Here is a 70,561-nt window from a genome sequence, read left to right as displayed (position 1 = left end):
CCACTGTGCCGGGCCTACTACTCCTTTTTTAATGTGTCATTCTTATTTGACTGCTATCTGTATCAGGTGTTTCAGGATGGATTTATTTCAGTCCAACTTGGAGGTGGGTTTTTTTTTTCAATGTGTAGATTCTCAAATTTTCCCAAGTTGAAGAGAATTCTTCAGCTGCTACTTCCATGAACACTTCCCTTTCTTCTAAATGTGCCAGTTCCATGAGGATCTGCTCAATTTTTCTCAGACTGTCCTGTTTTTCAGACTAGCTAAGTTCTATTGATCTGTTCTCAAATGGATTGATTTAATCTGCTGTTTACTGTATCAAAGCCATATACCAAGTTTTAAAATTTAGTTATTGTATTGTTCAGGTTTTAGCTCAATAATTGTCATTTAGCTCTAGTGATAATTTCTACTCCTTGATGAATTTTTCTTTTGAGAAAAATTCTAAATGATTAGGAAAGCATTTGTGAGATAGCTACTTTAATACTATTTTCAGATAATTCCAAGATTTGATTGATCTTTTTTTTCTGAAATCTGTTGTTTTTCTCATGCATGTTGTTATTTTCCTGGTTCTTACATGAATGACTTTTCTTTATCATAATCTTGGGCATTTTGGATTGCACATTGATTCTGGATCCATTTTCAAATAGTGTCCCTGTTGCTGTTTAGCACATGGGTGGCAGGCTACATACATTTATCTTCTCTGGATCTGACATCTCCTTGGTAAAACTGGAGTGCTGTCTTACATAGCCTTGCTATAAACAGCAGGTAGAAGTTCTTCTCTCTTTTTTTTTTTTTAAAGATTTATTTTATTTTTATTGGAAAGGCGGATATACAGAGAGGAGAGACAGAGAGGAAGATCTCCCGTCCGATGATTCACTCCCCAGGCGGCTGCAACAGCTGAAGCTGCACCAATCTGAAGCCAGGAGCCTCTTCCGGGTCTCCCACGTGGGTGCAGGGTCCCAAAGCTTTGGGCTGTCCTCGACTGCTTTCCCAGGCCACAGGCAGGGAGCTGGATGGGAAGCAGGGCCACCGGGATTAGAACCAGCGCCCGTATGGGATCCCGGGGCGTTCAAGGTGAAGACTTTAGCTGCTAGGCCACGCCGCCAGGCCCAGAAGTTCTTCTCTTGGGGCCTGGGTCACCTGGTCCAGGTCCCTAGGCCCACCTGCGTGGTGGGTTCCTGGTCAGGGATGTGGGGTCCACTGGAACTCAGGTTACCTGGTCTGGATTCTTGGGTCCACCTATGAGAACTGGTCCTCCTCAGTGTAAAGGATGGAGCACTAGATGGCAGGCCATGGTACACACAGAGGATATGGTAACACATTGGGGCCTGCAGAAGACATCTAGTACTATAGCAAAGAATGGAGAACACAACACAGGGAAAGCTATCGCAGCCAAATGATGACAGCAAATATCTGGGCAAATGAAGACTCTAAGTTTGACTATGTCAGTCAATGGACATTGGAAGGGTTTACTCATCCATGCACCAATTAGACTGATGCATTTCACAACTATCACATCCACCTGGGCAGAACCCTTGGAGCATGTACCACATTGAGACCCTGGATTGATACCAGGTAGTTACTCCCCATCCTTGGGTACTGGGGTGGTTGGGAGGCTGGGTATGGCCTCTCACCTTATCTCTCTCCTTCCCCCAGAAATGGGAAGAATAGAAATTTTGGAAACAATGCTCATACCCACATTTCCCTAACCCTGGATCCTTCCCACCCTGATCAATTATGCAAACATCACCTATATGTGTTCCTCTCTCTACTTGAGCCACTGTCAACTATTAGAGTGGGGTACCAACTGTGATCAATTTTCTGCCTTTGATTGGGGGGTAACCCCACCTTCCTGTGCAGTCTACTGATATTCCCTGATGGGAGAAATGCAGCATGGCCTTCTTCTGCCAGGTGGGGAATAAAAGGTTGGTTCCCCAATCAGGCCTGCTGACACCCTTCACAGTAGGTTTGGGAGCCTGCTGCCCACGGACAGGTTAGGGGTGAGTTAGATCTACTGAAATGCCAGAGGATGGAGTGCAGCTTTTGCACCAGCATCCAGCTGGGCCAGGGAGGTATTGACGACTGGGCTTTCTGATGTCAGGACATTCTTGTTTGCACTCTTTAGCTACAGAATCTAGGTTTTTTTAGTATACTGTTTTGTTTGTGCCTCTTTGTGGAGCTGTGTTAGAGATTTCTCCACTGCTCTGTCTGAAATTTGGGAGGAAATAAGGAAACCAAGGGAATTTACCAACATATCATGAGACTCCTTAGCAACCCACCTTCTCAAGCCATTCTATGCTTTCTGTGTTCAGATTTGTGATGCAAGACCTGGGAGGAATGGAACTACTCCCTCTTGATGGAATCAGAGGTTTTCTTATAAAGACTACCTTCAAAACTTGCTTAATTTATTGTTGTGGCTTCCCAGGTTATCAGAAGCCATAGATCATGTACTTTAACAGTAACCTTGACTGTATTCTACACAAATGTATACTAAGATACAGAAACAGACTACATCAAATCTATACATGATACAAGGAAACTTCAGGTTTCTAGTTCATCATGCAGGAAGTTGTCACTCTGTCCTAACAACAAGTAAAACAATCAAAACCCTAAACAAACCGAAGTCATTGAGGAAAATAGTGAGCCATCACTGAAGAACTGCTCAGAGCCAGTGCAATAGTCTAGTGGCTAAAGTCATGCCTTGCACACACCAGGATCCCTTATAGGCACTGGTTCATATTCCAGCTGCTCCACCTTCTATCCAGCTTCCTGCTTGTGGTCTGGGAGGGTGGTACAGATCAGCTGAAAGCCTTGGGACCTTGCTCCCCTGCTGAAAATCAGGTATAAATAAAGGAAGGACAAGAGACCCGGAAGAAGTTCCTGCCTTTGGATTGGCTCAGTTCCAGCCATTGTGGTCGCTTGGGAAGTAGGCCAGCAGATGGAAGATATTTCTATTACAATAAAGATGGAAGATATTTTTATTACAATAAAAATAAAGCTTAAAAAAATAAAAACTGCTCAAACTTAGTGTGGACAACTGGGCCAAAAACTCCAAGGGTCCATTCACACAGGACCCTCATGCTTCTGAGAGTTTCACCTTTAGGACCTCTGCCAGGTTCTCACAGTGACTATCCGAGGAAAATCCCTACAGACTCCTGGAAGGTGGAGGAGAAAAGTAATTATTCTGAAATACATCAGAGCTTTCACAAAGTAAATGAAAGAAAACAAAACAGAAAAAACAAATCTTGAAAGAAACTAGAGAAAAGGCAAGAATCTGATCTCTTCAAAATCATGCAAAAAGGGAGTAAAGTGAAAGTTTTTGGGAAAAACATCACTAATTTGGGAATTTATGCTCTGTGAAATTATCCTTCAAAAGTGAGGAGGCTAGATATTTGATCTAACAGTTAAGATGTTGGGTAGATGACTGCCTTCCATTTCAGAGTGTCTAGTTTTGGTTCTTAACTACAGCTCCTGCTTCTAGCTTTCTACTCAATGCAGACCCAGGGAGGCAACAATCGCTCAGGTTGTTGGGTCCATGCCACTCATGCAGACGACTTGGATTGATTTCCTGGCTCCTGGCTCGGAGCTGGCCTGATTATGGTGGGCATGTGGGGGAGTGAATCAATGTATTGGAGCCCTCTACCTAACTGCTTCTGAAATAAACTTTTTTTTTTTTTAAAGCAAAGATGAAATGCCATCTCGGACAAATAGAAACCAAGTGATTTGCTGCCAGTAAGACCCACTTCTCATGAAATGTTAAAAAAAAGTTGGGTTTTGGGCCCGGCGCGGTGGCGCAAGTGGTTAAGTCCTCGCCTTGCACGCCCGGGATCCCATATGGGCGCCAGTTCTAATCCCGGCAGCCCCGCTTCCCTTCCAGCTCCCTGCCTGTGGCCTGGGAAAGCAGTTGAGGACGGCCCAAGGCTTTGGGAACCTGCACCCGCGTGGGAGACCCGGAAGAGGCTCCTGGCTTTGGATCGGCATAGTATCGGCCCGTTGCGGATCACTTGGGGAGTGAATCATCGGACGGAAGATCTTCCTCTCTGTCTCTCCTCTCTGTATATCTGCCTTTCCAATAAAAAATAATAAAAATAAATCTTTAAAAAAAAAAAAGTTGGGTTTTTTGTTTGTTTGTTTTTGTTTTTTAAGTTGGGCCTAGCATGATAGCTCAGATGCGAATCCTCACTTTCTAAGTGCCAAGATCCCATATGTGTGTGGTTCCTGCTGCTCCACTTCCCTTCCAGCTCCCTGCTTGTGGCCTGGGAAAGCAGTGGAGATGGTCTGAAGCCTTGGAACCCTGCATCTGTGTGGGAAACCCAGAAGAAACTTTTGGCTCCTGGCTTCCGATCAGCTCAGCTCTGGCCATTGCAACCATCTGGAGAGTGAAATCAGTGGATGGAAGATCTTTGAAAGTCTGATCTGTCTTTCCAGCAAAAATCAATAAATCTTGAAGAAAAAAGTTTTTTTTTTTTAGGAGAAGGAAAATGGCTTAGGTTGAAATTTAGATATAAATAAAGGGCAAGTAAGAATAAATGAGAGTGGAGTTCGGTCCTTGGGCTCTGGGGCAACTGACGCTCCTTGCAGTGTGGCTACTGTGGGGGGTGCCCCTGCCGGGTCGGACCCAATGCGGGGGACTCACGCCAAAGACACTGCCACAAGGCAGTGAACGAGTCCTCGGCCTCCCCCAGGACCCAAGAGAGCTCTTCCCTCAGGGTAAGTCCGCCATGAGGGAACTTGGGAACTGGGTGGAAATTCCTAGCTCCGCCCAGCTGCTAAGACCATGCGGCTGGGGGAGTTTGGGAGGAGTTCGGTCCTTGGGCTCTGGGGCAACTGACGCTCCTTGCAGTGTGGCTACTGTGGGGGGTGCCCCTGCCGGGTCGGACCCAATGCAGGGGACTCACGCCAAAGACACTGCCACAAGGCAGTGAACGAGTCCTCGGCCTCCCCCAGGACCCAAGAGAGCTCTTCCCTCAGGGTAAGTCCGCCATGAGGGAACTTGGGAACTGGGTGGAAATTCCTAGCTCCGCCCAGCTGCTAAGACCATGCGGCTGGGGGAGTTTGGGAGGAGTTCGGTCCTTGGGCTCTGGGGCAACTGACGCTCCTTGCAGTGTGGCTACTGTGGGGGGTGCCCCTGCCGGGTCGGACCCAATGCGGGGGACTCACGCCAAAGACACTGCCACAAGGCAGTGAACGAGTCCTCGGCCTCCCCCAGGACCCAAGAGAGCTCTTCCCTCAGGGTAAGTCCGCCATGAGGGAACTTGGGAACTGGGTGGAAATTCCTAGCTCCGCCCAGCTGCTAAGACCATGCGGCTGGGGGAGTTTGGGAGGAGTTCGGTCCTTGGGCTCTGGGGCAACTGACGCTCCTTGCAGTGTGGCTACTGTGGGGGGTGCCCCTGCCGGGTCGGACCCAATGCGGGGGACTCACGCCAAAGACACTGCCACAAGGCAGTGAACGAGTCCTCGGCCTCCCCCAGGACCCAAGAGAGCTCTTCCCTCAGGGTAAGTCCGCCATGAGGGAACTTGGGAACTGGGTGGAAATTCCTAGCTCCGCCCAGCTGCTAAGACCATGCGGCTGGGGGAGTTTGGGAGGAGTTCGGTCCTTGGGCTCTGGGGCAACTGACGCTCCTTGCAGTGTGGCTACTGTGGGGGGTGCCCCTGCCGGGTCGGACCCAATGCGGGGGACTCACGCCAAAGACACTGCCACAAGGCAGTGAACGAGTCCTCGGCCTCCCCCAGGACCCAAGAGAGCTCTTCCCTCAGGGTAAGTCCGCCATGAGGGAACTTGGGAACTGGGTGGAAATTCCTAGCTCCGCCCAGCTGCTAAGACCATGCGGCTGGGGGAGTTTGGGAGGAGTTCGGTCCTTGGGCTCTGGGGCAACTGACGCTCCTTGCAGTGTGGCTACTGTGGGGGGTGCCCCTGCCGGGTCGGACCCAATGCGGGGGACTCACGCCAAAGACACTGCCACAAGGCAGTGAACGAGTCCTCGGCCTCCCCCAGGACCCAAGAGAGCTCTTCCCTCAGGGTAAGTCCGCCATGAGGGAACTTGGGAACTGGGTGGAAATTCCTAGCTCCGCCCAGCTGCTAAGACCATGCGGCTGGGGGAGTTTGGGAGGAGTTCGGTCCTTGGGCTCTGGGGCAACTGACGCTCCTTGCAGTGTGGCTACTGTGGGGGGTGCCCCTGCCGGGTCGGACCCAATGCGGGGGACTCACGCCAAAGACACTGCCACAAGGCAGTGAACGAGTCCTCGGCCTCCCCCAGGGCGGCCAGTGCACCACATGGTGCCAGGCATTGCCTGCTGGCCGCCCGGAAGGGCAAACTCTGGGGTTTTCAAGATATGTAGTTGCTGCCTGGGGTCACTCATGACTAAGACTAGGTTGAGTGTAGGTGCAAAGTGAATTTTCGGGTATTCTCAGTGACAGGGTCATGAAAGATTTAAGCAGGCAAGGGGACCAAGACCTAATGGTTTGGGGGAAGTGTCCAGAAGATAATTTTAGTAAGACAGATGCAACAGCTCAATTATGAATACAGAGATGGGATATTAGTATAGAACATCACTGATCACCACATACTAGCCCACACCGAAGCTATGGATGGGGGCCTCTTTGGCAGTGTTGGGTACCATTGCCCGACTGAGTGTTGGAGGTGTGGAGTGGTCACATTTGGCAGGATCAAGACACTCTCCAGCACACAAGAGAACTTGGGCTGGGGGTAGGCTCTGTGGGGTTGTGTGGGCCCAACCCTTTGGAATACAAGTCCCCCGGGTTAGTTCCCAAGCTGGGGTTGCAATGGTCTAAGCTAGGTGTGACCACGCCATCTGCCATCACTCATGGGTAAAGGAATCCACAACAGTCAGGGTAGGTCAAGGCAGCAGCACCCAAATGTGCATCTTTAAACAAGATGTGGGGTGGGCCGGGCTGCCACTGGAAGGGGGCAGAATGGGCAGGGCTGAACAAACCTTAACTCACAAGTAACAACAGAAATCAGGTTGGAGCACAGCTCATGCCAGGTAGGTCCTTGCACATACTGATCTGTGTGAGGCAGAGGCACTAAGCCACAGCATCCAAGGGGCCACGACAAGTGAGGGGCTCTGCCAAGCGGAGACAGAACAACCACCGGCCTACACCTGCTCTATGGCAGGGCAGAGGCCCGGTTGGGGAAATAACGGGACACCCTAGCTGGGTTGAGTTTCCCACCAAGGAGCGCATGGGCTGGAACTGAGGCTACATTCTGATCAGGATACGATCGTAATCTCACTTGGCACAATTGTGGACTGGGATGGGAAGCACCAAGCCAGGCCAAATTCCAACACCATCTGGTGCTCTGGAGGACCAGGGAGGGTTGTGTGACAGACTAGGTTAGGTCTCAGCCCTTACTGAACCATGTGTGAGCTGGGTAGGGGTATGGAAGAGCCATGGATGGGTTGAAATATCCAACAACAAGAACCAGCTTGGGTCGGAGGCCAGGCAGGAAAAGCCACTGTTCCTCCTAGGATAGCAGGCGAACTGAGTAGTGCCGGCTCATGGACCCACTGGTATGCGCGAAAACTGGCATTGGGAGAGGTTCTGGTGGAGGAGCCTGGGCAACTTCTCTGGCAGGACACAGTCCCATGCAGGTAAGCGCAAGAAGCACAATAGGGAACAACCCAGAACAGGCAATGAAAATTATCCCACTGGCATACACATGGCATGGGTTGGGGGCAGACCAGCCTGAATCTGTTCACATTACCTTCTGGTGAATCCGAGCACCAGAACAGAGTGTGGGCCGAGCCAGGTTCGGTTGCAACACATACCAGTACACAACAAGTAATGCCAAGGTGAGATGAGCCGTACCAGATGTGGCTGCAGCACACAAACAGCACATGTGACAATCAGGGAGGAGGCAAAGCCAACAGGGGAACGTGGGCACCCCTGCTGGATAACTACTTCCATTGGAAAGTGTGAATGCGGATGGGGGCAGTTCAGACTAGGCAGGGCTATAGCACCTGTGGGCCTCACGGTGAGCTGACTGTTCTGACTGGTGCAAGTTAAAATTAGAGTGGGTTGAGGGGTGTTTGGGCTTAGCCACAGCGTTAACTGGCAGAGGCTGGTACTAGGAGCCAATTCTGACAAGTCAAATGCCAAAACTACCTGGAGACTGCATACTCTGGGAGTGGGTGTGGCCTAGTAGGGAAATAGTGGGCACCTCCCTCAGGGTTACCACCCTCACTGGACAGCATGAAACCCAGGCTAGGAGCAGGGGTGGCTTGACAGAAAGGCACCTGCCAGTGGGTGTATGGGCTGGATAATAGGTTGGTTGGGTTGAACCAGGCTTCAATGTCCATTGACGTGTGCGAGAGCTAATTGGGATGTGGGACAGACTGGACAAGCCTGCAGTGCATACTGGCAAGCATGGGAACCAGGGTAGGGGGCAGAACTGGTAGGGGTTTTGGGGAGTCGCCCCAACTAGGCTGTAGCTCCAACTGGTTTGCATGAAGACCGAGTATGAAGTGGGTAGAATCGAGCTGGACTACAACACCCATTGGTTCACAAGGAAGACAGGGCTGGAAGCCAAACGGACCCAGCAATCGCAACGACCAGCATATGCATAAGCTGATTGGTGTGACAACAGTGTTGGAGTCTGTACTAGCAAACTCACTCAAGAATCAGATCTGGGATCAACTCAGATGAAGTTTCTTTGGATATTTCTCGAACTGAACTGCTGATCTTGGAACCCCAACCATCAAGAGACTGTCAGCCAGTAGACTCTGAATAGGTTTCATTACGTTTGGGACGGAGAGATTGGCAGCAATCCAGAACTGATGAACTATCAAAACTGTATGAGCAGGACCCTTGGAGCGCGCCTCATGTTGGGGATCGGGGATGGGTGGGAGGTAGGGTGGGGCTTTCCCCTTTGTTACTCCCCTAACCCTAGATACATGGCAAAATGATTATATTAGTGTGGAAACAATGATATTACCCACTTTCACCCTGTAGCCCGTGACCCTTTGTACCCTAATAAACTAAGATTATTAAAAAAAAAAAAAAACATAGAATAAATGAGAGTAAAACAAAAACCTATAGGAGTGGATACCGCAGTACAGAGCAGCATGCAGCCACCTGGGATGCTTGCATCCATACCAGAGTGCTTGGGTGAAGTCCTAGCTATTCCGTATTTGCAAATCAGCTTTCTGAGAATGTGCTGGGAAGTCCCTGGGTTCCTGTCACTCGTGTGGAACACATGGATGGTGTTCCTGGCTCCTGGCTTCAGCCTGGCCCATTCCTGGCTGTTGCAGGCATTTGGGGACCAAACCAACAAATGCAAAATCTTTTCCTAGCTCTCCCTCTCTGCCACTACATGTTTCAAATAAATTATACTCTTAACTGATCTGAAATATGCAAATTTTTTTCAAAATAATAATAGTAGCAAAGTATTCAATGACCATAGCTTACATATAAATGAATTAAATGACAGCAATGGTAGAAGGGACATGAGGGAAGAATTAGGAATACCTTACTTTCAAGTAGGTGTGGAGAACATCTGGAATCATTAGTTCTGACCCTGTGAAGGCAACTGCACGTGGGACTCAGAATCCAGTGAATCCATAACAGCCTAATTTTGTATGCTGATTATATCATGTGTCCCACAAATGATATTATAAATATGCAAATGATCCTTGGCAGAAAAAAAAAAAAAAAGAAAAAAGGTTTCCCATCTGTGTATTTATACTATCCATGAGGTGGTACAGTGCTATTTTAAAATGGACACGAATTAGTTATTAATGTATACTGCAAACTCTAGAGCAATAAGTTTAGAAGGAGAGTGACATAACCGGAAATAATTGTACCTTTCACATCTATAGGCTTGTTTAGAGAGTAGTTTAAAAATTATGCTTTCTTAAAAATTTTACAAGTGAAGTGGTACAGAGAGCAAGTTTTTAAAATAAAGGCTTAATTTGGTTAATATTTTTGCCTAAGTTTGAAGTGCTGTGGTAGTGTTAAATTTTGTGAATTTCAGTCCATGCTTCTATTAACAACCTACACTACCCATAATAAATTATCATTTATTCTAGCAAGAATCACAAGTTAACATGTAGTCATAAAGCATAAATTCGTCTTTTTGAGATCCAGTGACTTGCAGGTCCTGGGGTTGAAAAAATCTGCATTAAAATGCTAGCTCAATGGCTAAATCCTCACCTTGCTGGCCTGGGTCCCTGTATAGGTGCCAGTTTGTGTGCCAGCTGCTCCACTTCCCATCCAGCTCCCTGTTTGTGGCCTGGAAAAGCAGTGGCTCCAAGCTTTAGGATTCTACACCCAGGCTGAAGAGATAAGCTCCTGGCTCTTGGCTTTGAATTGGCTCAGCTTTAGCCATTGTCACCATTTGGGGAGTGAACCAATACATGGAAGATCTTTTTGTCTTTCCTTCTCTTCATATATCTGATCTACTTTTCCAAAAATAAATAAATGAACAAAGAAAATTAAAAAAAAAAAAGCTAGCTCTACCATTCAACAGTTACGTAACATTGGATAAATTACTTATTCCCATTGTGCCTTGATTTTTTTTTTAAAAGGACGATCCTTTTTTTTTCTTATTTATTTATTTATTTATTTATTTATTGGAAAGGCGGATATACAGAGAGGAGAGACAGAGAGGAAGATCTTCCGTCCGATGATTCACTCCCCAAGTGAGCACAACGGGCCGATACTATGCCAATCTGAAGCCAGGAGCCTCTTCTGGGTCTCCCACGCGGGTGCAGGTTCCCAAAGCTTTGGGCTGTCCTCGACTGCTTTCCCATGCCACAGGCAGGGAGCTGGAAGGGAAGCGGGGCTGCCAGGATTAGAACTGGCGCCCATATGGGATCCCGGGCGTGCAAGGCAAGGACCTTTAACCACTTGCGCCACCACGCCGGGCCCTGCCTTGATTTTTTGATCTGTAAAGTGGGGTTGTAATGAAAATGCTATTTCCTTGAAAAGGCTATTTTGATGATTGTCATAATCACACAATTAAAGCAGAATGCCTAAGAGCTGGCGTGGTGGCATAGCAAACTAATGTTTGGCCTGTGGCAACGGCAACCCACGTGGGCACCAGTTCCTCTTCTAGTTGCTACACTTCCAATCTAGCTCCCTAGGAGAGGATGGCCCGACATCTTAGGACCCTGCACCCCCTGGAGAGTCAGGCAGCCGATGAAAAATCTGCCTCTAATTCTTTCAAGTAAAAAGAATTTAAAAAAATAAAGCAGAGTGCTAGCACAGTTTAGATGCTCAATAAATAGAATTAAAGATAAACAAAGCCTTAAGAACAACAAAAATCTCTCCGCCTTTCCATGATGAGGAAGTAATGATTCAGTCCAATTGTCTCGGATGAGGGAAGCCGTGCTGTCTGGCCCTGACTGGTAGATGTTATTTAACAAGCACTGGCAGCCCTGTAATTTTAGACCAGGGAAGAACTTCAGGGTCATGTGTCCTATACATCCCATTTTCTAGGTAGGGAAACTGAGGCTGGGGAAGGGTTGAAGGAGTTACTTCACTCCAAGATCTCAGTGCTCAGCACCCTTCCTGGAGAAGCATGCCAAGGAGCAGGCAAAAAGACAACCTGACCTCAGAAAGAAAAAGATGCAGAGAGTTAAACCTGAGCAAGAGCCCCGAAAGGTCTGCAACTCTGCAGGCTGAGCGCAGGGTGCAGGGCAACACGTGGGTACCGTCTTCTTAGAGATCTGCCACGAGATCTATGGTGGGAACCAGATCATTAGGGCCTGCTTTCCAGAAGTGGGGACAGGTACAATGTGGAGAGCTTCACTGCCCAGGAAAAGCTGCCATCTGCAGACATCAGCAGAGCTGGGAGAAGGGGTTGACGCATACAATAGAAACACATCGCTAGGAATGCCGCCTGTCTCATTCCCAAGATGAGGTTATCACAGTGAGCAAGTGTCCTTCACCCAGTCAGTAAAGAGGCACTGAAATGAGAACATGCTCCACACCACACAGGAGATACAACAGCAGAAAATATACAGATCGATCAGGAATTTTTACCTGCTGCTGCAACTTCAAACTCATCACAGACATGACTCCAGAAAATATTTCCGATGGATATTTTTTTTAACTGAAAATAATGAAAACAGTTTTACATACCTTTGTCTTCAATTCAGTAATTCTCCACATCACATCTTGTTAGTTTATCCCTATATTTGTATTAGCCACAAGTTACAATGAAATCAGAGCAGGGTGTGGGTGTGGGGTCTGGTACTGTGGCAGATCCAGGGGAAGCCTCTGCTTTCAACAGCTGGATCCCCTATCAGAGATCAGGGTCAAGTCCTGGATGTCACGCTTGCTGCCAGCGTGCTGGGAGAGACGGCCACCACTCATGTGACAGACCCAGTTGGAGTTCCTGGTGCCTGGCTTCAGCCTGGCCCAGCCCCAGCTAAGGTGAGCATTTGGGGAGAAAACCAGTAAATGGAAGAGCTCTTTCTCCCTTTCAAACCAATCCATTAATCCTTCTTATGATTATTATTTGAAAGGTAGAGTTACAGAGGGGAGGAGAGACAGAGAGAGATCTTTCTCTGGCTGGTTCACGCCCTAAACTGGCACAACAGCTGGAGCTTCTTCCCCGTCTGCCACGCAGGTGCAGGGGCCCAGGGACTTGAGACATCCTCCATTGCTTTCCCAAGCCAAAAGCAGGCAGCTGGGATACGAACCACAGCTCAAATGGGCTCCTGATGCCACAGAGGGAGGCTTATCCTACTATGCCATGGCACTGGATCCCCACAGTGCCTCTATGTATTGGAACAGGACACAGGAAAAATTTCTGGAAATTCACTCCAAGCGTTGAAACAAAGTTTGTTTTTGTTAAACTCGGGTTTTGAGATTTCATGGAATTTTTTTGTTTCAGTTTATTTGTACTCTCTAATTTTCCCTACCATGAATATGACCTTTGGATAAGATACAAGGTGGGTCTTTCTCCCCTTTTTGGCTAAACAATCTGCAGTTGCTCTGAAAATGAAACTCCCCCTTGCTTCACTAGCAGCTCTGAGAACCACAGGTTTCTGCTTAGAGCACACACAGGACTGGGAAAGCCAGCAGTCAAGAGGAACACCAACTCATTTTTCCTGCCTTATGGCTAAAGCTGAAGCCTCTTCTCCAGCTTGTTTATTCTCCTTTCCTTCAGCAAATAATCAGAGCGCTCTTTAACCTGGGATGAGTAAGCCACTGCGCCAAGGCAAAGTAGTCCACCCAGATCTGGGAGCTAACGATCAACTTGAGCAAACAAAGTGCAAACTGGAAAAGCGGGCTGGGTTATAGAAAAAGTCTCAATAAAGCCTTGGAGAACATACTCGAATGTTCTCAGTAAGACCAAGACACAGCATGGCCTGTAGATGGGAGAATGCCATGAGATGCCACACCCAAGAACCCAGGCGACCGGCTAGGTCTTCAAACTCTAGGTGATGAGTCAGTTGATCACTTCTGACCAGTGGATAATAAATAGCAGCTGCTACCTGTGCCAGGCATTGCAGCTGGCAACTACCCCTAACCACTCTATTAAGGGGGGAAAAAGGTGATTGGGCTTATCAAAGATCCAAGGAGCCAAAGGAAGACCCAGTGTGAAGATCTATCTGGATAACTGGGAGGTGCACAGCTCAGAAGGGAAAAACCTGGGGGTGGGGGTCGCAAGTGCAGGCGGTGGGTGAAGCCAGCAGCTTCTAGGGTTGTCTTGGGTGGGAAAGCAGGGATTTCAGTTTCTCTGTGTGTTTGAGGGTCATAACACCCATGGAAGACAGCAATATTTTGGGGTAATTTCTGGAGCTGGACGTTTTACAGTTTAGTGCTGCAAGAATCAGGGCCATCTTCCCAGGAAGAAGCGGAGAAGGCAAAACGGGGGTGGGTGGGGAGGAGAGCTGCTTAATAGCAGGAGCCGGATTACCCTGAGGCCGATCATCAGACCAGCATCAGACCGGCCACACCAGCGTGGCTGCCACTGGCCACAGCACTTATGTACCTCATCCAGCCTAACCACCAGGTGCGGGGCTACTCATATCCAAATATAAGGACACTGAGACTCAAAAAGGCTTATCACCTTAATTTAAAGGGGAAAAAAAAAAAGCTTACCCCGTTGCCCAGCTCTGTTCTAGTCAGAAACAGGGCCTGCCTTCACGGTGGTACTGAAGTGGTGGGGAAGCATAAAAAAGTAAAAATCGTTTGTGCCACGGCTAAGTGGCGCGGCAGTCATCAAGCACGACGCTCTGATATGGTGGGGCCACGAGGCAGGCAGCGCGGGGAGCTGACCGGCGTGGTCACGGGAGGAAGCCGAGGCCGTGGCGAGGCCGGCGGGCGGGATGCTCCCGAGGCGGCCATGCTCAGGCTGAGTGGACAGGCCCTGGTCCAGGGTTCCCTGGAGGCCGGGCCCGGCCGCCCCGCGCCGCTTTCGACCACTCCCCGACCGTCAGGAGAGCTTCGACGACAAGGGCACAAGCGCCACAAGTGGCGGCCGCGTCAGGCAGCGTGTGGCCTCCCGGGCGTGGCCCGCAGCTCCCCGTCACGGGTCGCCACCGGGGCGGAGTCCAGCCACCAGAACCTGGGACTGAGCGACCCGTTTCCCTCCCAGGCGACATCCTGAGTGCGGACTAGGGCCAAGTCTGACTGAGGAGAACGGCCTCCCTTTCCGCCCCCGCTTCCCTCTCAAGGATTCCCGGAAACCACTTGCTTCTCCAGACACGCTCACCAAGGCTCCCCCTCCAACAGCGAGTGCGTTGGTTTGGACCTTCGTCCTGGATTGGCTGAAGACTTTTACGCCTCGCTCCGCGATTGGAGGACGCGGGCTTTTTCCATGGTCTACGAAGCCATTGGCCTGCTCTCCTGGCTTCGGGGCGGGGTGGCGAGGGACGGTTTCCACCCCCTTGTTTACGGGGCGCGTAGTTGTAGCGCTCTCCGCCCGCCGGGGCCGTCACCCAAGTTCCCTATTTTAGCTCCCGGGACCAATTGGGCTTTTGCCTCGCCCTCGTCCTCTCCCCGGCCGAGTCTGAGTGGTACAGTCCACGCCTTGGGAGCCGGCAGTCGTCGCGTTCCTCCGCCCACGCCCGCCGGGCTGGTGCCCCCTTCTCCGGGGCGTGCGTTTGGTACGGCCCGCGCCGCCTCTGTCGCCGGCCGGGGGTAGCTGCGCCCCTCTCAGTCGGCGGCGCTTGGTGTCGCCCGGGAGAACCAGGTCATCGGTCCGTTCCCGTGAAAACAAAAACAATCGGCGGCGCCGCGGCGGGCGGCGGGACGCAGCGAGCCGGGGACGCGGAGCCGGGTTGGGGCCGGGCGAGCGGGAGCGGCGGCGCGGAGCACCCCGGGGGCCATGGGGCAGGCGGGCACACGCTGCGCGGGGCTGCCCCGGCGCCGCGGCTAACGCGCCCGCGCCGCTCGCCTTGGGGGACGAGGAGCAGCAGGACGCGGCCTCGGCTGGGCCCGGGCCGGACGGCAGCGAACACCCGGGCGCCGGCGAGCCGAGCGCCGCCTCCGGCATGGATCAGTGCGTGACGGTGGAGCGCGAGCTGGAGAAGGTGCTGCACAAGTTCTCCGGCTACGGGCAGCTGTGCGAGCGCGGCCTGGAGGAGCTCATCGACTACACCGGGGGCCTCAAGCACGAGATCCTGCAGAGCCACGGTAGGGCGGCCCGGCCGGGTGGGCGCGCGAGGGGGCACCCACCCCAGCCCCCCTGGGACTCTGCTGCTCACCTTTCCCGGTTGACCCGGACTCGGTCGCCGCGATCCCGCAGTTGGTGGGGCTTCCGAGCGCGGGCTCGGGCCCACCTGGAGACGTGGGTGGGTGGGCGGCCTTGCCGCACCTGCAGACTGCCGCCCGGGATGTGGGGTGCTCCCGCGGGACCCCAGGAGGCCGAGGGACGACGGGAGGACCCTTTGCCTCTCCAACCCAGTCTCGGTCCTTTCTGGCCTTTTTTTTTTTTTTTTAAAGAGGTGTGTGGATGGGAGTGCGGCGGGGGAGGAGGGAGGCTGGAGTTTATTCTTAGCAGTGGGTTAATGGGACAGTCGCTCCGGCCACTTCCTCCTCCTGGTCCTCAGCCCGGCGTGGCCGTCCCTGCTCCCGGACCATCTGCTCCCGAGGCCCAGGAAGTCGAGCGTGCACACTGGAGTGTGTGTTGTAGGGGTCCTTCTGTGCCTGCTCAGCTTTGTGGAGTTTGTCTCAGCTCTTTTGCTTAAAATGGTTTCATGGTTTACTCCAGGTAGGCCCTTGGGGACACTTTGGTTCGCCAGAGTTAACTTGAGGAAGCCTTTTGGCAAGGGGTTGTGTTTTTGGTTTAAAGACGATGGTTAACATGAAAGTAGCCACAGGGATGTTCGCTTTCTGATCCTGGAGTGAAGGAAGGGCCTGTGTGGAATGGGCTTGTGCTAGAGGCTGGGGAGGGGCCTCCTGTACTAGAAATCCAGGCTGGTGGCTCCGATGCCAGGCAGCTGAGGTGAGGGCTTGGCAGACACCACCATTCTTCTACCCCTTCCATTCTTACACTCTCCATTCCTCTACACCTTCCTCGCCCTGGGTGTCAGTTGAGGGTGAGTCCACCACCAGGCTCCTTATTCTAGACACAGCAGTCACTTCTGAACTCCAGGAAAGAGGCAGACCTGTGCCTGGAGGCTGTAAGATCCTGACATGGAGAGGACATGATGGCAGGAGCTGAGCTCCACTGTGGAAAGCCACAGGCGCCTGGGTGACAGTGATGGAGCTGGTGGGGACACAGAGGTGAGGTGTGGAGTGCGGTGGAAATCGGGCGTTCTGAACATGTCAGGGAGTGGCAGGCCTTCACAAAGGCAGGCCCAGGGTGTGGGAGATGTGCCGGTCCAAGCGTCTTCGGAAACCCGGGCTGACTGAGGAACAGGAGGGAATCAGTTGGGTAGCCAGGAGGAAGGCTGGCCTGGAGTCACCCCCACCTTGAACTTGGGTCAGGGCAGAGCCTACAGAAGCAGTTGTTCTGTTGGGGGGTTTGAATGTCCGTGACCCTCTTGGAATCCCTCAGCAAGGCCAGACCCCTGGAAGTTAAGAAGAAAATTCAGTGTGTTCTGCTACAGCGGCTAAAAGGAAGAAACTGGTGGGGCAGAGAGTGAATGAAAGGGCCTGGGTGTGGCCCTGAGGGGTTGGCTGGACATGGCAAAGATGGACAGTTGAGGACCTGTATTAGGAGATGTTGGTTTAAGGGGAGCGTGATGGTGAGCTTTGTTTCAGGTCATCTGGGGCCAGTCCCAGATGGGCAATACCGCGCTGAGGAGTGGCTCTGCAGGGATTGGCTGCCTCCCGGAAACCTCCGAGTTGGTGGCTGGTGAGCCCCGAGCCACGCTGCGCTCGTGCCTGCTTAGGCAGTCTCAGTGATGGCAGCTGTTTGTTCCCATGTTCAGCCTCTTGTCTACCAAATTACCCATCTTCGGTTGCTGTCTGATTTCCTCTAAGTCTTTGAGAATAGGATTGACTATAGGTAATTCTAAAACATGGAATGATATATAGACCTCAGGTACTAAGTCTGCTCTCTGAACTCAGGTCTTCCTTTCGGTGTTCTTGGAGAACATAAATAAACATGCTTTGGTATCTGGGTTACAGTATTTTTCAAAGCAGACTGTTTTCAAATGAAAGCTCACTGCAGGCCAGGTGGTGGATAACACATTTGATCTGAAATCCCTCCAAGGTGTCCCTGCTGAAAACTGAGTTAGGAATTAGGTTTTCAGGTTTAAAAGGGAATTTTTAGGGCCTCTGAATGTGTCAGTCTAGGCAGTCTGCAGGCTCCTCTGACCTGGGAAAGTGTGGTAATAGGTTCACACGAGCGAGGTGCGGATGCAGTAGGACTTTGGGGGTTGTGCAGATTCCAGCTCGTCCATGATCCTATCTGGGACGCATCATTGCATCATCCTGCTGAGTAGCCATGGGTTTCAGAAAGATCCTTCAGCTAATGTAAGGGGAATGAGTTCCATTTAGGAGAGTGAATTATGCGTTCAAAGGTGTAAGTGTTTTGCCCTCTAAGGTGGTGAGCATTTAGTAAATGAGCACCTAGGATGGTTTGGGACCCAGGACGGGAACTGACTGTACATAAACGGCATGAAGTTTGTAAGCTTTTTGTGCTCTTACTCTGTAAAGAGGAGTTCTGCTGGACCCTGATCCTTTTCTCTTCCTGGAAAGTGACACTTGGGCTACTGCCCCAAACCACAGCAGGTGGTAGATAGGGTGGGAGTGATCCATGGAAGTGGTCCAGAGCGTGCCCTAGGTCAAAGCGAGGGAGAGCTTTGCTGGCCCTCCTTGGGTCTGCGCTGGGATGTTGCCCTGGGAAAGCACTGCTGTGGCATTCATTCCCCGTCATTGCCTCCAAGAGCTGGGACAGGACCAGGCTGAAGCCAGGAGCCCAAATAAATCCAGGTCTCCCATGAGGGTGGCAGGGACCCAAGCACTCAAGCCGTGCGCTGCTGCCTCCCAGGGTGGGCACTGGCAGGAAGCTGCCGATGGAAGCAGAGCTGGAACCAGAACCCAGTGTCCCTGATGTGAGGCGTGGACGTCCCAAACAGTGTGGTCATCACTGCACCAAATGCCCGTTTGCAGTGTGCCATGTTTAAACTAAATTTGCCCTCTGGAATTGTATTGAGCTTTGAGCCTTGATCTTAATCGTTTTTGTGGGGCTTTGGGTTCTCCTAATGTCTCTAGCTCTGAGGGGTGAGGAGAGACCTTTTGTCACATTCCTTGTGAGCATGAGGTCTGGTTTGATTTAAGATGCAGGGTGGCTGAGGCTGGGCAGCCTAGCATGGTCCCTGCTTAATGTGAGTCGTGGCCTGGTGCTCCTGAGGCGTCGCTCACACCTGCACTCTCTTACTTGACAGCTGCAGTAGTGATTTTCCTCAACTAGATTTATTCTCATTCTAAGCAGGATATTTGTGAAGATATAAATTTGATTTGCTTATGCCTAAGAAACTAAATAGTGACCTCACAGCTACAGAACTGTTAAAGTGGTAGTGCGTGAAGCAGCTGGAGTTCATTTCACAGCAATGGAGTGAGCATGCGCTATGTAAGGAAGTTTGGTGGTTTGACTTCTCTTTATGCCTTTAGCATTTCCTTTCTATCGGGAATTTTTTGTTGGTTCTCGTTAGCACTTCTGTGGTGGCAGGGGTAACAGAGCAATTCTGTATGTTATGTATATGTTTGTGTAGCATGTATTGCTGGATTGATGGTTGGTAAATCCTTTTTTCCCCTGAAGATGTTAGTGTTGTAGTTGTACTTGCTGTGATTTAGACATTGTCTGATATCACTTTGCAAGTTGGTAAGCTCATCACTAGGTAGATTAGCATTTAAAATGTTCTTCTCTGTGTAGTGTTATTTTCAGTAGTGAAACTCACTTAAGCCATGATTTAAAAAAAAAAATTTTTTTTATTGGAAAGTCAGATACACAGAGAGGAGGAGAAACATAGAGGAAGATCTTCCATCTGATGGTTCACTCCCCAAGTGGCCACAACAGCCAGAGCTGAGCTGATACAAGGCCAGGATCCAGGAACCACCTCTGGGTTTCCCACATGGGTGCAGGGTCCCAAGGCTTTGGACCGTCCTTGACTGCTTTCCCAGGCCACAGGCAGGAAGCTGGATGGGAAGTGGAGCTGCCGGGATACTAACCGGCACCTATGATATCCCAGCGCATGCAAGGCAAGGACTTTAGCCACTAGGGTATCACACCAGGCCCAAACCATGACTTCTAGCTCTACTTCTGCCTTCATTGAATCAAAGAATATATTGGAAATATGGTTAATAGTTGTAGAACCACTTCCTTTTTTAAAACTTAAAACTTGAAAATAACAAGGAATAAGCAAGTAAGCTTGATGAGAAAAAAAATTACAGAGGTCACATTTTTACTTTATTTTGTGGTTTGATATTACATCAGTAGTTAGAAACAGAGGTCATTGGTGCAAGTGAACATTTACCTTCCACCCCAGAATTCGGCTTGTGTGTGCTACACCTGTGTTGAAAAGTGCGCCATTTTATATACGCAGATGCTCTGCTGATCTTAGAGTTACAGGATCAGGGCTCAGCTTCCTTCCTGGAGCACCTGGGGATTAGGCTCCCATTCTTTAGGCAAACTTTTAAAAATACTGACAGTACACTCTTAAAAAGAGTAATAGCTTTTGAGTTTTGAGTTAAATTCAACTTGATATCTACATTTAACATCTAGGCTTGAGAAGTAGCGAATAAGTTGGTCATAAATTAAAATTTGAGTGGAGGTGTCCTACAAGGAGGATGGCTGAGCGTAGTGGGCCATTTTAGGTAAAAATCACTAACGTCAGTATGTCCAGGTCTAACTTGGTTGGCCTTTTCTTTCCAGACTGGTTTAGGAAGGAATTCTTTGTAATTTGGCACCTGGTTTATGTAGACTGGTGTATATGTTCAGTATTTTTTTTTAATCTTAAAATTTTGAATTTTAGGACAATTCTGTAGAGTCTGGGCTTCACCACCACCACCCAAATCCCACCCCTGGCAGATTTTCCCCATAGATATTCAGTTTTCTTTTTGTTGCAGATGACAGTGGTTTTATGTACTTCCTTGTTTTTTCACTCTTAAGTTAAATCCTAACTGTGACACTGGATTTGTGCTATTAACCCGTAAATTGTTCAGTCCGTCATCCTTACCATCATGGCCCAGCTGAGCTAGAAACTCAGGGCAGCAGGTGGGAGGGTGACCCAGGAGGTCCAGTAGGAACAGAGACAGTTCTAATTAAAGTAGAATTTAAAAATAAGATTTATTTATTTATTTGAAAAGGAGAATTACAGAGATCTTCCATCTGCTGATTCACTCCCCAAATGGCAGCAGTGTTCAGAGTTCTGTTGGTCTGAAGTCAGAAGCCAGGAGGTTCTTCTGTTTTCCTAGGAGGTGGGCCGTCCTCTCTGCTTTCCACTGTGTATTAGCAGGGAGCTGGGTGGGAAGTGGGGCAGCCGCGATTCAAAGCAGCACAGGCAGTGGCTTCCATTGACAATAGCTACTTAAGTTGAGGTTCGGCCAGGCTGGCTTTAGGAACCAGAGGAATATCTGAATTGTCCTGTGTCTTTACCAGGCTCAGTGGCTGAGGCTGGGATGGCGTCTTTGGACCCGTTTGAGCTGTGGTTACCCTCCGCCAGGAGGGAGATGATTGTATGTTCCACCCTTTATCAGATAGTGGGGAGACAGTTCTAGAAACACATGTTCACCCCCAGCCAGAAATAATTCATACCTATTTTAACAAGCAGCTATATGCTGCATGATTGTAACAGTGTACTCGGAGATATTTTTGTGATTTCACAGCTTTTGTCCTAACATCTTAATTCTATGTTCGTATGATTATAAAATTTGAGTTGTTAGTATGGCTATCTGTAGAGTAGTGAGAACAGCTTGGTTCATGTTACTTTGGGAAACTTAGCTTGAAATTGCTTTAATGCTTGGCATAATAAAATCACTTTCCTAAGGTTATTTTATCCCCAGAGTAGTTTCTAATTCTGGATAATAACATTAGTAGAGGAGAAACTTGCCAGTGCCTGTGTGGTACCATCGTAGTAGAGCTCATCCTGCTGTTGTTTCCATGTCTTAGTCTCTCAGCTGTTGGGAGGGGATGGTGAAAAGAAGTTTGTTCTCCTGGGATGTTAAGCTGGTTGATCTGTAAATGTAAAACTATTCTTAAATGTTTAAAGAAAAGTAAAAATCTGATTGTTTTTATCTAGGGCTCTGTTCCTTCTTGGATTAGGTTTCTGGAGTATTTGTAAATGGCCCTAAAGTGCAGTTTAGGAGAGAACGGGAGTCCCTGTGTGCCTGGATCCTGAGGGTCCTTCCAGGAGTTGACAGGTACGAGGAAGATGGCGCTCTGTAAATGGGCATTGCTTTGAGAGCCCTGAGGGTTTGTGGAAGAGTTACAGGAACTTTTTAGATTTAACTCAACACTTTAGAGAATGAAGGGAAGGGGGCTTAGGCCTCAGTTGTCTACTTTGTGCCTTGGAGTGCCCGGGGTTGATACCAGCTCTGTCTAAATCTCCTGACTCCAGCTTCCTGCTGCCCATGTGGAAGATCCCAATTGAGTTCGGGGCTCCTGGATTCTTCATTGGTCCAATTCTTGCCCTTTTGAGCATTTGGGGAATAAACCACTGGATGGGGGCTCTGGTATTTGTGTCCTGTCTTTTAAAAAGCAAAAACAAGAGCCAACACAGTGGCGTAGGAGGCTGATCTGTATAGCCTATCTGCTATAGGCTCAGATATAGGCTGATCTGGTAGAGCAGGCAGACCTGTGCCACCAGCATCTCATATGGATGCCAGTTTGTGTTCCAGCTGTTCCACTTCAGATCCAACTCCCTGCTAATGGCCTGGAAGAGCAGCAGAGGATGTCCTAGACCTTGTGCCCCTGTACCATGAGGGAGGAAGCTCCTGTAGGAAGCTCCTGGCACCCATTTTCAGACCAGCCCAACTCTGACCATTAATGGCCATTTTGGGAATCAACTAGCTGATCAAAGATCTTTCTCTTCATCTCTGCTTTTCTGCCTCTGTAATTCTGACTTTCAAGTAAAATAAATCTTTAAAAACAAAACAGAAAACCGCATAGAGATTACTGGGATAGCCTTGTAGGCTCTTAGAAATGGTTGTTTGGGGAGGCCACAAAACTCCTTCGTATTTCTGCACATGGGATTGAGGTTCGGGAGTGGTTTCTTCTCTTAGTGGAGCATAGGTTAGTTAGACTGTGTGCTTCCTCTGAGTTTCGGTGGATTGTACAGATTTAACTTTATCTTGCAGTTCTAACAGAAGTTCTGTGCCTAGCCTTTTCCCTAAGAACTTGGAAGAGGTGCATCTGTTTGAGGATTAGCAGAGTTGGCCCTCTGTGTAGGATGGGAAAAGGGCCGCCACATCTAGGGGTGTAACCAATCTGGGATCAGAAATACTTGAAAAATGTCTGAACTGAACATGTATGTTTTTTTTTTTCCCCTTACTCCTAAAGCATCCAGTGCAACACCTGTTTACATAGCATTTTTATCATATTAAGCATTATGAGTAATCGAGGGATCATTTCACATATGCGGGTGGATATGGCTAGGCTGTGCAGATCTTATGCCATCTTATGTTTGTATAAAGGACTGAGATTTTGGTGTCTGAGGGACTATGCTGGAATTATTTCTTCATGGATGCAAAGTATCCTTGGGCTCTGGAGGCTGGGTTTGAGTCCCTACTTATACTTCACTGCCGAAGTTAGAGGAATGGAATAAATAATAGATGTGGGTTGGGTTTTAAATCTGTAACATGGTATACAGGGTGTTTATAAGGTAGGTGTCTTTGTTACTAATGTATGTTAAATATCATTGCTTCCAATGTTCTGCTTGATAGTGCAGGGAATACCACCAGCAGGATGTGGGAGACAGTCTTCTTTTTTCTTCTTCTTCTTCTTCCTCTTCTTCGTCTTCTTTTTTTAAGATTTATTTCATTATTTGAAAGAGTTACAGAGAGAGTGAGAGAGAGAGAGAGAGAGAGATCCTCCATGCACTGGCTCATTCCCCCAAAGGGCTGCCACTCGCTGGACCAGTCCAAAGCCAGAAGCTATTTCCAGGTTTTCCATGTTGAGTGCAGGGACTCAAGGACTTGGGCTATCCTCCCCTGCCTTCCTATTAAGCAGAGAGCTGTATTGGAAGCGGAGCCTCTAGGGCTCAAATTAGTGCCCATTTGGGATGTTGGAACACAGGTGGAGAGGCTTAATGCGCTGTGTCATGGCACCAGCTCAGCTGAGCAGTCTTGGAGGGATTTAAGTCAAACAAATCAGACTATTAGGGGAAAAAGCCCTAAGTCAAGGCCCAGTATATGACTATTTTCTTGGTTGGTACAAATACTATTTAGAGAAAATGGGACAGAAGAAGTCCTTAGAAAGAACTAATCAAGGATGGATGTTATATTAGTTGAGTGTAGGGTCATCTAATTAGTAGTTACCAGTCAGCTGTTAGATGTGGAGCTAGGCTAAATCTGCGGCAGTCTCATCCTCCAAGAACTCAGGGTCTCTTTAGGGGAGAGGACACTAGTATGTTTTTAGAGAAACAAAAGCAATGCCCTGAAATGCAAGGCCATGCAGTTTGGCTAAGTGCTAAATGAATGGGCGGTGTAGACAAAAAGAGTAGTATTTGAGGTAGGGAAGGTTTCTTCCAGCCTAGGAGGAGTGTGTTGCAACAGAGATGGAATGTGGCTAGTAAGACAGGCTAAGAGAATCAGGAGGGGAAGACAAGAACAAAGGTACCAGACAGTGAGCTGGTCAAGGATTAGGCTAGAGGAAAATGGGATAAAAATCTTACAATTCAATGGGATTGGGTACCATCCAAAATAATAAACCTGGAAGATACTGGATGACTTCAAGGTGGGGCATTTTGAATAAGGGAGATTGGAGACAAATTACTTGTGAACAGTATTGAGGTTGATTGGAGTTGGGAGAGAGCCTGGCTTGGAGGCAAATACCCAAGCATCCAAGTTGACCTAATGAAATAGGATCTGTTACTAGGTCGTGGCAGTAGAGGTTTAAAGGGACACCTGCTGAGGAGTCTGAGGGAAGGAAGGAGCAGGGCTTGGTGCAAGGATCCTGGCAGAATGGGAGAAGGGCTGACAAGGCAAGGGTTGATGTGAGGTTCTGAGTATGCATGACAGGTGCATAATTACAGAAGTAGGAAGAAAATAGAAAGTTCAGGAGAGGAGAAGGAATAAATCTGAGTTTGATTTTGAAATGTGAGTTTCAGATTGGATTGCTACAAGAAATGTTACGTGATTTGAGTTTAAAGCAGTGAGTAAGTTGCCTAAATATGGGACCATGGTGGGCGTTGGGCCTAGCCAGGCAGTTAAGATGCCTTAAGACACTTGCCTCCCTGTCAGAGTATCTAGGTTCAACTTCTGCTGCTGCAGGCCCTTGGGAGCGGCAAGTGATGGCTTAAGTAAGGAGAACCCTGCCACCCCTGTGGGAGACCAAGGATGGGTTCCCATCTCCTGGATTTCACCTGGCCTGTCCCCAAACGTTGGGGACATCTGGGCTGTGAAGTAGACAGTAGTATTTGGCGTGTCTGCCTTTCAAATAAATGAATGAAAATAATCCATGTACCCATATCCCCGTTTTTCTTCTCCCTGCAATTTTTGCCTTATATGTTTTGTTTTTAAAAAGCTGCTTGATTTATCTGAGAGGCAGAGTTAGAGACACCGAGACTGAGAGACTGCCATGACCAGGAGCTTTATCCAAGGCTCCCTTGTGGGGTGAGTGACCCACGTGCTTGGGCCATCTTTACTGCTCTTCCCAGGGCCTTTAGTAGGGACCTGGATCACAAGTGGAGCAGCTAGGGCTTAAACTGGTACCCATGGGGGTGCCAAAGCCACAGGCCGTAGCGGTCACTGCCGATGCTGTGGTACAGCCCTTTCTCGGTCTTTAGTACTGCTCTTACCTTCCCGTGTGCTGGGGTTTTGTTCTGTGACTTTGCAGGAGATCCACATTTCTATTGTCAGTGAGGTTTTCGGAATCTGTCCTAGCTCCTCCTGTCACGGGTCTCTATTCTTTTTCTGAATGTCCTAGGTCAAGAAGCTGGCAGTGTGGGAAAGTGGCTGGAACGCTGCTGACACTCCTCTTTTAGCACTCAGTGGGTGTTAAATCTAAATGTCATGCTTCCTCCCTCCTCCCTTTAGGACTTTGCTGTCTTCTAAAGAGTAAAATTCAGGCTAACGCAGGTTTTCCTCCCTTTTTAAGCCTTTTAGTGATACCTACTTTTTTTTTTAGTTCTAATTTTTTAAAGGTTTAATTATTTTCATCTAAAAGTCAGATTTTACAGAGAAAGATCTTCCATTCTCTGCTCCACTTTCCAAATGGTCTGAACAGCCAGAGCTGAGCCTGTCAGACCTGAAGCCAGGAGCTTCTCCTAGGTCTCCCATGGGGGTATGGGTTCCCAAGGACTTAGGCCTCTGCTGCCTTCTAGACCATGAGCAGAGAGCCGGATCGAAAGTGGAGCAGCAGGGAAATGAACCGGCACGCATAAGGAATGCTGGTGGCAGAGAATGGAGGATAGGATGGCTGTGCCATCGTGCCATCCCATAAATTCTACTTTGTACTTTTTTTTTTTAAGATTTATTTTTTTTGGAAAGGCAGATCAGATTTATGGAGAGAAGGAGAGACAAAGATCTTCCACTTGCTGGTTCATTCCCACAAAGGCAGGAGCTGAACTGATCTGAAGTCAGGAGCCCTGCAGGAGCCCTCTCTGGGTCTCCCATAGTGGGTGCGGGTTCCCAAGGCTTTGGGCCATCCTCTACTGCTTTCCCAGGCTACAAGCAGGGAGCTGGATGGGAAGTGGAGCAGTTGAGACACCAACAGACACCCATAATGGGATGCCAGCACTGCTAAGGTGAGGATTTAGCCATTGAGCCATTGTACTGAGCCCAAAATTCTACTGTTTTTCTTCTGCTCTTCCTTTTCCTCCTTTTCTCCCTCCTCCTCCTCCTCTTTTTTTTTTTTTTTTAAGGGAATGAACCTGGAATGAATTCTAACTCTTGTCCTGTGAGGTCTGGTTTCATTTGGGTGTTATATTTCCCAGATTTCTTGTGTGTATCTGCATCAGTATGCATGTTCCATTTTTAATTGTTAAGATTTGTCTTTTTGTGATAAGAAAGTTAACTTTTAATATCTCAGAAGAGCTCATGCAATATGTGTAGTATTTATAGACTTGGATATGTTAACATTTTTCTGCCTCCTGGATATTCATAAAAATGTGTTGAGATCTTAGTGATTTCTGGGGGAATTGTACTATCTATTTCCATGAGAACATTCTAGTCTTAGGTGGTGAAGTTTCCAGCCTTTCTGAAAATCTGAATACTGGCCACAGTGGCGGCAGTCCCCTTTGGTGTTGTACCTCCACGGCGTGGTGTCCGTCTCCTGTGTGAACCTGTAGACAGTGCCTGCTTCCAGTGTAACTGGTCTTTTATGGACCAGATGAGAACTTTTGATTATCTGTTGAGGAACGGCACCGTGGTACTGTGTGCCAGCCAGTTCACTGCTAGCAGTGCCGTCTTTGGCTCTGTGTTTGAGTCCTTCCCTTGTTCCTGAAACTATGAAAATGACAGATAATTGAAAGTGCTAGTATTGCATATAGCTGAGAAACAGTTGTCGATTTTAATGCCACCTTTGTTTATTTTAAAAGATGAGCCAAAATAGGGAGCACATCTTGTCACAGAGTTGGCCCTATATTGTCTTAAGCCTTGGGATCAATAAGGAAGGAAACAAAACAAATATGAACAAATGACTGAAACTGTATGGAGGCTGTTTGTCAAAAACAAGGGAAAGCCAGGATTTATCATAAACCAGGCACCGCCTTTAAAGTGTAAGCTGCTTGTACCTTGCTTTGTTTTGACTTTGGGTATATTCTTTTTCTTTCTTTTTAATTGTTGTTGGAGAAGTAGAATGCTCTCATGTGCTGGGTCACCTCCCCCTAAGGCCCGCAATAGCTGGACCAGCGCCCTGCTGAAGCCAGGAATCAGGAACTCGATCTAGGACTCCTGTGTAGGTGACAGGGACGCAACTACTGGAGCCATCCGTTTGTTATCTTCCTGAGTGCTTGCAGGAGGCTGGAATGGGCCGTGGAGCTGGCACTTACCCGGGCACTCTGACTGGGGATGCAAGCATTCTCACGTCTTTACTGTGAGGCCAAGTGCCCACCTGTGGGTATACTTTGATTGGAACGCATATGCTGAAATTGAAATGTATTTCATTGGCTTTTTGTTAGCCTTAGGATAATTTTATTGCACAGAGACTGTGGCCCAAAAATGACTTGAGTTAAGGTAAGAACACAAACCTAGAAACTGTTGGGAGGAAGAGAGGAGGAATTTGTAATTGTTGGGGAGCACTTTATTTTGTGAATGTGTGTTACTGAAAATTTCAGTCTTGGCATCCTGTGACCTTGTCTGAACACACCAGTCCTAGGATTGTGTGGCATGTGTATAGGTTCCTTGAGATTGTTTGCTTAGACAATAATGTCATTGGCAGATAGGGACGATATTATTTCCTGATGTACTTGCTGTGTGGGAAATTTAGGATGCAGTAGTATTGTGTAGTAAGCACCATGTTCTGCAGGAGGGTGGGAGATTGTCAGGCTGCCGAGTGTGAACCTGCTGCCAATTTTATAGGTGTTTAGAAAGAATTTCCACTGTGGGGCTTGACACTAAGGCTCTGTAATCCACAATTTATTATTTTTGTATATATTGATACAGAATGCCTGCTGTGTATCAGTTATGATTGTGTTTGTAAATAATACGTGTGCCTCTTATATGCAGTTAGTTTCTTGGGAATGATGGACAAGTAACTGCAGTGAAGTGTGAAGTCCTGATAAGGAAGGGCGGGATGCTGCACGCAAGTGTTTCCCACGTGCTATTTCCCTGAACCTGCCAGTAAATGTAGATCTTGAAATGGCTAGGCAGTGAAGTCCAAGGGCAGAGCTTTAAAGTCTTAGCTCGACTTTCTGAGAGCAGTTTGGGAGTTAACTCAATTGTGTTTAATTTAGTTTAGCAAATGTCTGATTCTAGAGGAGGCCATGACTATTCAAATTTCTAAGAATAGCATGCTTAAAATCTGTTCAGAAAATAAAAGGTGCTATTCTCTTAAAATCAAATGATTTTTTTTTTTTTTAATTTAGGCCAACCATGTGTTGGTTTTTTGCTTGTATTTAAAATGTGAATTCTTGTTGAATCAAGTCAGTAAAAATGCTTTTAAGAAGTACTCATGTGGAAGATGATCTCAGGCCTGTTTCTTCCATGCTTGTGTATGGAGCCTGTGTCTGGGGAGGTTTGTCAACATAAAACACAGTTTGCCCTGGGGTACTTGTCCTGGGTGATAAATGGTTGCCACTGAAGCCAACCAGTTTAGTCAAGGTGAAGGCTGTTAAAGTCATTCCCCCGCTTTCCTTCTAGGAATTGAGTCCAATAGATTTTTCTTTTTCCTTCTTTCCTTCCTTCCTTCTTTCCTTCCTTCCTTCCTTTCTCTTTCTCTCTCTCTCTTTTTTTCCCACGGCAAGGTTCTCCTGGAAGTAGATTGTGTTTTCATACAGAGAGAGCAAAAGAACTTTGAAACTCCGTTAGGTCTTAGAAGCTTGATCAAATCTCAGCCTGGTCATTGTAGTGATTTGCAAACCTGTTTCCACCTTTGGCTGCTTTCCACTGAATCCATTTGAAAAGATGCATTTGTGGAATCTTTCTAATCAGGGCTTTCCCAGGGTTCTCTTTTAGGTTGTTTTCGTTATATTTTCCTTGAGCTTCTAAATACAGACCTGGGTCAGTTAACATAAGGGCATATTCTCAAAGCTCAGTTGTTAGGTGATTTCATTATTTTGCGACTGTCATTGAGCGAACTTAGACAAGCCTCAGTGGTGTAGCAATGCTGTGTTACCTGTACAGTCATGGATGTGGTCCGTCTTTGATACGTTATGCATCCAGAGGACTGTACCTTGTAGACATACCTTGGAAGATACCAGAAGCATTCAGTGTTAACTGACCATATACTCCTGGCATTTATACTTAATGTCTCTGGACCTGACATTGCTCTTGGACTGAGGCTTATAAAATCAGCTGACCCTTTCAAGTGTTCTGGGTATCTGAACTTTCTAATCTCTCCCCACTCTTCACATCTGCTTAGCTTTCACCCCTGTCTTACTTGAAAATATCTCCATTTTCCTAGTTGACTCAAGCAAAAAACCTTAGATAACCTGCACATCCTTGGCAGTGCTGCTGCCCTCTCCCTTGGGAATTGTTGCCACAGCCTCCTGACATCATTGCTTCTGTTCTACTCCTATCAATCAGTGTGTCATTATTATTATTGTTGTTATTATTATTATTTGAAAGGCGGATTTACAGAGAGAAGGAGAGAGAGAGAAAGAAAGATCCTCCCTCCACTGGCTCACTCCCCAAATGTCCACAAAAGCTGGAGCTGGACCAGTCTGAAGCCAGGAGCCTCCTCTGGGTCTCCCACATGGACAGAAGGACCCAAGGCCTTGGGTCTGCTGCTTTCCTTGGCACATTATCAGGGAGCTGGTTTGGAAGTGGAACAGCCAACACTGGAACCAGCATACTTATGGATACTAATACTGCAGGTGGGGGTTCAACCTGCTGTATCGCATTGCTACCCCAGAGTGACCATATTAAAACATTAGATCATTTTGCTTTTTCTGCCCCCAACTTAGAGGGCTACTGTACCCTCAGTCTTGTTCTTGTACTTTCTTGGGTCCTATTCCAGATCTGTTAAATCAGAAACTTCGGGAATGGAGCCCAGATGCTTTTAACAAGGTCTCCAGGTAATTCTGGTCTAAGTTAAGGTTTGAGAACCATGGGCCCAGCATGATGCTTCAATTGGCTAACCCTCTTCTTTCAAGTGCTGGCATCCAATATGAGCACCAGTTTGTGTCCTGGCTATTTCACCTGTCCAGCTCTCTGATTGTGGCCTAGGAAAGCAGTGGAGGATGTCCCAAAGCCTTGGGACCCTGCACCCGCATGGGCAACCCGTGAGAAGTTTCTGGCTTTGGATCAGCCCAGCTCTGACCATTGCAGCCATCTGGGGAGTGGACCAGCAGATGAAAGACTTTTCTATCTGTCTGTCTCTGTAGATCTGCCTTTCCAATAAAAATAAATAAATCTTGGGAAGCAAGGGGCAGGAATTACTGCTACACAGTATTGGTTAGGCTGTCAGAAATCCAACCTGTTGCTTTCAGGTGGTGATGGGTGGCTATTGTAATAACTGTCAGCTACTGTAACTGGATTTGTTCTCTCCATTTGCTCCTTCCCTTTTGCCTGCTGGAGAAACACAGTTTGGAGGGAAGTAGTGTAGGGAGGATATAAGTTTAGGAAATCTTAGTTGATTGGTCAGGGGTTCTGAAGACACCCCTTGGTTCCCATGGCTCACTAGGAGACTTTAGGGGATTCAGCCTCCGATTATACTTGTGACTAAGGTTATCATGGAAACAAAAAATCCACAAAGGGAACAGGCTCATTGGGTCAAGTCCAGAGAAAGCTAGCAGAAAACATAAGAATTCTCTCCCAGTAGAATTACACAGGACACACTCAGTTCCTCCAGCAGTGAATGAGGACAAGTGTTCAGTGTGGTCAGTCAGAGAAGCTCAGGGTCCCATGTGTTTATTGGGACCAATCATGGAGACATTGTCTGACCAGCATGGAAAGCAAGTGTTCATCATAAACATACACTGTACAACAGTTTAGGCGTGGTGGGCTACAAAGGTTCCCAGACGCCAGCCGAGGGCCACCTTTGCTTATGACTTTAAGGATGGTAGTATCAGGCCTGTGGTATCAACTCTTTTCTGCCAATCATGGTATCCGAAGAAGTTTGAATTTTATTGTTTATATGGAATATGAAACACTTAGACTAAATCATCTTTTTTGGAAATCATATATTTGGAACAACCACCATATTTGGAGAATGACTTGGGCAGACATTTAGCACAGTGGTTTAAGACACTTCCATCCTGTAAGAGAGTGCCTGGTTCAAGTCCCTTACCCACTTCTAATCCAGTTTTCTGCTCGTGTGCAGCATGGGAGGTGGCTGATGATGGCTCAGGTTTGTGTTCCTGTCCCTGATGTGGGAGACCTGGACAGAGTTCCAGGCTCCTGGGTTCAGCCTGGCCAAGACCCAACAATTGTGGGCACGGAGGAGGGGAATGATGACAGTGGATTTTCTGCCTTTAAAATAAAATGGGAATGAAGCCTTTGAAAAGCTTAGGGTTGTCACATCAAAGTATATAATTTTTAAAAAATAATTCCTTGGACCTGAGCTGAATAATTTATTAAATTATACTTTATGAAAAACAGTAATGCCTTTGACAGTGTTACTTACAGTCTGTGCTGAGTTTTGCAATTATAAAAATGGCTTATTTCTTAAAGTTTTTATTTTAAGCTATTATTCCCACTATTCTCTTGAAAAACAACATCTATGACCATCTGCTTCAAAGCAGATACTGATTTTTCTTGAAATTTGTCATCTTTGGGTTTGCTTTAGTGACTAATCAATTTTTCTCTTTCATAGGCCAAGATGCTGAATTATCAGGGACACTTTCACTTGTTTTGACACAGTGCTGTAAGAGAATAAAGGATACTGTTCAAAAATTGGCCTCAGACCACAAAGACATCCACAGCAGTGTTTCTCGGGTTGGAAAAGCCATTGATAAGGTATGGTATTAAAGGAACTGTTTTCTATTTTTTAGCATGATAACTTCCGGCAATACGTTCCCATTGTGTTTTACTTTCCCTTTCCTCTTTGCTTTTGGTAACTTTTTTTTTTTTAAGATTTATTTATTTTTATTGGAAAGGCAGATATACAGAGAGGAGGAGAGACAGAGGGGAAGATCTTCCATCCAATGATTCACTCCCCAAGTGACCTCAATGGCTGGAGTTGAGCCAATCCCAAGCCAGGAGCCAGGAACCTCTTCCAGGTCTCCCACGCAGGTGCAGGGTCCCAAAGCTTTGGGCCATCCTCGACTGCTTTCCCAGGCCATAAGCAGGGAGCTGGATGGAAAGTGGAGCTGCCGGGATTAGAACCGGTGCCCATATGGGATCTTGGTGCGTTCAAGGCAAGGACTTTTAGCTGCTAGGCTATGGCGCCGGGCCGCTTTTCGTATCTTTTATAGGTGTGGTGTTACTGTATGTATGTATATATATTTTAAAAGAGGGGTAAAAGGAAAAGAGAGATCTTGCACCCTCTGGTTCATACCCCAAATGGCTGGGGTTGGGCCAGGCTGAAGCCAGGAGCCAGAATCTTCGTCCAAGTCTCCCACCTGGGATTCAGGGATCAGGCTTTCCTGATGTTCTCCCCTATATCTGTGGGGAAATTGAATCAAGAATGCAGCAACTGGGATTTAAGAGAGAGGCTGGCTTTACAGCCTGTGGCCTAACTTTGCCACACAACACAGGCCCTACTATGTTACTCTTAAACTTAAAAGTTTGTTGTTGTTGTCATTTATTTAAAAAAATAAAGCCAAAAAAGCTCCTCCTTTTATAGCTTTGTTTATCCATTTGCTCATATGACTAAAGCTCATAGGGTCAGCAGAAAGTTCCAGCAACCTTTTAGCTCAGTCTGTGGGAGTTTGTTTTTCAGGAGTAACTTTGCCTGCCTCCTGAGTAATTCCCTGACTGCTGCTCTGTCTCTTGTTGTGGAGTGATTAGATTTACACCCTTGCATCTGTCTCCTGGCATTGTGTGAACGCCTGTCTTCCTGTGGGCACTCTGGTTCCTTCCTTCAGTGTGGCCTTCTGTGCAAGTGTGTGGGTTCGTTGCTTGCTTGCTGGGCCAGTCACTTTTAGTGGGTGAATTTTTTTCTTGTGACATTTCCTGAATAAGCAGTCTTGGACTTAGTGGTTGACTCCTAAGTAATCATTTTTTAATACTGGGCAGGTTTTACCCAGGGAGTTTATCTTTTTCTTTTAGGAATTATTTTTGTTTGAAAGGCATATTTTTACAAAAAGAGAAGGAGAGACAGAGTTCTTCTACTTGCTTGTTCACTACCCAAATGGCTGCAACAGCTGGGAGCCTGGACCAGGCCAAAGCCAGGAGCCTGGAGTTCATGTGGATCACCCATGTATGTGAGTGGCAGGCCCCCCCCCCCCATCTTAATGCTGTTAGTAGAACAACTGGGATTCAAACCAGCACTCATGCTGCACCTCAGTGCCGTGCCCTAGAAATTACCTTGTTGAGCAGTATTTATTGGAAAGCTACGCCTGAGTTTGTTAACATCAGAATTCTATGCTTATTAGAACATAGCATTTACTGGTAGGTGCTTTGTGAATGGTTGACTGTGAGTGGCAGGGGAGTGTGGGTACTTGTGTTGGTGGCCAGTGACATTTCAGGGAAGGCTCTCTGTGATGGTGCCAGGACTCTTTGACTCTACAGTAGGATCAGAGAACAGTTGGCAGCAGCACAGTGCTAGACCTTGTTGGGTCAGGGTTGGCAGCTGCCAGCCAAGGCCTGGAAGACAGTGAATATTCCTGAATTAGCTTTGAGGTCATGAAATCTGTTGGATGGCTCCAAAGAGTGAACACAGCTTGGTAGTGGGGCATTGCAAGTCTTCAGTTGTTACCTGAAATAGTTGCTGTGTGTTTAAGACCCAAGGGAATGGTGATGGAGCACTTTAGAGATGGCCTTAAAACTGGCTGAGGGGGGCCCGGCGCCATGGCCTAGTGGCTAAAGTCCTTGCCTTGAATGTGCCGGGATCCCATATGGGCACCGGTTCTAGTCCCAGCAGCACCACTTCCCATCCAGCTCGCTACTTGTGGCCTGAGAAAGCAGTCGAGGATGGCCCAAAAGCTTTGGGACCCTGCGCCTGCGTGGGAGACCTGGAAGAAGTTCCTGGCTCCTGGCTTCTGATCGGCGTAGCATCAGCCGTTGAGGTCACTTGGGGAGTGAATCATTGGATGGAAGATCTTCCTCTCTGTCTCTTCTCTCTGTATATCTGACTTTGCAATAAAATTAAAAAAAAAAAAGTCAGTTAAAAAAAAAAAAACTGGCTGAGGGTCTCAGTTTATCTTGGGCCATAAATGGAAGTGGTGTTGAATTGTTCATTGTTGAAAGTGAATGAGGAGGCCTAGTGATTCTTCGGGTCCAAGCTCAGGGAGAATCCTAGTGGGCACCTGGGGTTACCCTAGGTAGACCGTGAAGCTGCTGTCTGCGGTTGTGAGAGTGTCTGGATGGCAGAAGCAGATGGTGCCCTGTCCTGCCAGTGAGAAGAGCTGAAGCTTCCACAGTAGTCAGAGGAAAGGATCTGGAAAGAGAGCCCAGCGTCTTCAACTCCGTGGCGTAGTCTCAGGCATATGACCAACCAGGAGGTTTTGTGTTCTGTGTCTGTTGCAATTGCTACCAGAATTTCCTGTGTCCTGGCTCCTGGGGACTCCCAGAGCAGGTCTTTCTACAGGCCCAGCAGGTCTTTACAGATACTAAGAAGGGTGGTGGGTGTTTTGTCTTCTCTTTGAGGTGAATTCTATTGATGAACTTGGTGCCAAAACAGAAGTATCTCTTTCAGAACAGACAGCAAGAGAATATGTTTATGGCAAATGATTTATATTTTGGCTTTTTTAGTGGAGAGGATGTATTTGAGACAGGTGTTCCTAATACATTACATATTTTAATTTGTTCATTCCTCTCTTGAGAATGTTTTGTTTTTCATGAACTTGGAAGTTATAAGGATGTTTTCAGATAATCCTTGTATAGTTTCTTTGAAGGATTATTTTGTGTTCCTGTGAAAATTGTTCGAATGCTAGGTGACATGGATTCTGTAGTCTCACATGCCATCCCAGTGAGTCTTAGACTGCGCTCCAGAACCACAGAGGAAAACCAGCCCAGTTCCCTAGCATCTTACCGTACACTTCCTCCTGGTGTTTTGGAATCTCCTTGGCCTCAGCTGTAAAGGGGCAGCCCTTTCTCCTCAGGCCTGCCTGGATACTGCTAATAGACTTACTATATTGTGTGTGAATTTTGTCACAGAAGGCTCCACTGTTGTGAAGCCTTCCTATTCTCTTCATCTGACCCTGATAAACTTGGGCGAGTTCTGGGCAGCTTGTTGGAAAGGCTACGTAGAGTCGGTGAGTTCGTGGTGAGCAAGCAGAGTGAAGCAGAAGCCAGTGTGGCCTGAGCTGTTAAGTACCACACATCACACAGAGCTGACTGGGATCCTGGAATGCCGCCCGGCAGCCTGGGAGCACCACCTTCAGGGCAGCCCTCCCACCCTCACAAGAGGATGGCCAGAGACATCCTGCTGGCGCCTTTCTGAGCAGACGGGTTTGAGTAAGAGTGTGACTCATTTTTGACATGCTGATTAATAATTCTCCCTTTACCTTTAACTCATTTAGTCTTTCATTGACGTGTATTTTTTAAAAGTTAAATTTTCTCTGGCTATGACTTCTGAAAATGTAAACAGAAATGAAATTTCTGTTGGCAGTAGCTGAGGCTTTTTTTTAACCTTTTAATTATTGGAAATATAAAAAGAAGTCTGTTTTAACAAGTTGCCTATTTCCAAGTGCCCATAGTATGATTCCTAATTAAAATAACTGATACCAGCCATTGGATTCTGTGAAAAAACAAAACACATTATTTCTTCTTCTTTTTTTTTTTAAGTATAAAGCAATTGTTTGTTGGATGGGTATTTTTAATTTCTTGCCCCATTTGTAGAAAATGTGGAGTTCTGTCCTATTTGGGGCATTTTCTTCAATATTTTACTTTATCAGTTGACTTTTTAAAAATTGACTTTATAAGAACAATCAGTAACAATCATTACTGCCTTACCTTTGAAGTGTGTGTATGTATGTTAAAATCATTAGCTCCAAGATCATAAAGAGTGTAAAATCTGCCATAGTACAGTTAACATAAAAAACAAAGGATGTAACCTTCGTAAAGCTTTTGTGTGTATTAAATATCTAGGAAAATTCTGCAATATAAAAATGAGTTTGTGTAGGAGAGATGCTGTTTATTGTAAAGAAATGATTACCATGCTCTTTATTATGTCTAAGGTTTTGAGAGTTGTTACCTTAAATTTGACATTATATGGGCAAGATTTAGAAGAGCAACAACAGCCTTGGAAGTATGCTTGGCTCATAAACACATCAAGTTGACTTGGTTAGCATGCCTGCTGTTTTGGGGAGTAGGAAAAGATCAGGTTCGGGGTAGGCCTGTGGCAGGCGGCCTAAGAGATGAGGAGTGTATGATGAAAGAGCTGAAGGTTTGCTTGACCTATTTTTATGGTATGAAAATAGACTAAGGAGTAGTTCGGAGTAGGGAGATAATAGCTGCTAGTGAACTGAGTGTGGACCATATTCCAGCTAGGGGCTAGGTGCATTGATGCTCCTCATATCCTGTGATGTAAGTGTGATTTGTTACATTACATATGAGAAAACTAAGACTCAGTATCATGCTCTTGGTAGATCCTGGGAAGTGATGGAGCAAGCTTTGGGAAAAGTCCTCGCTAAGGCTTTGCCCTTAAACGCTGTGCTGTACTAGGGAATCAGTGAGGCATTTTAATGTCTGGTATTGTTAAAAGGGGGAAAACAATGGTTACAGTTGTTTTGAAATGATCTTCTGCCACTAGATGGAGCATCTACAGACAAGGAGAAATGCCCATCATTAGAGTGAACGGAATAATGATGTAAATAGTGACATTCTGAGTATTTTAAGATCGTAGACAGCCTGGAACTGTGTTTTACTAAGATATTTCTGGGGTGTTAGAGAAGACGAAAATAGCAATGAGAAGTGAATTCTTGTGTCCAGCCTTAAATAGCCCTTTAGGTAAAGTGGCTAAAGTTATATAATAGATCCAAAATTCTAACATTATGTAATGACAAAAAAAACTTAGAGCAGACAGAACAAAAGCATCAAGGAAGAAAAATTAAAAGAGACTAGAAAATTCACACTCATTTTTAAGAATAAAAAGTAAGCCAAGTTCTGAAACTTACGTGTAATTTGACACATCGTGGGTAGAATTTCTGGAATTAACAAAAAGGAACAGTTGACTAATTTGTAAAAAAGGAAAATACTGGTACCAGGCCAGGAGGTAATGTGTTTCCTGAAAATAGATCTAAAGCTGTGCCTGCCTCTGCTGCTCAAGCTACTGGAGAACCCTTGGAGAGGACGCAGTAGGCAGTGTGTCTAAACTTGTGGAAGGATTTCATAAAGCGCAATGCTCTGATCCAGATGAAGGATGCTGCTTTCTAAGGCACGTGGTGTGAAGAGGAGCTGCTGTGCTCTGAGGAGGAGCCTGACTTAGCCTAACCATTGGGTGGCTATAGGATGGAGGTCTCAAAGGCCTCCCTAGGATCTTTCGGGCTGCAAACGCATAAGCCTGGGAATGATTAGTAGCCCTTGGAAGAGGGACTTTGTTCTAGGAAACAAAGCCCAGAGGCTGAGAGAGGCCCACTTGCACTCCTGCCTACCCCTTCTTTAAGACCTACCTTGCTTGGGGATAAAAGGATTTCTGTTTATACGGTGAGTCCTGACTCATTGAAACACCTGGCTCCTCTCTGTGACTTCTCTCCTGGCAGGTTTCAGCTCCTGTAAAACCGTTTTGGTTCTGTCCTTCTCTGGCTAAAGCTCATTTACAAACAAAATGAGTTATTTTCTTTCTCTGCCGTCTGTCACATTACCTCATTAGTTTGAAGTGACAGGCATGTATTTTTCTTGTTACTTCTGTTCTGAACAGAATGAAGCTACATTATTTAGCTGCTGCTGCTGATTTGTGAAGTTACATTCTGGACCACAGGAAAGCCAGGGCCTTTGCAGTCGGGTCTCAGTATTGGGTTGCATTGTGGAAGAGTCCCACTGAATAGAAGAATAAGAAGGATTGTACTTTGTCCAACATCCAAGGCCAGTTGGATTAAGAGGACCAAAAGGGTATTAGACCCACTAAAATCTTGCTGGTTTACCCAATCTGTGATTACACTTAAATGATTTTAGGTTAATGAACTTACCATCAGTGTCTCTTAGTCTTTTATATATTTGTTTGCATTTGATTTCTTTAAATAATGATTCAGAAGGTTTGTTGGCATAACCTGGCTGGTTGTTGAGCTGCTGTGTGTTAAAGGCTTGCTCTTGGACAGGTACTGGTAGAGGTCTCATGTACATGATCTAGCTGCTCTTCACTTTGGGAGACAGTGGTTTATGTCCTCTGATATACTTGTTAAAACTGAGATTTAAGTAATTGACCTGAGGTCACAAACCTGGAAAACAAATAGAAGAGCTGGGCTTAAAACCCAGATTTGGAGGCAGCCATTTGACCTAGCAGTTAAGTTGCTCTTTGGGTGCCTGTATTCCTTTTCAAAGTGCCTGTGTTTGAATCCACTTTGGATGTCAGCTGCCTGCTCACGCACAGCCCGTGGTGGCAGCTGTTGCTGGTTTGAGTAGTTGGGTGCCATGGTGGAGGTTTACATGAGTTGCTGACTCCTGGCTTCTGCCCCAGTCAGGAACTGTAGTGAACATGTGGGGAGTTGAGGCAGTGAGTGCAGCAGCATTCTAAATTCAAGGACCCAGAGGAAACCTTGTCTACTGAAGTTTCTGCAAAGAATCGATCCCTTGGACCCTGAGGACATCCACCACATATGAATTTCTCTCGTTCATATCTAGAAGCATGCAGGGATGTTTATTCTCTTTGATAGAATTAAGCAGTTACACAGACTTCTATATCTGTTCCAGTCCTGATGCGTTGCAAGACTGACCACAGTCAGAGAGGTGAAATGACAGGACTGCAGATGTCACAGCTGGTTCGATTTTGTATCTTTTGTGGATCTTCAAGTCCAGCAGAGTAGCTTGGCATCTTGGCATGGCTCTTTCCTTTGTAAAGTAAGGGCCATCATGGTGAATCTGTCTTTCCTCTTTGAAAACCAAAGTAGAGGCATGAGTGTCATACAGAGGAGGCCATGGGATATTTGAAAAGGTAGCAGCTGCATCTAAAATGAATCTCCAAAGTGCTGAATATGAAACACCACTAAATTTGTTTTCCAGCCCACAGCTTCTCTGTCTGGTATATGCTTAAGTAGGAGTCATTTCATTGTAGCACAGTCTGCTTGCTTTGTCATCAGCTTTACTGATAATTACTAGGTTCTTCCCTAAAGAGCTTATACTAAATTACCATCCTACAAACATGTTTAACAGTTCTTGTTTGCTCATTTCTTACCTCTGCTGGGTATTAGCAGACATTCAATTTTTTTTTCTAAGATTTATTTTTATTGGGAAATCAGATATACTGAGAGGAGGAAAAACAGAGAGGGAGATCTTCTGTCCGATGGCTCACTTCCCAAGTGGCCGCAAAGGTCAGAGTTGCACCATTCAGAAGCCAGGAGCCTCTTCCAGGTCTCCCACATGGGTGCAGGGTCCCAAAGCTTTGGACCGTCCTCGACTGCTTTCCCAGGCCACAAGCAGGGAGCTGGATGGGAAGCGGGGCTGCCGGGATTAGAACCGACGACCATATGGGATCCCAGTGCATTCAAGGTGAGGACTTTAGCCACTACGCTACCATGCTGGGCCCTGACATTCAATTAAAAAAAAAAAGAATTTTGTTATTAAAATTATTTTTTAATTTTTTATTTATTTTATCTGACTGGCAGACAGCTCCCATACACTGATTCACCTCTCAAATCCTCACAGTGACTGGGGCTGGGCCAGGATCAAGGAATATGCCCTGGTCTCCCACATGGATGGCAGGAACCCAGTAATTTGAGCCATCACTGCCTCACCACACCGTGGGTCTGCCTGGGTAGGTAGCTGGAGTCCACAGCTGGAGCTGGAATCAAACCCAGCTACTGTGTGATGTGAGACTTGGTGTCTCGACTGCCGGGCTAAACCCTTGCTCCTAGTTTTGTGTTTGAGTATCTTGGAGATTGAGTAATATCTTTTCACTGTGGACCGCAAGGATTCCCCCCTGTTTTGACTTGGATGAAGTAGCTCTCTTCTGCCATCTGACGGGGACCAGAATCCACATCATCTATACTGTTAGGTTGCTTTGCAGTTTGCTTCTCATTGGTAGCCTAGATTGACTGTGTGCTTACCAAGGAAATTTGCATCTCATAGGTGCAGCAGTTATGCATTGTTAGGCTTATGCACCAGTTTTTCCTCAGGATAGAGGGATAGTTTCAAGGGGAGGTAGTTAATACTACCGAAGAATTGGCACCTGTAAAATAAAAGTGGGTAGTGCCATGTTGTCACCAGTGTCTGCTCAGTATTTGTAATTTCATAAAATGTGTTCAAGAAAGGGACTGGCAGGAAAAACTGAAAAAAAAAAAAAAAAAAAAAAAGGAACTGGGTTTTCATGGTGGCCATAAAAGCCAGCCCTTAAAGTTGGGCTGACTTGAGAGCAGGTTCCTGAAGCAGCTAGAGTTAGGGTGGTCTGTTTAGACCTCACAATTTCAAAACGAACTCTTATTAGAGTTATTGGTGCCTCTGTCTCAGCTTCCAGATTTAATATTTTCTGGCTTGCCCCTTGCAAACCAGAACATCTCTCCAGACAGATATATCCTTGAATGTATGCTTCATTGTTCCTGGTTGTCGCCGAGTCCTCCTTCCTATTAAGAGGCATTGTGCCCAGGTTGGCTTTCAGAATGTGAGAGGAAAAAGTGTAGTAAAGCAAGATGCTAATTATAGATAGACATTTCTCTTCCTTAGCCACCTCCTTCGCTGGTTCCTCCCAATGCTGCTGGTCTTGGGCAATGTGGTCGCCTAGTAACAAGCTGGAACTGATTCCGGCCCTGGAGCAAAATTAAGAACCTGCAGTTTTAACCAGAGGAGTTTGACCTTATGATGGTTGTGGTTTTCACTACGTGTGACTAGAAAATACACTGTGAAAGTAGTTTGCTTTTTTGCCTCAGGGAGTTTGAACTAGAGAGTTAGAATGAAAGAACGGAATTTCTTAGCATGAATTTCTCATTCCTGCTCATTTTCTAAGAATAGAAAGTAAGTAACCGAGTTTAAATATAGAGAACCTGACCGTTAAGGTTGTTGGATTTTCTTAACTCATATATACATGTAATACTTCCTAAACCTTAAAGAAAGAAAGGGAAAGACACTGGTAAAAAAGAAGAAACTTTGTAGCAAAGTCTTTGGAAATTGTTCAAATATTAGACAATTTAAAAAGCTTTCTAGGTGAACAACATTTGCTTTTGTTAGGTATATTAGGGAAAGTATTCGGGGAATACTTTTATTTTTATTTATTTATTTTTTGAATACTTTTATTTTGATCTGAACAGATACTGTCTAGTATGGCAACTATTAAAAGTTCTACCAGTTCTATTCTACCAGGTCAAATAATCTGTTTTAGTGGTTTTGTTTTTGGTTTTTTCGGGGGACCTGACCAGCACGTCTTCCAAAGTTGTTTCATTTCTTTGCTTAGGACAATGCCGGATGAATTTGCTGGGCTTTGAAGGTTTAGTTTGGATTGGACTTGATAGATTAGTGAGGAAATTTGTATTAGTCTCGGTGATTCTGGCTTACGGGTTGTACTTAGAGGCAGATCCCAGGGTTTGTAATCAATTCTGTCATCTTCGGGTACCCTTGCCTTTAGTCATCTCTGTGGTCTTTAGGCTCGAAAATACCCCATCAGTTGCTTTTAGGACCTCTGCTCAAGTCCAGAAAGGAAAAATGTCAGTGTTTTGTCACTGACAGCCTAAGGATAGAAAAGCTTGTTCAGAAGTGTGGATGAAGTGTTAGGAAATTAGCTGTCAACAGGCAGAACCTAATAGCAGCAGTGGTGGCTCTCCTGAGCCAGGCAGCAGTCTCTGGGGTCTGTGCCTGGCTGCTTCAGCCCCCTTCAGTGCTTGGTGCTAACCCCATTTTTATAAATTCTAGGCCAAGAAAGATGTCTGCAAAAGGAAGGTGGCTGAGCTGAAAACTGACAGCAGTCTTGGCATTTGTGTCTTGACCGGTGGTTCCAAATGTTAGTACGTGTGTTACCAACTAACAGTAGAGGAGACAGGTGCTTGTGGGGAAGCAGTGTGCTTCTTCAGGGGGTACTCCCCAGCGCGGTGCTAACTGGGAATAGTAGTGGTTCACAGTTGCTCTTGTGGGTTACTTACCCCGCTGCTGCCCCCCACCCCCACCTTTGTAAGTGCCATAAAGTAATTCAGTTGTCATTTCAGTTAAATAAAAAATCTTGGCTAAGTTTGTGTGCTTTACAGAAAGGTATAAAAGGCTTATTAGAGGGTAGTGCCTTTGAAGGGTAAGGGTGAGTTAAAGAACTGGATAGGAAACGCTTTTCAGGTTATTGAGGAGATTTGCCCATAATGTTGTTTCAGGTTCCCTTCTATCACTTTACCAGAAAAACCTATCCGTTTTAGAGCATATCAGCCAGCAATAAATACCATTTTCCTTCATGTGAGAGTGTCTTTATTCCATCATCATTCCTGAGGGGTGTTTTGCCTGGGTATAGAGTTCCTTTGGAGTACTGGATGAATGTTTGGCCCCTCCTTTCTGGCCTCTGAGGTGTGTGAGAATTCTACAACTGTTTGAATTATAGTTTCCATAAAAGTAACCCCTCGGCTGCTTGCTTGGCTCTCTGTAAAGGTTTATTTCTATTGGAAAGGTAGATTTACAGAGAGGAGGAGACGGAAAGATCTTCATCTACTGGTTTGCTCCCAAAGTGGCCACAGTGGCCACAGGTGAGCTGATCTGAAACCAGGAACTAGGAGCTTCTGGGTCTCCCATGTGGGTGCAGGGTCCCAAAGCTTTGGGTCATCCTGGGCTGTTTTCCCAGGCCTCATACAAGGAGCTGGACAGGAAGTAGGGCAGCTGGGATATGAACTGGTGCCCATATGTGATCCTGGCACATGCAGGCGAAGATTTAGCTGCTGGGCCACTGTGCTGGACCCATCAAATTTTTTCCGTACCAGTCTTTATCCTCTTTTGTGGTCCTCTGAGAATGTAAATCTTAGGTTTTGTTACTTTACCATAGTCCCTGAGACTGTCATTACATCTTTTTTCTGCTCAAATTGCTGTGTATCTTGATTGATGTTTTTATACTAACACTTAGATTCTGTTGTCTGTACAATCATTTTTAATTGATTGATTATCTTTCCTTTCTTTGCTAAATTTCTTCCAAGAGTGTTAGAATGTTTTTATAATGATTACTCTGAATCTTTTGATTGTACATTGGTGTCTGTTGATTATTTTTTTTCCTCCAGTTTTTTTTTTTCGTTACTTTGTATGTGAAATAATTTTGCATATGTTCTAGATGTTCCCTGGATCTTCTTTAAAGTCTATGGAGAATGCTGGTTTTTTTTGTTTTAGTGTATTCTACCTAGTTAGCTTCAGGCCACAAGTTCTGACCAGTCTTCCCTGGATTGAGGTTCATGTTTAATTTCTTTTTTTTTTTAAGATTTATTTATTTTTATTAGAAAGGCAGATATGCAGAGAGGAGGAGAGACAGAGAGGAAGGTCTTCCGTCTGATGGTTCACTCCCCAAGTGGGCGCAGCGGCTGGAGCTGAGCCTATCCAAAGCCCGGAGCCAGGAGCTTCTTCTGGGTCTCCCATGGGTGCAGGATCCTAAGGCTTTGGGCCATCCTCGACTGCCTTCCCAGGTCACAAGCAGGAAGCTGGCTGGGAAGCAGGGCCGCTAGGATTGGAACTGACGACCATATGGGATCCTGGGCATGCAAAGGCGAGGACTTTAACCACTACGCTATCGCACCAGGCCCAGTTCATGTTTAATTTCAAAACCATTGTAGTTCTGCAAGTTTTTTCTGTGTTGCAACCATTCTGGATTTTAGGAACTGGATCTGTCCCCTAGTCAAGTCCGTAATAAACTGTTTAGAAACAGAAACATGCAGGCATACACAGATCATGACAAACCCAGGAGGTGGGCACCCTTTCGGCGGCCTGCATGTCCCTGTGGCCCCAGGTTCCGAGGGGTAGTTGTTTGAATGCATGGTGGGTTATTTATGGAAACGTGTGTTCTCCCTGTTCCAGACCGTGTCAGCCCCAGTGTGCTTTTACAGTCGTACTAGATACCCCTTTATTGCTGCAGTATTCCTAGGGCCAACATGTTGTCTCAATTCAGTTGAACCAAAGAAATTTGTATTAAATCTATGTGTTTTTCCACATTATTCTCCAAAAATATGCCTATTTACGCTTTCAGCAAGAGTGACAGGTTTTAGAAATGGACCATGAGAATTTTCCGTCCTGAGAGCCAATAGGGGGCAGGGCTGCTTCCTGGGAGTGTCTCAGAGTGAAGTGAACAGTCTTTGTGTTTGGCCAGATGCAAATCATTTATTCATGTATTTTTTTCTCCCCAGAATTTTGATTCTGACATCAGCAGTGTGGGAATCGATGGCTGCTGGCAGGCGGACAGCCAGAGGCTTCTCAACGAGGTGATGGTGGAGCACTTCTTTCGGCAAGGCATGTTGGACGTAGCTGAGGAGCTCTGCCAGGTAAGAGTGAGGGCACCGGGAGGATCTGGGGAAGAAACAGCTCTGGAGTGCGTATGGTTTGTGCAGTGAGGTTTTAACTGCTAGCCACAGGCAGATTGTTAATATCTTAATCACCAGAGATGACCTTGATTTTTTAAGTAAAAAAAAAAAAAAAAAATGCAGTCCCAGAACTTGTCCAAGTTGTTCTTTTCTTACTTTTGACTGACAGACTTGATCCCAGGTCACGAATCAAGGTCATCATTGCTTCCTTCTGTCCTTTGTGTGGGTGAAGGGAGGTTAGGATAGTGAAGAAGAGGAAGGGGACAAAAGCGGTAATATTTCCCCTTCTGATCCAGTGCAGCTAAGAGTGTTTTGTTGATCAACCAAATTTTAACCTGAAAATGTGCTTCCGGTGAGCAGCATTTTTTTTTTTTTTTTAATTTCTACACGACATGAGCTTAGAGATCTCAGGTTACAATACCTTTCAGTCAGAACAGAGAAGCTACTGTGTATTGAACTTTACTGTATTTTTTTCCTTCTCACACACCCTCATAAGGTGAAAATGATCATTCCCATTTTACAGATTCTAAGGCTTAGAGAAATAACTTGTCCAAGTCCATGCAGGTTCGTCCATCTGTGTGTTTCTAACCTCTGCACTTCATTTGCTATTATTTTTTTGTTTGCAAAAATGAAGGACTAAAAGGATTAAATAATTTAGGGCCAGCCTGTAAACTGAACCTCTAATCTAAATCTTTCCTGTTTTGTATTTTTTAAGTATTTATTTGAGAGGCGGAGAGCTAGACAAAGATAGAGGAGAGAACTCCTATCCACTGCTTTCCTTTTATACTAGGTCTGCAGTGGCCAGAGGAAGTGAAGTTGGGAGCTGGGACCTAGTCTAGGTCTCCTGCCCCAGTGGGTAACAGGAACCCAGCAACTTGAGTTAGCATCACTGCTTCGCAGAGTCCACACTGTTAGCAGGAAGCTGGGAGTGAACTGCTAGGCAAAGTGCCTGCTGCAGTCTTTTCTATCTTAAAAAGATTCAGAAAGACCTTTACCTTATTATTCACATAAATTTCCTCTTACTGGGGATTTATTTTTGTTTTTTATTAATGAAGACCCAAGATAATGGGGCTTAAACAAAAATAAAGCTTCCTTTTCTTATGTCGACATAGGTCGTGTGGTGTTCCTGGCATGTGTGGCAGCTCTGCCTCATGGAGCTGCCTGTGGTACTGCTCTCACAGTGCCCTGTCCTTATGGTCCAGACTAGCAGCCAGAGCTCCGGCTGCACCTTTCATCCCAGGCAGGAATACAAGCACGTGTTAGTATTTCACTGGCTGGTCTTACATCTCACAAAGCCACACGTACCCCAGTTTCGTGTGCCAGCTGAAATTTGGGAACTACTACAGAACAGGGCTAAATGACTTTGGGTCAGGCATCAGTCGGCCACAGAGATGTGTTGGAAGGAAACTATCTTTAATGGTCTGTCCCATATTTTACTGTTAATATACATCTATCACCATTTATTTACTCTGATATTTACTAACCAAATTCTGTTTTGTGTTTTTCTCTCTCACTCCCCTCCCACAGGAATCTGGTCTTTCTGTAGACCCAAGTCAGAAAGAACCATTTGTGGAGTTAAATCGAATATTAGAAGCATTAAAAGTCAGAGTTCTGAGACCTGCTCTGGAGTGAGTTACTAAGTTTTTTGTTGTTGTGTTGTTGGTTGGTTTTTTGGTTTTTGTTGTTTTATTTGTGGATACTGTGAGGGGGGCTCTCTGGGAAAGGACTTAATTGAAAATACATTTGAGTTTTAGATTCATCTGACCTGGGGTGAGCTTAAGAGCAGTCAAGGGAGGAAAGTATCTTTTAGCCAAGTGGAGGGGTAGATGGGGTTGCAGTGTGAGAAAATGGAGCTGATTTCACTTATCAATTGTTCTGAATTCCCATGAAAGAATAGAGTTTGCTGTATCAGGCTAACCTCTCCCCCACTTGATGTGTGGACTAGCCGTACAGCTTAAAGCACTACTGTTCAGGCGGTGCCTGTTTGATATTTGAGCTTCCATGGTGTGCGGTTCTGTGCTAGCCTTCTAAGAAATGCTTGCATTGTTTCTTGGGACTAAGCAGTGAGCTTGAAGAGAGTAAATACTATTACGAAGTTTCTCTGGTCTTACTGTGGATTTTGGTTCTCTGTGGACTTTTTACTGCCCTTAGTGCCTTGAGATCGCTGAATAGCACGCTAGAGCAGGGTCAGCAAATTCTCGTAAAGTACCAAATAGTAAATATTCTATCATTTGCAGGTGGCATGAAATCTTGGCCACATAGAAATCAGTGATCTTACAGTAAAGAAATTCATTCAACTTTATATGACCCCGTGTTTGCATATTGGGCCAGAAAATCCTTGTGTCATATTCACCCCTCTGCCCCCGCCACGCCACCATCATTAACACCTGTTAAACCCACAGAGTTAACTTTCTACAGAATGTAAATTTGGAAAGTTAAATCAACGTTGCCATTAACTTGAATTTTTCCCAATTCCTGCCTATTACTGGTGATAGGTAGATCCATGTGGAAAGCTGAACATATAGTTGTAACAAGAGGAGGGTGTTCTAGAAGGTGTTTACTGTTTTCACTCTGGTATACCATGACTGACTGAATGATGGAAACAGCCCTGCAGAGCTGTTGGGCAGGTCAGAGGTCATGAGCAGAGTTGTGTTGTTTTTTTACTAAATGTCCTTGATTGTCTCCATTCTTTCAGTTCTAAGGCATCCTTTAGTAGCCAGCCTTCTCTTAAGTGTCTGCTATTAAAACCTTAATATGGGGCCCTGCGCGGTAGCCTAGTGGCTAAAGTCCTCACCTTGCACACACCGGTGTTGGGGTTCAGAAAAATCGAGTAAGGCATCAAGGCAAGTGAAATCATTTTAACCTCTAGTCTAGGGGCAACCTCTTGCCATGAACAAGAAAAGCACTTTGAACAAAGCAAATGGGGGTTTTTATAGCAATTATCTATGAGAGAATCAATAGCTACATGATGTTGGGTAAACATAATGAGGGGTTATTTTGTGACAGAGCAGGAAGCAGATGAAAAATTTCCAGTGTTTAAGATTCTGATCCAGTTACTTCAGTTAAGATTTGTAGTTCAAAAGCTCAGGACTCCAATCTTATCACATCAATGTAGACAATAAAACAGCATGCCTTGAAGGCAACTTTTTCCTGGAATTCTAAGAACTCCAAAATCATTCCTATCTCCTGATCACTTCCTGTATTTCAGGTGTGTGTGTGTGAGGGGGGAGGATGGTTCTCGTGACAGGATGCAGGTGTTTCTTAGGAGATTCCAGTGGTCCAGGAATACATTCCCTTTGATAATTTTTTTGGGGGGGGGGTAAGACTATTATTTCCATATTGTTTCCTTCATATATCTGAGGTAGAGGGGGATATTGAGGGAGAAGCCCCACCCGGTTTCCCACCCACCCCAAGTTCCGCATGTGGGGCATGCTCCAAGATACTCGTTGAAGTGGTTTCAATAGGTCACCAGTTTTGAAATTGCTGCCAATCTTGCCTCTCCAAACATGATGAGGTTGTTGAAAGATCCATTAATTGACATTGTCCATCATAGCGTCTCTATTTGCCCGGTATTTTGTTGCCAACCAATAGCTGAGGTGGTTGACTAACTTGTTCCATCTTCTGTCCCTTCATGGTTAGGGTTCTGAGTCTGGCATTTCAATTGGGGAGATCACCAAAGAAACTTCGTCTGAGGTGTTCCCAGGCCAGATACTCGTATGCACCAGCAAGCACAGGGCCCAGCACAGTCCATCACCCGGTCAGCTGGTAGTTGCAATTGCTGGGTTGGTTCTGTTTTCAGCCCCGCCTTCTACTGGAACCAGTGGGTGTTGCAGTCCAGCCTGGTTCTGCACAGCACATACTTGGTCTTCACCGAAACCAGTGGGAGCTGCATCCTGATGAGAGCGGCCCACAATAACCCCCACCAGGCCCACCCCCTACCCTGGTTTGCCAATATGTGTGGCCCACCCGCTGCTGAGAGGCACAGGAAGTGTAACCTCCCAGGCCCAAGGTCGCGCCCCACCCCAATCCCGTAGGCTGCCGGTGGGCCTGCCTAGCCTGACTCCAGAGACCGCCCCCCCCCCCACCCCACCCCAGTCAGTGTACTCACCCCGAAGGAAGCAGCCCTGGAGCCCCGGCAGGCCCAAGCCTGGCTCACCATGTGCCCATGATGGAGGGCGTATGAGATCCAGGCATGAGACGCCCTGTCCCGGGACCCACCCGCTGCCGAGAGAGTCCCTTTGATAATTAATCCTATCACGCTGGGATCCCATATGGGCACCAGTTCTAATCCCAGAGGCCCCACTTCCCATCCAGCTCCCTGCTTGTGCCCTGGGGAAGCAATAGAGGACAGCCCAAAGCCTTGGGACCCTGCACCCGCCTGGGAGACCCAGAAGAAGCCCCTGGCTTCAGATTGGCTCTGCTCTGGCTGTTGCAGCCACTTGGAAATTGACTCATTAGATGGAAGATCTTCCTCTCTGTCTCTCTTCTTTGTACTGCCTTCCCAATAAAAGTAAATCTTAAAAAACAAAACAAAAACAAAAACCTTAATATGAAGCCTCCATAGTTGAGTCAAGATTAAGAATCTCAATGGATAATACCTGAACAGTTATATGAAATCAGAAGGTGGGCCCAGTGCCTTGGCATAGTGGTTAAGACCCTCACCTTGCACGCGCCAGGATCCAATAAGGGTACCGGTTCTAATCCCAGCGGCCCCACTTCCGATCCAGCTCCCTGCCTGTGGCCTAGGAAGGCAGTCTTCCTTTCTGTCTCTCCTCTTTGTATATCTACCTTTCCAGTGAAGATAAAATAAATCTTTAAAAGGAAAAATAAATAAATAAATAAAATCAGAAGATAAAAAAGAAGAACATGCAGTCAGAAGTGGATCTTCCCACCCTGGCCTCCCAGTTTATGTACTCTGAGTTTATGTGCTTGTGTGTCCTTCCAATGAAATTCATACATGAGCAAGTTTATAGTATTAATTATGTATATGCTTTATGCACAAATTGTTTCACATTATACATACAATTTTGCTTTTTTTTCTTAAACGTTTGCTATCTTTTTAAAAAGATTTATTTATGTTTTTTATCTATTTATTTGAAAGTCAGAGCTATAGTGACCGAGAGAGACAGGTCTCCCATTTGCTGGTTCACTCCCCAGATGGCTGCAGCAGAAAGAAGCAAGAAACTTAGGGGCCCACACACTTGAACCATCTTCTCTGCTTTTCCCAGCCATTAGGGAGCTGCATCTGAAGTGGAGCAGCTGGGACACATCTGGGTTACCAGTGCTGCTGGAAGTGGCTTTACCCACCACACCACAACACCAGTCCTAGCATCTTGCTTGTTTCAGCTAAAAATGTTTGAATATTTATGGATTACAGAACAAATGGAACCATCTCAGTTTTGTTGGTGGCTGCTTAGTGTTCTGTTTTAGGTATTATATTCTGGAGTGACATTTGTGTGCACCAGCCAGTACACATAGCAGTGGATGCCATTGCTTGGTCATTTCCACCCTTGTCCTCTCTCTCTCAAAAACTGACAGAGGCTGAGGGCTCACTCAGCCAGGCATGCCTGCAGCCTAAGATTTTGCATGTGCCAGCAGGGAGAGGTTAATACTATTTAGTCCAGCCCAAGTCTCTCATGGGCGGGTGCCTTGGCCTGAGCCATACATGTATTCCTGTTTCTCCCCTCTAAACTACTCTGTCTCAGCTCCCCCACCCACCTACCTGCAAGTGCCTAGACCATGGAAGACCCCAGAAATCATTCCTTCCTTGTCAAACGTTCCCTCAGCTGCTTCTACTCTAATACGTTCCCAGACCCCCTTCTTTGGGCAATTTGCAGCATCCCATCCCCTGCCTACCACCTGGGGACCCAGGTAGTATGTCCCAGCCCAGAGTTCTCTACCTTTCTCACCATTAAAGGATAAAGAAAGAAAGAAAGAACAAGCAACTATATTAGTATACTGGTATAGTTAATGCAAGCTTGGCATTTACCAGGTCCACAATGCCCACCAACTACTGGCTGCTTTTTTCCCAGTGGTGTAACACTTGTCTGGGTACAAGGCAACCTAAGCGGTTGCCTAAGCTGAGGAGATTATAGAGTTCTTCACAGGAGAAATGCGAAATAGGTTTTCTTAGCTCAGGCCCTAGAGGGTTTCAGATTGGAGAGCCCGTGAACAGAATCCAGAGGCTACTGCAAGATGGCAGGATTGGCTGGGCATGGGAAGGAACCCCACAGCAGCTGCTGGTGGTGGTGTGTGGTCAGTGGTCCTTCGTCTTGTGCTTAGGCGGGCTGGGAAGATTGCCGGATCAATAAATAAAATACCATCTGTAAGCAGAAAAGGAAAAGGGAGGCAGCCAGCAGAGGTGCCTGATGGTGGAGCCTCAGCTCTCATGGCAGCGTGGGTGGCAAGGATGAGGCAGTTTGTAGCATGCATCTTGTTCTCAGTTGTGGCTTCCTGTGAGTGGGCAGTCTTCCTGGTCTCCTAGGATAGCAGAGGACACAGGCTCTGAGAGAGGAGCTCATGGCAGGAGCATTCCAGGCTTGTATAACTAGATGTTTCCCTTAGAATTCCCATCCTGCAACCCCCAGCTGCCTGCCTTTCTGCCTTTCGGCTTTCATTCCTAAAAAATGGAACAGGAGAGAGTTGATACATTAACTCTTCCTGTGTGCGAAGTCTTGCGAAGAAGATGTACCATTATTAAAAGAAGCTAACTGAAATGGAAAATAGTGCTCAATGAGGAGGGTACAGAAAAAGATGGCTCGGTGGAACAGGCCAGAAAAGATATATTTGAGTGACGGCACCATTTTTTCCTGTCTCCTACCCTGGTTAAAGTGAAAGTATGCAGGAACTCCCAAGATGTGTAGATGTGTCTCGGAAATCAGAATAGCCTTTATTAGAATTCAGATCTCCTGACTGGTGGGGCTGGGCCTGCCTGGAGTTAGGAGGCCAGAACTTAACCTGGGTCTCTCCCGCCTGGGTTGAGCTGGTTGAACTGTCACCTGCAGTCTCCCCTGCTGTGCCAGATGCTGAACGCATCTTCAGGAAATAGCCCGTGAGGACCAAAGACACACTAGCACTGTGATGAGTCAGCTGGTGGTAGATCCAGTGATGGACCCAACCCAGGTGAGAAACTGTCAGTTGAATATGCTTCAAATGACATTTGGGGCTGGCATTGTGCTGCTGGTGATGCTGCCACCTGCTACATATGGGGGTGTGCTGGTTCCAGCTCCCTGCCGATACACCTGCAAAAGAAGAAGTTCTTGACCCAAGTACTTTGGGGCCATGCCACCTGTGAGGGAGACCCATATGGAGTTCCAGGGCCCTGGCTTCAGTTTGGCCCAACCCCCAGTGATTCAGTGGCTGGAAGATTACTTTGCCTCTTTTTCTGTAATTCTGCCTGATTAATAGATGGATAGACAGATAAATAAATGTCTGTCAAATTAAATGGTAGCCAACCTCTAAGCCAAAGGTATAGTTTCTTTTTTTTGGCTGGCTTTAATTTTTTGTAGTGTTTGCTATTCTCTGAATGTGGGAAATAATTTATTGATTCATATTACCAATGTCCTGCCAAGTCCAAACCTGTACAGTAAGTCTTGTGACTCATTGTTCCTAAATTTCAGATTTATTCCAAGAGGCAATTAAAAAAAAGAGATGAAAGTCCCTAAAGGAGACTGGTTTTTAAAAGTACTTATTCCTGTAAAAGTACAGTCAGGGATGGTAATGGAGTGTGCAGTAGGATCTGAAAGGGCATTACCTGCACAGTTTTGCTGGAACTAGACACCCACCCAGATTGGCATAGCTGCAGGAGAGAGTAATACTCCTGCTGTCCATTGTTCTGGGGGAGAGCAGCTGACTGTGGAGGTGAAATTTAGCTTTCATTGTGCTTGAATAAAGATAGGAAAATTTTGAATATGAAGCTCACATTGTGCCAAGTCTTTTCAGAGGCCTCAGAATTAGGATGATTAATGCTTCTGTTGGGTAAGTGTGAGATATATCTAACTTAGTCGCTTCATAAGAAATATGTTTGGGGTCTCTTCATTAGGGGATTGTGGTAGCAATAAATTGAGGTAACTTTGACATTGGTGATCTGCTGGCCCCACCACCGCCCCTCTACAGTGTTTCTTTACATAAGGAATGGTCCCAATGGTAACATGTTCTTGTGGCCCACATTGAGATTGGGGAGTGGGCTTTTTTTTTTTTTTTTTTACAGAAACAAATAATTTAGTTAACTTGTTGGTTGATAAAGTACATTGTGCTTGTGTATGTGTATGTATTTTAAGCTGAAAATCAGGCATGTGGCACAGCAGGTTCAGCTGCCATGTGTGTCGGGCTGCCAGTTTGGATCCCAGCTTTTCTGCTTCTAGTCTGGCTGCCATCTGCATTCTGACAGATGATGGCTTACATATTTGGGTCCCTGCCACCTCCATTGCCAATCCAGATGGAGTCTGGGCTCCTAGCTTCAGCTTGGTTCAGCATTTGGGGCATGGACAGTGGATGGAGATTTCTGTCTCCCCCGTCCCCACCTTTCAAGTGCATGAAAATAATCCCCCCCCCCAAAAAAAATCTGAAGTTTTCTGCTAGAAATGCCAGTATCCAGAATATAGCACTGTATCAAGAATTCATGTAATGAAGGCATACAGTTATGAGGTGGTCATAAGATAGTTTAACAAGATTGATGGTCTTACTAGGAGGCAAGACAAAATGAGTTTTATAAATAAAAACCTGTATTTAATCTGCACAGCAAACTGGCCTTGTTCAGAAAGTATAAATGTGGATTCCTGGGTTGGCATTATGAGTGTGAGGAAGAGATTCCAACAGACAAGGTTTCATGTTAACACCAAAGTGTGCCAAAAAATGTGTAGGGTTAAAATTGGTAGTGCTGGGCCCAGCGCAGTGGCCTAAGTGGCTAAAATCCTCACCTTACATGCGCTGGGATCCCATATAGGTGCTAGGTCGTGTCCTGGCTGCTCCAGTTCCCTGCTTGTGGCCTAGGAAAGCAGTCAAGGATGGGCCAGAGCCTTGGACCCTGCACTTACATGGAAGAGCTGGAGGAGGCTTCTAACTCTTGACTTTGAATCAGCTCAGCTCTGGCTATTGTAGCCACTTAGGGAATGAACCAGTGGTTGGAAGGTCATTCTGTCCTCTCTGTGAATCTCTGACTTCCCAATAAAATAAATGAATGTATTTTTTTTTAATTGGGAGTGTCATCCTTAGTTTAGACAGTTTGCTAAGGAAGATTAAAAATCCTTTTGCCTTGTGAGATTTTACTTTTGATATTTAAAAGTTACATGAAGGAAAGTTTATTACAGATTTGAAATACTTAAAGAATTTTGAAAACTTGGATTATATGGGTTTGAATATTGTTGCTTTTGCATTAAGCTGGAAGCTACTGTTCATTATAGGAAACTTGGGGCCTGGAAGGCAGCCTGGAACACTGAGAGATCAGGATAGCGGGTGCTGCCATGCAGCAGGATTTTGTCATTGGCACCTGCCAGTGGGTCATCCACCTGCTGCTGGCCTGATGCCCTGATGCCCTGATGCCCCATTCTAATTAGTCAGAGCCCATCCCATAGTAGCTGGTAACTGAGGCTTGGAATCTAACTTTTCCTGAGAACATTCCTGTTGGAATTTCTGGTGTCAGTATATATATATACACTATATACAGTACATGTATACACACACACACACCCCTCACGGTTTCTCCTTCTCCCTGCTCCTTTTAACACTGTATCATGGACATTTTCCGATGAAAATGTGATAATGTTTTTCCTTTGTAAATGGCCTGCTTGAGGACTTTTTTTTCTTCCAGTTGGCCCTTGTCTTTTATTCACATGTGTAGCTATTCTCTCTATAGCACCCTTTTTGACTTACAGACACCTCCTGTCAGGAATGGAGAAAAGAAAAAGCTCACCACCCATCCAGGGTCATTAGTAGAAAAACAGAATCATTCTTTTATGGGTTGTCATTAGAAACTTCTGGCTAAGTGGTCTGAAATGCAGCCTTTGGAGTGAAAAGATATCTTGAGACTGCAGACGGCACAGCTCTGCTGGCGCCACCGGCCAGTGTGGGGCGTGGGTGAGGGATGGCTGCTGAAAGTGCTGGCTCCTGTGGACAGGCCTCACCACATTAGCTCTAGTGGTTGCCAAAGCTCCAAAACTAACCTAAATTTAAGTAAATGTTTCCAAAATCAGATGATCAATATTAGATCAGATGATGAATATTTTTAAAAAATCACTTTAAGATCAAGGAAACTTCAGTGGCCTGACTCTCAGAGGTGCATCCTTCAGCAAGTCGAGAGACTGAATTTGTGCAAGTGGAGTCCTATGGGGAAGTATAGGAGCCAGGAGAAGCAGCTTTGTGAGGTGCAAGCCCCATGGGCTGGTCTACTATGAACAACTTGAGGTGCTTCACTCCTGATGTTTGGGGAGTTCCTCAGATCCCATTGACCCTTGGTGAGTTGGGTGAGCATGGGAATGATTTGATTGTAGCACCAGCAGGTGTGCCTGTTGCTTTGGTGTTCAAATGTTGTGGTAATAGTCCCAGCTCTAGGTGGGTTATCCATGCTGTGCCATGCTGGGTTGGGCCCAAGTTTCTATAAGTCAGTTTTGATTCTTCAAAACTGGAGATTGTTGCCTTCCTCATTAGCATTATGTGGGCACAGTAAGATATACCATGTAATATTTGCATAATCTAATTAAACTGAAAGTACCATGAGAGGAAATATCTGTGCCTACTCCTTTAAATCCCAGAGTAGCACAAGATCTTACAGCTATTAACAGTAGCTCAGAAATAAATGACTCCCCTTCAGAATCTTTGACTGAATAGTTTCTGGTTGAACAGGAAAGAAACAGGTTCCAGGCAATGTGTTTGTGACTAATGGCTCACACCACTCCAAAGTGCATCCTTGTGCACGCTGAATCCACAGTGTGACACACCCCAAGGATGTGGTTGTATTCTGACTTGGCATTGATTCTTTGCTTTATCAGCTGAAGGTTTTCTTCAGGTGGAGTTGTGGTGTAGCTTGGCTAACGGGTTGATGCTACCACAGACTTCCACAAGATGGCAGGCCAAACCTCTTGTTCGTGTCAGTAAGATTTTGTTTGAATGTACCTGTCTTATTCTCTTGATTATTGTTACGAATCTTTTTCTGCTTTTTTTGTTTTTGTAGGTGGGCAGTATCAAACCGTGAAATGCTCATAGCCCAAAACAGCTCCTTGGAGTTCAAGCTGCACCGACTCTACTTCATTAGCTTGTTAATGGGTGGAACTACAAATCAGCGAGAGGCGCTGCAATATGCCAAGAACTTCCAGCCATTTGCCCTAAATCATCAAAAAGGTGAGTCTGCAGCCCATTGGTAATAGGACTGTATGGCCACCACTGAAGTGAAACAGCCCAACACATATTTGCTAATAAAGCAGATGTAGATGAAAATTAGTCACCAAAAACCCTGATTACCCCCGTAACAAAGTCAAACACTAAAGCTCCATGAGAGCTAGTGGCAGTGTGAAAGCACGGCCTGGAGTAATACTGAGTACATGCGGTGTGCCCAGTGATGACATCATCATTATACCTCCAGATAGTGCTGATTAATGCTGTGCTGCATGTAAGAAGTTACACAGTCAGTGCTTGCTCTTTCTTCATGATGTATTTTTAAATTTAAAGGTGAGGGAACTAATGTTACACTTAAACCAAATTAAGGATCAGAATATTTCAAGATTTTCTAATTTTAGTTTAGATTGCGTTACAGAGATCTCCTATTCACTAATTTACTCCCCCAATGCACACACCAACTGGGGTTGAGCTGGGCCCAAATCAGGAGCCTGGAACTCAATCCAGGTCTCCCATGTGAGTGGCAGAGACCCAACAACTTGGGCTGCTTGCTGCCTCCATTCACAAGAAGCTGGACTCTAACCTGGGCACTCTGTTACAAGATATGGGTGTGACACCTTACACTGTACATCGAACACCTGTGTCACAGACCGGAATTTCAGGACACTGAGGCTGTCTCAGTTGTGCGGGCGTTCAGTCTGTTAACTGCAAGCAAATGTTCATGTGCAACTATTCACACCTTTTGTTCAGACATTCAGGTTTTAATGGGAAGCCTTGTGTACCTGAGACAAGGGATAGAGAACTCACCTTACGTTCACCTGCTCGATGCAAACCAGTGGGCTGACATCTGTGACATCTTCACGCGGGACGCCTGTGCCCTCCTAGGGCTGTCTGTGGAGTCCCCACTCAGTGTCAGGTACGGAAGAGAGCCCTGTCTGTTACTGACCTGTGTACTGCCCAGTTGGCTCTTCTTGTCTTGATGTTTAAAGCTTAGGGAACTTTTTTCTTTCTGGAGAAAGAGCGCTTTTGATTTTCCTGGAGACTGAGAGTTGGCAATGACTTGGTTTTAGGGCAGCAATTGCTTAAGTCTGTTCTGTGACCCTGGAGGTCCCAGAGCCTTTGCCATCATATTGGCGCTGCACAGATGGTACATCTGTCCTACAGCTCTGGGGGACAGACTCAGAATTGGGGATGTACATCTAGGGAATATATTAGGATCAGACACCATGGGGGAATGAAAGTGAAAGGACTGGACCAAGAGAAAAGTCAGTCATGACAGAAGCACGAAGAAATCTGACTGTGAGCGGCCTGCGGGGCTGTCCCACATTGGTCAGTGGGACTGAACTTTCATGTCTTCTTGTGGGGCAGTTACTGCCTGAGACCTCGGACAGGTGGCTCTCACTGCCCGAGACAGTCCTGAAGAGGGACTCGGCTGAGCAAGGACTGCAACACTTGAGCTCTGAAAGTTGGGTGCTTCTTCCTGGAAAGGCTGCAGGGCCAAGGATGCCACTCGTGACCCACAGACAGAGCCCAGCAACTCTGGCTTGTTTGACAGATACAAACACCAGTTGTTTCTGCACTAACTTAAGGTGGTGCATGAAATTCTCTAAAAGCTTCTTAGTTTCTCACTTTTTCACTTTGGACTGTGGGTGGTGTCTAGGTGCAACCCACACTTTGACTGCTGTAGTAAGCCTTTGGTGGAAGAGTCTTCTAGGAAAGATGAGCAAGTGTATTGGCAACTAGGCGAGGGTGTTGGTGTTGCTGAGTGAAGAAATCAGTGCGAGACGCTTTCTACCCCGCAGGTCCGATGCCGGAACCGCCATGCACAGCAGAGCACTGGTCCTCTTTTCTGCTCTTGCCTTTCTCCTTGCAAATGGGTATCCTTGGAACGAGCAATTCTGTCTTTCAACACTGGATCCCAAAGCACCAGTTTTTATGTTTAGAGTATAATGTTTTGAACTGTTGCATCTTTAATTACCATTTGCAGGGTCCCAAAGCTTTGGGCCGTCCTCTACTGCTTTCCCAGACCACAAGCAGGGAGCTAGATGGGAAGAGGGGTTGCCAGGATTAGAACTGGTACCATATGGGATCCTAGGTGTGTGTGCAAGGCGAGGATTTTAACCACTACACTATCGCGCCAGACCCACCATTTGTATTTCTAAAGCTGCATTTGGTGAGGTTTATTTAGTAAGCTTTAATGGTTCTTGGTTTTTTGTTTGTTTGTTTGTTTGTTTTTTTAAACAGGGGTTGCTTTATCAGCTCACTACCAGGAGTGTGCTGTGGGCTTGGGAAAGGGGGCGGGAGAGCCGCTTGCTTCTCTTATAGTGGGAACGACTAGATGTGATTGCAGCTAGCAGAAGGCTCTGCCCTGTGCGGTGGCCAGAACCTGCGGTGTGGGGCATCTGGAGGAGTGGACGTCTCTGGCCATGCTGCCTGACACCAGCCTGGCACTGACACTTCCTCTGTTGCTCTCCCAGTTTCTCAGCAGGTTGTGTGGCGCTGCCAGCTTTAATTAACATCAAAGCTGTGATTGAACAGAGGCAGTGCACTGGCGTTTGGAACCAGAAAGACGAATTACCTGTGAGTTCTGTTTCCGATTGCTTCTTTATCTCTCCTCTCATTATAAGAAGTAACGATGTGAAGGGTTGATGAATAACCAGGAAACACTGTTGTAGTTCTCTGACAGGAACAAGAAACAGAACAGCTGATGTTTTGTTTTGGAGGTGCTGGAGAGTGTTCTTAAAAGTTTGACAGGAAGTCAGCTATGTCACTGTTAAAATTCAGGCCTCTCTAACACCTACAGTCTTCGGTGGACCTCCAGTGCTGTGTGTCTACTGCAATCATATTTTGCTTTGTTTCAAGAGTTATTTATTTGAAAGGCAGAGTTAGAGAGAGGAAAGGAAAGCTCTTCCATCTGCTGGTTTACTCCCCTAACGGCCCTAACAGCTAGTGATGCCCCAGGGTGATATCAGAAGCCTAGAAGTCCATCCAGGCCTTCCACATTGGTGACAGGCCCAAAGCACTTGGACAGTCCTCCGCTGCTTTTCCCAGGCCTTTGGCAGGGAGCTGGAACAGAAGTAGAGCTTCTGGGGACATAAATCAGTACCCATATCAGTGGAAATTTCAGGTGGCAGATTAACATGCTGAACCTTGATGTTGGCCCCTGCTCCCATGGTTTTAAGCAGTGGTGCAGCCACTTGCTTCTCCAAGTACTAGTTTGCTCATCTCTGCCTTATGGACCCACCCTTGCCTTTCTGCTGCTGATGAGATAACCTAGGCCCGCTTAGAATCATTTGGGACACAGGGTGGCTTTTCACATGGTATGAAGTGCCAAGGCCATTCTGTGTGTGCCCTACCAGGTCACTGACAGCATGCCCTTAAAGGTTCCTGTCCGGAATTACCATCCCTGTCACAGTTGTGTCACAGGTGCTAAAGGACTACACTAAGCATCTTGTTGCTTATTATTTTTGTTTCTCCTCTGCCACACCTGTGCTCCGGTTTATCTGTAGTCACCTGGTGTGCCGGCTGGTATCCCTGTTAGTTGGTGGCCCTAGCCACTCCTCTAGATCTGTTTACGAAGAAAGGCGCAGGTGCCTTTGCAGTCCCTAGTATGATCAGGACGCAGGCAGCATCCCTGTTCCCTGCTGGTAACCCCCACAAGTGAAAGGAGTGTGAAGCAGGTGCTCGGCCCTTGGCGGGATCCAGTGCCACATGGTAGGAAGTTTTGCCCTTGGGCCCCAGAACAGGGGAAACAAGAATCTGCTGATAGCCTGTGGGTTGGCCGGGTTAAGCAGTTGAAATGGGCAATCAAGCTGTCTTGTCAGGTTTGTTCTGTGACATTATTGGCCTTCTTGCAAGAGCCTGGGTTATTGGACCCTTATGCCTGTAGCCATTTTGGTTTGAAGACGGGAAACAAAACTACCATTTGTGGAGCTCTTGTCTCTGCCCTGTTGGAGGATTTCATGATAGGTCAAAGCGTGGAGGAACAGCTGGTCCCAGGGCCGTGGGCTGTGATGTGGAGATTGTGCTAGGTCCCACTGAACCCTGCCACAAGCCCAGGGCAGGTGGTTCCTCTGGACATAGGGAACTGGGATCCAGAGTTCACACAGAAAGATGTAAACCATGCTTAGTCTGCCCAGGAAGGAGTTTCTACACTGAATATTTTTACCGAGCCCAAATGTGCTATAAAGTGGCTTCTGGTGCTTCATGTGGGTATCTTGACAATGTTTATGTTCTGGAACACCACTCTGAGACCTTTGAAGCTGAAACACATCAGAGGTGCGTTTGAAAAGTAACACTACTTAAAAAAAAAAAAAAAAAGGCGGTGCTTTGCATAGTCCTGAAGGTTGCGTTCCCTCTAGGAGTCGCCCTTTCAGTGAGTCCGAGGGAGCTGTCAGCGTTCTGCAGAGGAGCAGCTCCATGTGCCACACGTGCAGGAACCCAGGTGGCATTTCCGGAAATGTAACATGAGCCCTTTTTTAACTTTCTTTGCACAGATTGAAGTGGACCTTGGTAAAAAATGCTGGTATCACTCTATATTTGCCTGCCCCATTCTTCGTCAGCAAACGACAGATAACAATCCACCCATGAAGCTGGTCTGTGGTCATATCATATCAAGAGATGCCCTGAATAAAATGTTTAATGGGAGCAAGTAAGTGCCTGACATTCTGGATGTTGGTAAATTTTTTTTTTCTGGTGGGTGGAGGGGATCTGTTGGGAAAATAAGAAGTAAATAGATTTCATGACTATTCAGTTAGCAAGATGAGTGGTGTCTGATCTTCCTTCAGTCTCTGTGTAGCTTGTTCCTGGATATGTGATTATATTTAGAAATATGAATCTTTGAGCTTTTGGGGAATATGATGCATCCTCCTGCTCTTTTTTAAAGTTATAGTGGCTTGGTGTATGCCATATCCTGTTGTATGCTTTGTGTTTTCCATCCCACTTGATGTTACATCTGGGAGATCTTTTTATATGCTGCTCCCCCCCACCACCACCCCCTTTTTTTTTTTTTAAATTGTTGAGTCTGCCATATGGGAATATGATTATTTAGCCAGTTCCCTGTTGAGGAGTGTTTAGCTTGTTACTATAAACATTGCTAAAGTGATTTACCTGATTCCGAGGGTGTCTGTGTTTGTAATTTTTTACTCCTAATGCAGATTGGTGGAGACTAGAGACCGGCCAGGAGGTCAGGGGCAGGGCTCATGCATCACCGAGAGGCATATGAGCTGTTGTCAGTGTGGGTTGGGTGGCTGACATCTGATTTTCTGCACTTGAGCAGATTATGTGAACAGTGCTTTGGAAAACCATTTTGAGCTAGGTACGGCCTCCGCCTTTGGAGAAGAGAAACTGGATTTGCTTCTGAGACCTCAAAAGCAGTTTTCAGAAAAATTGTTTTCATTTTGTTAATGAAAGAACAAGAGCCTTGGCTCTTGGGCTGTGTTTTCATGACCCTTCAAAGCTTAGTGGCCCTATTATGGGAAAGGCATTATGAATTTTCAGAGGCGATCCATGCGCACACACTGTATGGCTGTGTGTATGGGTGAACATGCATCTGATTGTTAGCAAAATTCTTCAGCTAGAAAACTGAATGTTCTGTTCTGATCCTGGTGTTTGATTCAGTTTCTTTCTTTTTTTTTTTTTTTTCTCTGTAGATTAAAATGTCCATATTGCCCAATGGAACAAAGTCCAGGAGATGCCAAACAGATATTTTTCTGAAGAAATAATTTTAGTTTGCAATTTGTAAGTGAAATTGAGTTGTGGGTGCATTTCGGAAGAGAACTGTTCCATTTAATGCCGTGAACCAAGGACTCCATGTGGATATAAGCTAATGTTCCCAAGTTGTTGCCAGCATGGTAGTGTGCACACACTGAGGGAGTGCTCCCGACAGATGTTATCATAGGGCTTTATTATTCTTGGTCTTCATTTCTGATCAAGTAAATACACCAGCAGTTGTCATTCAATGCAGGTTTTTGTACTTAATTATATGGTGATTTTTTTTTTTTTTTTTTTTTTTTTTTTTACTTTTTAAGAGCAGAAACAGAAATTGACCTTCCTGGCATGTGTGGAATCTTTCCCCCAGCTTTACTTTGGTCATTCTCTCGACAGTTGTGAACCTTGAGAGAGTTTGTGGAAATGTTTTATTTACTGAGATGTAAACTTAAATGAAAACTCTTCTGAAAATGGTAGAGAAATTGAATTGTGGGTCTAAAACTAGTTTGCATTTTTGTTTTTGTTTTTGCTTAAGGAAGAAAGCTGTGATAGATTCCAAATTTGCTTTTTGATGTTTTCTTCTGCTCCAGCTCTCACCACGAAGCCATCACACCTGCAGTTGAGCTCTGCTCGTAGCCCCACGGGCTGCCTGTTCACACAATTCCATCATGGATTTAACAGGCTGGTGTGAGAAGTCTTCCACTACTGCTAAGTGGAAGGAGTGTTACTGGTTTTTGGTGTGGTTCTTGTATTTTGTTTTGTTTGGGGTTTTTGTGTTTGGTTTTATTATTATTATTTGCTTTTATTGCCAAGAGGTGCTTGTTTTAAAAGTGGTGTTCAATAAAATGAAAATCTTGAGTTAGAAGTGTTCCTAAGTTGATATGTGCTCTCTAGGTCTTGGTAGCCCTATCCTCTGAAATCTGCCTTCAGGACCTGGCTGTCTCTTGCAACTTCGCCTGTCATTGCAGACACAGTGTTTTGTGTGTGTGGACTAATGTGCACCAGCATCAAGCATTGTGTATCTGGAAGGGAAGAAGCATGTTCCAGTCCTAAAGTGCAGTCACCTAACCCATCACTATTGAAGTCCTTCAAGTTAGAAGCTAGCAGAATTTCTGTAGCACGGGATCTGATTGCCATTTTCATTTCTGAATAGTTTCCTGTCCAGTGCCTCTCTTCTGTGACATGGATCATCTCATTGACTGAACGCCTGTGTAGTGCTCTTGTGGATACAGATAATGGACTTTTTCTCTTGTGAGGGATCTTCATTTAATCCACTGTCCAGAAATAGCTGTGTGTACCACCAGTCCTCCTCTGGATGCTATGCTAACACAGAAAAGACCACCTCTATGGAGAGAATTCTGACTTAACCCCATGGTTACTTTGTTATGAAAGAATGTTACATGGAAACCACCAAATATTCTGCAGCTTTATTTCATCTGCCATGGAGCTGAACCATCCAGACCAAGATACTTTGATGAGAAAATGGAATAAGCAGAAAACACAGATGCAAAGAGGAATGTGACACTTCTCATTCTAAACCACAGATGGGTTTATTTTTAGGGAGGGGGTCAGTGAGCTAGGTGCTCGATTGATGGACCATTGGCAGCGTTTGCAGTGATCCCTGAGCCTGGCTGGCTACCCCTGAGGGTTTCCCTGTGAGAGCTGGAGTTGGTTTGTGAGGGAAGTGAGGACGGCAGGGGAGTGCTGCTTGGCAGCCATGGGGAGGCAGCCCTCCACGGGGTTGTGATGAGCCTGGCTCAGAGAACCGGCTTTGTCCTTGCCTCATTCTGGCTCTTTTCTGTCACCTGTTTGCTTTTCACCATTGGAACCCTCTGAATAGGCACTGAAGGAGGAAAGCTGAGACAGGCTCCTAGACTGCTTAGAGAGTTCCAGGCCACACTCTGGGTCACAGGTGTAAACTGGCTTACTATATAGATTTATGTTTTCATTAAACCTTTGGAAGTATCTTTTTGAAACAAAAGTTTTTCTTCCTTGGGTCAAATGGAGCTTTATTTGCAACTCATTCTCATTTTCCGCCTCAAGACACCTATGTAACACTTGTTAGGTGTCTCCAATGTTTGAATGATACACATGCTCTGAGACGGGGGCAGATCACTGGCAGGCATTCACTTGACAACAGTTGGAGCTTGTGCCACTCTAAGGACAAAAGCCAGAATTCTGCTGTGTCCCCTGCCCAGCAATGGGAGCCCTATTGACAGTCTTCTGTGCAACTCATGAAATCTTGAAAAGGATGCGCTCTTCCTAAAGTTTCTGTCTCCAGGACTTGCTGCGAAAGGTCCTGTCAAGTCCACAGGGCGGGGGGGGAAGGCCAACATGTGACACCCTCTTGATCTGACGATTGTAATGTGAAAATTGTGCTGTATACCCTCTAAGTACATGGACTTAAAATCTATTGGAGACTAAATGTGCAGGGGAGGTGAATTTGAAGAGAGGCCAGGCTTTAACAAAGATGGCACAGGGTAACATTTTGCTTTCTGCTTAGAAACACCTTAACAGACGGTGGGGCTCCCAGCCAGCTAGGCGTCTTAGGCACAGGAAGATGCTGGAAACTCCTGGGAGCTCTGCCTCTTCTTGTAGGAGACAGTGGTAGAGATGTGATTAATGATAAATACATGCTGGGAAGAGTTTCCACTTATCAATACTGGACAAAATTCATAGGGGACTATGCTAAACCCATGAGGTCTCTCTCTCCAATCTTTAGATTGTGACCTAGCCAGAGCTACTGTGTTGTCAGGTACAGTCTTTAGACTTCTAGGGTTGTCCTCCTTCCATCTTTTCTTCTTTTTAGGAGTGATGATCCACAGATTCCATTTCTGTTTTATCGGTGATTAATTATATGAGACTTTAAAATTAAATATTCATAAATGAACGGGTATTGATGTCTCTTAATGTAGAAACTTTCTAAGAGACACCTCATATGCATAGGGTGTGTATTATGTGTGTGTGTGCCCGTGCGTGCGCATTTAACCACAACTATGGAAGTTTATGAAGTCGATCTTTTGTTGTGAATTTTCTGTAGCAGCTAAAACCCACACCAGGTTCTGTGGGCAGTGAGGATCCTTGTTTTTCTCTTCAGTGATCCCAGAGGTTTCACAGGTTGAGTTCAGTGTTTTTTTATGCCGCAAGCAGCTATTTCATTGTGATCAAGCAGCTATTTCATCAGTGATGACAGCCTTTGGGACCGTGGGTATTGCAAAAAAAAAAAAAAACAAGAGCTCTTCGTTATTCGCACAAGACAAGCTGCTGATAGAATACGTTTAGCCTCTGGTTTTCCAGTTTGACCTCTGATAAAGTGGACTGACAGCCAAGCTGGCCAATCTGCTGGTCAGCCGACTCAGGTTATTTTCAGGGAAGGTATGGAGGCATGGTTTGGTTAGTTTTATCCCTAGGGAAGTATAAGGTAAAGACACAAACCAAATACCTTTTGTTAGCTATGTGTACATTACCTTGGGTAACACTAGAATGCTGTGGTCCCAACAGGGTGTTACTGGTGAGGGACACTGGGAGGTTTGGAATTGTGTAGGCCTGTCCTACAATGGCAGGTTTCATGTGGTACTCTAGTGTTCACTATAAGCAGGTACAAACTTCATGAACTTTTCTGACCGAACTCTAATTGAATAGATACCAAAAAATAGCATGACAAGTGTGTTTTAATAGCAGACGAGGCGTTCATTTTAGGGTGGATTTTCCACGCTTGACTTGACTTCAAGACATGGCAAGAGCCACAAAATTCTGTTTATCAAGACATTCGCACCACAGTTAGAAACCGTGGTGGACACACACTTCAATGACTTGCAAAGAGGCACAAGCAGCTGGAACTGGTTTCCACCACACACCCTGTTTCACACTGTGGGTGAGGACCTGCACTCCCGTGTTTTCCGCCATCAATTAACCATCTCCAGCGAGGCTGGAGTTTTCACTAGGAGTTAGTGCCTGATTGGGGGGGGGGGGGGGGGGGAGGGGGGGGGGGGGGGGGGGCAACAGGAGAAGGAAGCAGGAGTGAGTATGCCTGTCTGAAGTTCACCATGACCCCCACCTGTCTTGCAGAGAACAGGTGTCTGCCGTGTTTTGCCCTAACTGCCGTGTGCATGTATTTTCCCCTAATCCATGTTTTCTACACTCACACTAAAAGGATTCATCCAATCATCTGGTTCAGATGGCTCAGGATTGTATTTCTTTGGCTTACCCTGTGCTCTTGGGTTTGATAGTATTTCTATAATTATGTAACAAGAATAGTGTTGCACTGTAATCTATCATATAGAGCTATATGTATGGAAATTTTGATCAGCTTTTTTTTTTAAGAAATGTATCCTGTTTGCAAAGGCACAATAAAGTTGCATCTTATAGACTATAGGCAATAAAGCTAACAATAAACCTTATTTAACACAAACCATGTTCTTATTCTGTGTTCATTTGGCTTTGGAAAAAATGGCTAATATATCCCATGATTTCAGGGATTCCGTTTTGACTTTTTAAAGAAAAATTCTGATATATATATATATATATATAATTTATAAATTTCGGATTGCTATTATAGAGTTTTGGAAAACTATAAGAAATGCTTTGTTGATGTGTGTATTCCTTTGTAAAACACATGGCTTCTCCTGTGTATATTTTTTAAAAATTAAAAAAAAATGCACATTTAAAAAGTGTTTTGTGGAGCCGATCTGTATGAATGTGCCAGTGAGAGGCAGGAGGGAGGATGCAGGTGCCAGCCATGAATGCCTGCCTGTGTTTGCCCAGGGTCTGCAGGTAGGGGGGTTTCTGTTGCCATCTTATCTCCTTCTGTGCCATCTGTGGTCTGAGGGGAGGAGGCAGCTGGGCAGAAGGTGAGCTTCTCGGTACTTCCAGGCTGCTGTCCCCAAATACACCAACCTATTCACAGCCAGGACTCTGCCCTGCTCCCTGGCCACACCCACAGGGTTTGACCAGCAGGTGGTTACCAGGCAGGGCTGCACACACACCATTGTCAAGGATAAACAGAGGCCAAGTTCTTCCCTTTGGCACATTTTCCGGGGAGGAGGGGGCAGCGTAGAATGTTTCCCATCTGGGGGGACCTTTGAGGATCGCTTACTAGTGACACGGAGTCAGTGGCCAGAGTCGCCACCTTTCCAGGGACGGAATTCTTGGGGAGTTGGGGAGGGAAGGTCCTCCTGGGCCACTTTGGGCTCGGGCCCTAGACTGTTACTAGTGAATAAGAACTCGGCAGAAAGGCACGTTTAGCCTTTCTAGACTAAACTCAGAGGCAAGGTGGGGAGGAGTCAGACAATGACCCTGCATTCAGTGATGAATCAGCATGAATGTTCTGCACGGAAGCTGGGTCAATTTCATTTTTTTTTTAAAGTCTATATTACTTGCTGAATAGGTTCTAGTCACCCTCCCCCCCAAAAATACATGCAAATTTGAATATTCTCTCATGAGAAGAGAGACTGTTTTGCATTTTACATGTGAGGACACAGTTCGTAAGGCACTTGCTGGGGAAACCACAGGCACAGTGGAGCCCAGAAGCTGTTTGCCGTAGCCTCTACATCTAACAACACTTGGCTGCCGTCATCTCTGCTCCCAAGGTCACCATACAGTTGCTAAGGAGGGCTGCGCTCACACCAGGTGCAGGAGAGGAAAGCAGCTGGCAGAAAAGGAACCCTCCCTAACACCCTATTTTCCCCCTCCCAGTCCCCTGAAAGGTGAAGATTCTTCCAGGAAATTTCCAAGGGTGGGTGGGATCCTTCAAAGCAGCTTCAGAGCTAAACCAGAGAGTTTTATGTTGGGCTTTTTTTTTTTTTCTTTCTTTCTTTTTACAAACAGGATATGTTTGTGTTAAGTGATGAATGATAAAGTGAGCCACATTGAAGCTGAACTTCAGCCAGCTAATACAAAGTTCCCAATATGTTAGGAAAGTCCTTTGACTACTTGCTGTGTATCAAGATCCTAAAGCATGCCATGGACAGCTACATGGGTGTGTGGAACCAGTGTTTCAGGCTGGCAGTCAGCAAGCAAAATGCCAGTGATGGGTTTGTGGCAGGAGCATTGAGAGTTTGGGTATTGCAGCCCCATGTGGGGTGCCTGAGTTCCCCAAGAGGCCCTGAAGCTCAGTTCACAGCCCCCCTGGAGCTGGCCTCCAAATGCGTGTCCTGCAGGTGGGCTTTCCATTTTTACCCTGGTGCAGAGGACCAACTCCAGGGACTGTTTTTCTACATTGGTCATTTCCAGATCCTCATTTAGCATAAGGTAAGGGAAGGCCTCCTCCTTTTTTCAGAATATTTTAAAACATTGGAATATGTCGACAGCCCCGCCAAGCATGGGCCCTCTACTGCTCATCCCCTGAGCTGAAGGACAAAGAGGAAATGCACTTGGTGAGAATTGCCCTCTGCCTGTTTGCACCCTGACACAATCATGACCCCACGGCCATTGTCGCAGAGTGCAACAAGGAAGCCAGAGAAAGCTGTGAGCCCTCCCCCACCCCCATCCCCGCTTCTTCTGGAGGCCCTGGAGCTTGGTGCCCACTCCAAGCTGAGCCTACTTGTACTGGCCAGGTGCCTGGGTTCAGGGAGGAAGGGTAAGAGCCAGGCCTCATGGCAGAGGGAATTTCTTCTCAGCTTTCTTGCTTTAGGGGCATGCAGGATGTTTTTCCTCCTTGCTCTCTGTTCTGCACAAGTGTCCTGATTTGAAAAGTGAAACCTTTGGGCTTTGTGTGATGGCCTAGCAGCTAAGGTCCTCACCTTGAATGCACTGGGATCCCATGGTCGCCCGTTCTAATCCTGGCAGCCCCACTTCCTATGCAGCTCCCTGCCTGTGGCCTGAGAAAGCAATCGAGGACGGCCCAAAGCTTTGGGACCCTGCACCCGCATGGGAGACCTGGAAGAGCTCCTGGCTCCTGGCTTGGGACTGGCTCAACTCCAGCTGTTTGGCTGCGAGGGGAGTGAACCATCGGACGGAAGACCTTCCTTTGTCTCTCCTCCTCTCTGTATATCTGCCTTTCCAATAAAAATAAATAAATCTTTAACAAAAAAAGTGAGACCTTTGGGAGGCAGGCTTATAGGACTGGATAAAGTTCTGTTGTGCCCTGGGGCTTGCGCCATGGTTGTCTTTGCTCCATGAGCTCTTGGATCTGTGTACAAAGGAAGCATGCGCTTTGAGGTGTGTCTGTGTCACACCTCAATGGCAAGGTAAAGGTGTGACTTAGCAGCATCCTTTGGTGTTAGAATGAGCAAAGGGAGCAGAAGTAATGCAGGAAGAGGCTGGTCCATTGTTGTGAGTGGGTGTGATGGCAGGAACCCACAGAATTTTACTGTTGAACATTTAATCCTATAGAGATGTGCCATGTATTGTTAGTGTCATAGTAGTGAATACAGGCCAGGTTGTATGTAAATGGTAGCACAATGAATAGCCATTAAACAAGATGCCATAAAAGCTTTATTAAAAGCCTCATAGAAAAAATGAAAGAAGAAGGTACCATACATAGATGCATAGAATATTGTAAGAAAACACCATCACAGTAGCAGTGAGTTATCCCTGAGGTAAATACAAATATGGGTGAGTCTACGTCATTTTAGGAAGAGCACACATTGCTGGTTATCACAGCCTGTTCTGCCCCACTGGGCGCCTGCTGGTTGAGGAGAGCAGGGCCTGTATGGGGAGCCTTCCAACAATTCTGTTTGAATTCCACAGCAATGCCAGGAGTGAGGGTCTTGAGCCGGGGGACGAGCTTTACTGAACGTTGTACTTTGGGATTCTTCCCCCTGAACAGGTGCCCCTGCAAGCGAGAGCTGGGGGAGCAGTCTGGCCTGCATGGGAGGTTCACAGAGACAATGGAATTTGTTTCCCAAGATTCTACTCTTATTTCAGCAGTCTGTGCTGCCCATGCAGTGTCTCAGGTCTGATCCTAAAGAGGTCTTGTCAATGCTGAGCAACATCGTGAAACTCTAAAGGAAAGAGCGATAAGCTGGGGAAACAGGTTGTTGGCTGGGGCTCCAGCCCTGCCTTGCTGGCTGCGTGACTCTGAGCATGCTGTCTCCACCCTTCTCTGGGCTTCAGCTGCCACATGCAGGCGGGTGGGGGCTTCACTCTGTGGGTGGCTCAGGTTGCCGTCAGCCCTCCCCCCCCCCCCCACCCCCCCCCCCCCCGTCATGCTTCTGAGAACACAGCTCCTGCCTGGATGGCTCTGACCTGCCTCTCCCCACCCTTGACTGCAGTCAGTATGTGTGCACAGCAGCCATGAGAGTAAACACATAGCATAACCCTTCCCACCACCCACCCTTACTGAAATAACAGCAATGGATACATGGCGGGGTGGACAGGGAAAGAAGGACAAGGACTTGCTCCCCTTGTAAAAGAGAGCTCTCAGCTTGAAATGTAGTGGCTGTCGCGTGGGCCCATCACGTGTTACACGATTCCGTCAGACTTGTTCGTCTTGCCTCCTGGTCTCACCACGGGCCTGAAAGAGAGGCAAGGAAGGCAGCACCCAAGTCTAGACACCCTGTTCCCTAACCCCTTGCCTTGTTCCTTGAAGCATCAGGAGCATCATCAGTTGCATCACTTGGGTCATCTGTTATCATCTTGGCAGCAACCTATGGGGTTGGGGGGCAGGATTAAGCAAAGAAGAGATGCC

General features: G+C 46.2%; 2 protein-coding genes across 6 annotated transcripts in view; one reads left to right on the top strand and one right to left on the bottom strand.

The window, feature by feature from the left end:
• The first annotated feature begins 15,089 nt into the window (after window positions 1–15,089).
• Window positions 15,090–66,343, top strand: RMND5A (required for meiotic nuclear division 5 homolog A). 5 transcript variants are annotated; one of them, XM_040993570.1, is made up of 10 exons: window positions 15,095–15,607; window positions 31,998–32,140; window positions 44,722–44,856; window positions 46,423–46,523; window positions 56,063–56,229; window positions 56,974–57,139; window positions 58,701–58,803; window positions 60,720–60,874; window positions 61,875–61,962; window positions 62,827–66,343. In XM_040993570.1, the coding sequence occupies exons 1-9, from the start codon at window positions 15,466–15,468 to the stop codon at window positions 61,936–61,938; spliced, it is 1,176 nt and encodes a 391-aa protein (XP_040849504.1). In that variant the 5' UTR covers window positions 15,095–15,465; the 3' UTR covers window positions 61,939–61,962; window positions 62,827–66,343. The 5 variants fall into 5 exon arrangements, with proteins under 5 accessions (XP_040849505.1, XP_040849504.1, XP_040849503.1 ...); XM_040993569.1 differs by lacking the exon at window positions 62,827–66,343 and adding an exon at window positions 62,472–62,794; XM_040993568.1 differs by lacking the exon at window positions 62,827–66,343 and adding an exon at window positions 62,468–62,794 and having other exon boundaries at window positions 15,096–15,607.
• A 3,730-nt stretch (window positions 66,344–70,073) lies between these two features.
• Window positions 70,074–70,561, bottom strand: part of CD8A (CD8a molecule) — a 5,314-nt gene continuing 4,826 nt past the window's right edge. Inside the window, exon 6 of the mRNA XM_040993566.1 lies at window positions 70,074–70,387. Within this exon, the coding sequence (XP_040849500.1) occupies window positions 70,336–70,387 (52 nt within the window). The 3' untranslated portion in view covers window positions 70,074–70,335. The remainder of the gene's footprint in view (window positions 70,388–70,561) is intronic.

The sequence above is a fragment of the Ochotona curzoniae genome, unplaced genomic scaffold, assembly GCF_017591425.1.
Source record: "Ochotona curzoniae isolate NIBS_2020 unplaced genomic scaffold, NIBS_Ocur_1.0 contig_883, whole genome shotgun sequence".
NCBI lineage: Eukaryota > Metazoa > Chordata > Mammalia > Lagomorpha > Ochotonidae > Ochotona > Ochotona curzoniae.
The sequence above is the reverse complement of the archived record's forward strand: the minus strand, read 5'-3'. Positions and strand labels throughout refer to the sequence as shown.

Bases quoted from the DNA above. Each gene is read 5' to 3' on its own strand.
- RMND5A (XM_040993570.1), top strand. From the start codon at position 15,466: ATGGATCAGTGCGTGACGGTGGAGCGCGAGCTGGAGAAGGTGCTGCAC. The intron at 44,857-46,422 runs GTAAGAGTGAGG...CCCCTCCCACAG, and splicing joins TAGCTGAGGAGCTCTGCCAG to GAATCTGGTCTTTCTGTAGA. The intron at 57,140-58,700 runs GTACGGAAGAGA...TTGCTCTCCCAG, and splicing joins GAGTCCCCACTCAGTGTCAG to TTTCTCAGCAGGTTGTGTGG.